At 41.3% G+C, this 72089-nt stretch overlaps 1 protein-coding gene across 1 annotated transcript; it reads left to right on the top strand.

Moving 5' to 3' along the window:
- The first annotated feature begins 17086 nt into the window (after positions 1 to 17086).
- On the top strand, positions 17087 to 55545 carry WARS2 (tryptophanyl tRNA synthetase 2, mitochondrial). Its single transcript, XM_062513157.1, has 6 exons — positions 17087 to 17155; positions 36794 to 37051; positions 48066 to 48146; positions 49884 to 49969; positions 52618 to 52736; positions 54744 to 55545. The coding sequence occupies exons 1-6, from the start codon at positions 17102 to 17104 to the stop codon at positions 55190 to 55192; spliced, it is 1047 nt and encodes a 348-aa protein (XP_062369141.1). The 5' UTR covers positions 17087 to 17101; the 3' UTR covers positions 55193 to 55545.
- The last annotated feature ends 16544 nt before the right edge of the window (positions 55546 to 72089 follow it).

Raw genomic sequence — 72089 nt, 5'->3', positions numbered from 1 at the left:
GTTGTGAAGCAAATAAAAAACTTCTGACAAGATTTATCTGGCACTGCTCTGGTGCAAACACTCCTGATGGAGCTGGTGTTGTTCAGTTTGGAGAAGGCCCCAGGAATATCTTATAGCACCTTCCAGTACTTGAAGGGGCTACGAGAGAGCTGAAGAAGGACTTTTTAGAAAGGCATGGAGTGACAGAACAAGAGGAAACAGTTTCAAACTGCAAGACAGTTGGTTTAAATTAGATTCTGCAAAAAAATTCTGTACTGTGAGGTTGATGAAACACTGGAACAGGTTGCCCAGAAAAGCTATGGATATCCCATCCCTGGAAGTGTTCAAGGCCAGGTTGGATGGGGTTCTGAGCAACCTGGTCTAGTGGGAAGTGTCCCTGCCCATGGAAGGGGGTTTGAAATTATATGATCTTAAAAGTCCCTTCCAACTCAAACCATTCCTGTCCCAGCCTGCATTCTTTGGTTTAATGGACTCAAAACGAGATAACTCATCTTAAAAAACCTGTGGAGAGTACACCTTGTGGGGACAAGAGAAACAATTCATGCTACTTAAACATGCACATTTTCCTTCTCAATTCTGACAAAGGATGAAGAATACTGTATTTTACACTTCCAGTGAGGACTTAGCAAAAGAAGTTGCTCTTGATATCTAAAAACATAGGTAACAGTATTGCTTGCAACAGATACAAGTCTCCAGCATGGTCTTAAATCCAAAGGGACATGTTGGAGGATCCATACTAGGAATTGCAAGTATTAAAGCCATGACCCCTGGCATGAATAAAAGCTGCTCAGTGTCACAGCATCCCTGCATATAGCTGTCAGTAGATCTGCCTTACTGTCACTTATAGAAAGGACTAACATTTCTCCTAAAGCACAGTATTAGAGATGGGCAATCAGAGACCTGATTAACAGTGACGGCATCGGGGAATGGAAGATGGCAATAGGGCTGAACATAGCGCAGGGATATATTTCTCTTTCAGACAGACCCCGTGCACTGATCCCCTGTAGCCACCCAGGGAACACCTTCAGCATCTGACCCGGACCTCCAGCCTTCACCCAGGTCTCAGAGGGAAGGCTGAACACCAAACTCTGTGTTGTTGCCACATCTGATGGATGTGCTGCTGGCTGTCGCCGAGAGCCTGGCAGTCGTGTTCCCAGGGGGCAGCCAGGCTTCCAGCACCAGCGAGGTGAAAGGCAGCTGCCATTCGTCCCAGCACCAGCTGGAGAAGCCACAGCAATGTGTAAGGAGTGCCAGCAGTGAGAATTGCCTTGGGGAGAAGAGGGAAAGAAACGACGTCACTGTAATGGAACCCTTCCCTGCCTGCCTGTCTGTCTGTCTGTCAGCAAGGACTTCTGAGTCAATAAATACAGTCAAAATGCACAATTCTGGCTGACCTGCAGTCCTGCCTTCATCTCTGGAGAAAATAAACATGAGCTCTGGGTGCTGAGCTCCTCTGTTTTCTTCAGAGCCTCCATTATACTTGTGTTTGCAACATTTCAGCCAGCAACACTGGGCAAGGTTTGCTTGGTACTCCCAGGAACTTGGAGGAACTGTCTGGTTATTATGAGATTACCCTTCACTGCAAAATAAACAGCTCTTTACAGATACCCTCTCAGAGGTGCTCCCTTACAGATGTCCAGAAGTCAGGAAGGGTCAAGACAGGAGGGATTTGACATGGTGTATAAATCCTCTTGGTGCAAGCTGCAGCCCCCAGAACAATGCCATTCACTGTCCAAAGAATCCACAGGAACAGCAGCTGCCTCTGGAAAGCCTAAAGGAGGCACACTGTCTCACACCCCAGCCCACAGCAACACCTTACATGTCTGCAGGCAGCTCAAAATCAGATGCAGAAGGGAGCTCCTGATCACTCATGTCTCAACAGAAACACCAGTTGTCATATTCCGGTTTTCCCTCTTCCTAGGGGATACCCTGGGTCTGGGATCTCTTGCTCTCTCTCTTATTCCACATCTTACTTGTCCTTGCTATTAGTTAATGTTCACAGTATGTTCACAGTAGTTGTCAAACTACTGATTCAAAAACAGAAGGCCCAGCATCCCTCCTGTCTACTCTTTGTTTGAGGAGGAATAACAGTACAGAAATGTCTTTGTTTCTCAGTTTGCAAGCAAAAGTAGCAGCCTGCCATTTCATATTTGACCTGGCCATTAAAGGAAGCAACGTGTACTTCACCTGTGAGCTTCACAGTTACCTGATGACAATAGAGTGATTCAAATGCTTTCTGCACTATGTTCCCCATACTCTAAACTGAGTCCTGGTGCTGATGGATCCCTCCAGGCCTATTCTCTAGGACCATGATGCTACTTGCCACTAGCCTCATCCCACTCCCAATTTCCAATTCCAGAATTTCTGTACCCTTTCTTTGACACTGTAAGAACACTAAGGAAAGGACTATTTTACATACAGCAGCAACATGTAATATTGTATATATATATACCTGGAAAACTCCTGACACATCAAGATATTCCATCAGCAATTCAAACAGCCAGAAAAGAAAAATATTTAAAGATATTTTAATCTGGCATGGAAGATGCAGGATTATTTGTTACTTTGGATTAAAAAGAACAGATATTATTACTGTCAATTTTTGACAACAGAGAACAGAGAGGATATCCTTCAGCAAAACAGGAGTATAGAAATATTCTACCAGGTTTCAGGTCACTTGTCTCCTGAGCTATTGCGTCATTCTGAAAGCCAAAGCTGGTTGACAAATTGCAGAAGTTGCTTTCTGTTTCTTAACCAAGAGCACTGTTGTTAACAATGCAATCCTGTAAGCCTGAGAACCCCTCCAATTACCACACCACAGCCCTGAGGCTAAGCAGGTAGGAAAGAGAGCCATGCTTCCCCTAATGTTCGACAAAAAACTGGCCCAAGAGGACACAAAGGTGGAGAATTCATCTCACAGGTGACATGCACAACAATGCGTGGCAAAAGGTGTTCATCAGAAGTGTCGCAGAGGAAAAGGCAGAACAGCAATCCTGTGTGGTGTGAGCTGGTCTGGGGGTACAGACTGCTCTGCTGCACACTCAGACACTCTGCTTCCCAAGCTCTGCAGCCCATGGACAACCCACTTACTGTAAACCATGCTCTAGAAATTGTAGCTTTGATTTTAAAGAAACTTCTGACTATTGCGATTATGTTAATAACTGTGAGAACTTGAACCAGGGGCAAACCATTGCAGCAATGCAGAGCTGCTTTGGAGCTGGAGACAACAGTTCTCACATCATCTTCTGGAAGCTTCTGGAAGCATTTATTCCACAGCAATGGAATCTGGCACATTCCCCTAACTCATAAACACAACATTTTACCTAGTATCTGTAGTCAGGTACCAAATGTGAGTTTCCAGACAGTTTGAAAACCAAATGCATGAAAAGCCAGGGCAATACAGGTCATAGGTCTTTGTGGCAAGGGAAGTGGTTGGGACATGGCAACAGCAAGGCTGAGGACTGTGATCTGATACACTGCTTAAGCCCTCTACAAATTAACTCCTTCCCAGGCACATACCAGAAAAAAAAAAAAAAAAAAAAAAAAAAAAAAAAGTCCTGGCCTATGCTTCTTGAAATAATACTTCACAAAACAAGGCCCTGACAATGGAGATAGATTGCCTGGAGACATTGTGAGGCCAAGAAAAGATAAAAGCTTTCTTAAAAGAATGGTTGAAAATATTCATTGCCATATTGTGGTGATGACTATTTTCAGCAGATATGGGCCACAGCTGCACATGTTTGTGTGAAGAAAGGAAGACAAGAATGAAAGGATTTTTTTATATCATTACCATTTGGTCCCATCTCATTTCAGAATACACAGAATCAGGCTTTGCAAAGGATGCATTCTTTTGAATCCTTGTGGCTTGAAGCCAGAACTAAGGTAAACAGTTGTTAATTAATTTCATTTAAGCCATTAATGAGATAAAGAACATAACTCACTTTGCAGCAGTGAGCTCCTGGTCTACAGGCTATACCAGGTCAATGTATAGTATGAATAATAATATGCTGAAAAACTATTAATGTTGCAAAGTCAAACATTCAGATGTCAAGGATCATCAGTAAGAAGCCTGACCTTATTGCAGCTCTATCTGTGAGCTACCTTACAATTTTCAATTACATAACCATACAACAATTTTCCATTGGATCTCTATTGAAGATCCTGTGTATTCAAGGTCTTCCTTTATACTCATTGTTCAGTAGATGTCTCATGTCTTACACTGCATATCATCCAAAACCTCTTCTGAATCCTGAATCATTACTTTTCTAGTTCTAGTTTTAGGTGTTTTTTTCCCTCTTATCTTTAATTTATGAAATTCCAATGTGTGGAAATTCCTGTTCTGTTTCTGGAGACAAGTATCTTTGTCCATGCCTTCACCTCATCATGCTTGCAGTCCTGCCTGCAAGCCCCATACCCTTTTCTCAGATCATCAAGATAATGAGCTGCCCCCCCCCCCTTTTCTCAGATCATCAAGATAATGAGCTCAGCAGCTTTTTTGTCCCAATGTTTTCATCCACAGTACTTCACTCCCATGTCCCTACCCTTTGCATTCTTGTCAGATAAGTTCCTTCTCCCATGGTCTGTCAGACAAACACTGAAACCACAGGGGAGGGAGTAGCATTGTTCATCTCCCCTGCCTTGAGACAGAGTAGGCACAACATGTACCCCACTCTTCCACTGGGAGAGAAGACGGCCATCCACCTCTGGGGATGAGAATGGACAGAAATCCTTCAGAGAACATGCATTTCTAATGTCTTTGTGTGAAGTGGGACTTCCTGATGTTCACAACTTGACTAAATGGGGGAATTTTTTTTGTGGAAATGGGCAAGAATACATTCCTGACATCAGAGGGACCTTCCATAACATCTGCTGATCAAAAGACAACTCTTTCATACAGATTAGGTAGGGATTATTAATTGTTACTGGCATTCCTTTCAGTTTTTTTAGCATATGTGAGAATAGTCTCCCAAAGGTTTTCTGAAAACTCAGTTATTTATTTTTCATCCATTTTTCACAGAAGAGGGAAAACAAGGATGCAAGATACAGAGATTAATCCCTGATATGGGAAATTTCACTGCAGTTATTTCAAGTGTAGCAAAGTCTATACAAAAGTGAAAAAAAAAGGTGTGCCACAATGATGTGGCATAAATTTTCAACATACATTATTATAAACATTTCCTTATATGTTGGTAATAAAAATCAGTTTTCAGGACGATGACTGTTAAATTCAATACAAAACTCAGGTTGGATCTCATATGAATTAAAAGTTGTGCTAAGATCTTGCAAATCCAAATTCAAAAACTCATTAGTAACCCTTCCCACATTGTATTGAAAATTTTTGGTTCAATCTGAGCCACTTATTCAACTCCATTCCCACAGCCAACCCACAGACATCATAATGCAGATTTTTACTTTCCTGTATACAAGACATGGATGAAAACAGAGGATTGCAGCAGGATGCCCAACAAAGATAAACCAAGGAATCATTAAGGATTCCAAACTACCAACCTTCCTCTTTTTCTGCCAGCAGCCCATCTACGATCTTAAATCCCACAGCCATTCTCCTTCAACCCTTTGTCCCCATCCTAACACACCTTGGACTCTACCTGGGGTGGACATTTGTTCACAGCCCATACTATGCAGGTCACATGGAAAATAGTCTGGAGAACAACACAAAACCATTTCTCATGCTAAAGAGCTCAGAAACAGAAGCGGACAAGCAAAATGCTTACATCCCTCATTCCAGTAACACTGTGGTCAGGGTGAGCTCCTGCTCAGTTTTTTATCAGTCTTAGCATCAGGGTTGAGTACTGATTAGAAAATTTAATTTCCTTCTCTCCACAAAGGCCAGAGAAGAAGGCAATTTTTCTGGCTTTGGTGAGGTGCTTCGAAAGGAGATCCCCATGAACACCAGCAAGGGAGCCAGCAGTTCTGCTGCTTCGATGGTACCTGTTTTGTGGACAAACAAATTACTTCAGTTTCCAACCTGTCAATCTGGAACACCTCATCACCACCAAATTAATAAAAATCTCTTTAAAAAGTGAATAAAAACCATGTAAAAAGTGCTAAGTAGCGAGTTGTCTGGTGCTTGAAGGCCAAGACTGGATGCTAGTGAGGGAGCAGGGGGTCTCTTTCTCACCTAGGTAATGATTATACGAGCCCCATAAGGACATAGTTAAATCAAGTATTAAGAAGACTGCACTTAAGAGGGGGAAAATATGTCAATCACACTTCGCCTTTGACAAAAGGAAATTCCTTGAAACTGAGAATGGGGAGAGAGCGGGAGGGAGAGTGTCTCGTCATGTGGGTGGCCAGGAAACTGGAGGCCAGAAAAGTACGAGCGAGAGAAAGAGTAAGAGACGGGGGGGGGAAGGGGGGGGAACCCACCAGACTGAATTCTAATCCAAATGCTGTGAGGCGTTCACACCAGGCCTTGTGAGAATATTAACAAGGTTACAGGAGAGGGGCCTTTAGCCTCGGGAATTATTAGTGAATATGGAATTATATTTGCGCAAACACAACCAGATGCAAGCAGCTAAATGCTCTGCAGATGTGAAAGGAGACAGAGTGTGTTCCAAATGGGCAGCAGCTTCATGTGTTTTAGCCCTCCATCATGATGCCTGGCTGCCTGTCAGAGAGGGCTGCTTTTCTGAAATGGCAAAGGGGTGGGAGGGACAGGCTCTTTTTTATTAGAAATTTGAACGTGGATACACTTTAGGCTTTATTCTTTCCCCAGACATTAGCATCTTTTGGTTGACTTGACAACATGCTGAAGATTACATCCTGACTGCATTCTTTTATATCTCTGTTCCTAAGTTATTTTCCTGAAATTTTTAATTTCCCCCCCCCCCCATTTTGCCATGTCTTTTTCTAAAATCTCCCTCTGTTTCTTTCCCTGTTTTTCTTTATTGTTTGCCCTCTCTGGTTTTAGTGTCTAACTCCACCATGGCCTGAGCAGTTAGCCTGTATGCACGATACAGCAGGCTGTTTCCATTAGAATGAGAAATTGGCAACAAGAGCCAGGTATTTCTTTGAAGTAATCTTGTTTTACTACAAAAAAAGTCCCACTTCTTGAAACAACAGTAAGATTGAACAAGAATCCATTGCTTTGCTCATGATCCCAGATCTGCTTGCCGTCAGAGCTCTGCTCAAAAAACTCCTCTCCTTGGCATTCTTTCAAGACCATTGTGTATTCATTTCTTGTATCATGATTTTTTGGTTTGTTCCCTTCCTGCTTCTTCCTGCTTTCCATTGTTTCAATCACTCCAATCGATCCTCCGACCCTGCATTCAATGCTTATGTCGGGGCAGTGGATTCCATCATTTAAGCTATTCCTAAACATTCTCTTAGTCAGAGTGGAAGGCAACTAGCACACCTAGCACCCTAAGTGGGATTTATGCTGATTCAAAACCAAAAATTTGCCTTTCAGCTTCCAAAGTCACATTAATAAGTGTACAGTACCAGTAACTAACTGTCTCTGTTGAGAATGCGGCTTCTTCATCTTAGATCAATCACTGCTTTCAAGGTAATTATTGTCCCTCTCTGCAGAGCAGAGAGCATATGCTATATCTTTACAGATCAGCTTTATCAATTGAATTACAAGGACACTGAAATGGCCATAGGCATAATCATAAAATGTCACTCTGTAGCAGGGCTAAGATTTCTGCTCAAGAGGAAACTTGCTGCTATGAAGAATAATGAAGAATATTGGCTATGAAGAATAATGGCTGCAAATGACTGTTCATCCTATGGAACTGTAAATGTACAAGAATGGAGATCTGGAGCCTTATGTACAAGAGTTTTTTAACAGATTACAGTTTGTCTTGGTTGAGTATGCTGTGATTTTAACTACCTGAACAGTTTGGATTCCAAGGTCTTGCCAATTTATTTCCCTGACTCACAATGCTTGTTTTCAAAAATAATCACAACATTCCTGCAGTATGGCTTGTGCAAAATTGTTGATGTTTGTCCTCAAATTCTTCATCTTTTAAAATATTCTCTCTCTCTCTAAATGCATGTTTCAGAGGCAATAAAATACTGTAGAGTTAGGTAGAATTTCAGAGTCAGGCATGCTTTGTTGATGATTCCTTACTCTCCATGAAAAACATACTGTATACTATCCTTAGCAGCACAACATGTACGGTTTGGTTACAAATTTTACATTAACTTGAAAGACATATTTGAATATATTGACTTACTTAGAGATTGAGAATTAACCACCCATTATTAGACCTTTCTTTATTTCTGATCTTGTTAAAAAATAATACATTCTCCATAGAGCCAAGAGTTTATGAGGAAGAAGGTTGCCCAATAAAAAGGGAGGGTGGAAAAATCTAATATTTTCATAGACAAAATGCTTATTATTCTGTGACAAAACTGCTGCCTATTTAAATTGTCAAATAAGAATTTTGTTCACTTAGTTTTTAAGGGGGAATCAAGGCAACCAAAAGAGAAAGCGGCAAAAAGAACTTCAACCTCCCCTACAAAACTGGCTAAGAGCCCTGCTAGCTCACACAGAAGTAGAACTCTTTGTAACCTTGCACAAAGACTTTATTTCACTTGCTTCTTGTAATTAAGCTGGTTTGGCTCAGATGTCTTTCCTGTCGCATGTCTTTTTCCCTCAGGCAGGGCCAAGAGACTCTTTGGTGGACCACTGCCTCCCCTCAGTGTGGCTGCTGCTCCTCAGTGCTCAGCGTGGTTCTCAGCTGGTGGCCACGTTGAGAAGGCTTTTCCCCATTGTTCCCAACGGGGTCTGTGTTTTATGATGCCTCACAGTATAGGCAGCCACTATCTCCCCCGAGGGCAACGGCAGTTTCTGTTTCATGGAGAACAATGGATGATGGTGGCCGGTCCAAAAAGGAACAACTCTGCATGGGGGGAAAAACAACAACAACGACGAAACAACTTTTAGTTACAAAAAACAACAGCAAGTATGGCCATTTATATGAAGCCTCTGGGAGGAAAGCACCTATTGTGCCAGGCCCTCTTTACTGGCAAGCTGAGAGAAAGGTGGGAGGCACCATGCTTGTCTTCTACACCAAAGGGGAAACCAGGAGCCCTCCCCTGGATGAGTGATGAAGAGGAAAGTGAGCATGTGCACTCTCTGAGTCTAGGGCACAAGATAAGGTGGCAGAGCAGGGAGGTTTTGCTGTCACCCCCAACAAACCTGGTGCCCTCAGCAGCTGGTTGCTCCACCAGAATTAAGAACCAGTCTGGCACACAAAGGGAGAAGAATCATGTGAGCCATGGGAATTCCTTGTATTCACAGGATAAAGCCAAGATAAGGGAATGCAAACAGGGGGGTATGAAGAATAATTGATGGTGGGGGGTGACAAATCAGGAGGAATTTGGAGTGCAGAAAAGCAAAGGGTGCTAGAATCTGTTTCAGCAGCCTTTCATTTTTCTGATGAAACAAAGCAGCTGCATACCCAGTCAAAGTGTCCCATAAACCATAGGTGGTTTGTTCCCAGATGGGAACACAATAGCGTAGCCACGAAAGTGCATATAAAAGGTAAAATAAAAAACAGAACAACTTTGAAAAACTTTGTCTAGGAATGTTATTAAATAATCATATGCAAGTGATCTTTTTAGAGATAATTATAACAACTCTGCATTTTATGTACTTCATTCTTTCTAGAAATAACACTTGGCTGTGCCATAGCAACATTTTTTGAAAAGAGTTTACTTTGGTACTTCATGATAGACTTATTTTTAGATTAACATAAAATAAGCAGTAAAGTGTATCTTGAACTGTATATTAATTGGAAGTTAAATCATTACCAGTTCAACAGGTGTTAAGCCCCTGATCTCATTTTAGCAATTAGCATTTTTATTAACCACAAGGAAGAAAATAGGAAAGTGCTGCTAATAAAATTTGTAGATGATAAGCAGCTTGGTGGAATGATAAACTGCATTGAGCTAGTTATACACAGGTGGATTGTTTGGTAGGAAGGGGAACTCATTCAAGCAATGAGTCTGAACACACATAAATGGGGAAGGTCATACACCTGGAAACTAAAATACTTTTCACCCTTACAAACTCTGGGACTGTGGAAAACACTGACACTGAAATTGGTAGAGATTAGATTGAAAAAAATTGAGCTCAGTTCAGTGCAGCAGCTAACCCCATTCTCAAATACATAAATGCTATTTATTGTTCTATCAATCTGTGCATCATCTGCAAACTTTCTCGGTAAAGCTTCTATTTTCTTTTTTTTTTGGCAAATGATTGAGTAAAAGCAGATTAATGATAATGAGAATAGCAATATTATTGCAGCACATTTTGGTGCTTACCCTGAACAGAAGAGCTTGAAAAGATGAAAAGATTAACAAGTTGCAATTGTAATTTAAAATGTGCAAAGCCTATTTTACAGCAGTTTGAGAGGGGAAAAAGTCCATGCTGTTTCTTTAAGAAATGAAAATAAAAACATTCTTTGTTTATAAGGGGAGAAGATTTCTTAAACTAAAATGTCCTTTAGCTTAAAAGGCAACGAGGTTACACAATCTAAAACTGGAAAGTAAAATTAGACTAATTTATATTTGAAATAGGGTATACTTAATAGAAACTGGAACTATTTATAAAAATAAATAGGGTTTACACCAGTGTCTTTCCATAAGTATCTGGTGCCTAATGACCCCCAATTTGAATGCAAATTAGATGAGCAGATCTCTTCTGTACCCTACTCTCACATCTTAAGGATCCTTATTCCAACAAGCAGGATGAAGGACTCACTTCTTTATTCTTTCTAGATTGTTTTCTGAGTATCTTGGACTGCCATGTAAGTCCCAGGCAGATATTCACACTGCAATATATCCTCTAGAGAAAGTGAGAGAGATGTCATACTAATTGCCACTGTAAACAGCCAACTGTGATCTCCCTTTCTAAACTGAACAACCAGAGTTACAAAGCACAGGTTCAGACTGTGAATTCCTACTTATCCTTGAATTTTCCAAATCTGTTTGCTTATGAGAATTTTCTAACAAGCAAGTTCTAAATTTTGCCAAGCTTGTTTTGAAACTTTAAAGCTTTACATTTTCTTTGTTTTTTTCCTAATAATTCTAGTATTATCTGAAGCCTTGAGTTTTTAAAATGTTCACAGATACAGAAATATCACCATCGGTTGGGTATACATGAAGGAGATTTGACAGATGAGGGAAATTATTAGGAGATAGAAGACCATCCTCACTAATAATGCCAACCAAAGTAAAACTGTTACTTGAAGATGTGCTTCCACTTTGGAAAGGAAAAATCACTGCTGCATACCAGCAAAAGCCCCCTCACTGCCCAAGACAATTACAAATTAAGATCCAGCCCAGATGATGATTCTATCAAACTGCTTCCCAAATTTGTTCCAGTTTTGCAAACAACAGAACTCTGAGTTCAGTGGGGTGAGGGAGAACATGAATCTACTGCAATATATTTTGGGTGATATTTGCACTGATACATATTAGTATATTGAAGTTTTAAAAGGAAGGCATTTATGTAGGAGATAGGACGTCTCAGGGCAGCTTCTGAACAAATAAATTTCCTCCTTTCCAGGGCGAAATTCCTGTAAGAATACCAAAAAGTATGAGAAAGTACTATATATCTGGCCCCAAGTACTTCTTACATCTTTTCTCTCCATTTCCAGCCTTGTGTTACTTAAAAGGAGACAGATAAGGATGGTACATCAGCATCATTTTTTTTTCTTTGTGAAGTCTGTTGACACTGTAGTCTTGGGGTTTTTTTCTGTGGATTTCATTTGACTTACATGGGATAAGTATGTCCATTCACCATTTCTAATGACACTACCTAAGAAAATTTATCTGGACAGCAATATCTGCATATAAAATGCAGTTTCAGATACAAAAGACAGGAGTTATTAAAAGTATTGCTTATGTCATGCCCAAAAATTTGTTAAGCATTTTAAAGATATAGACTAAGATCTCTGATGGGAACAATTGAAGGTTTCCTCAGACATCCAGGCTGTATTACTCACTGGAAATAATAGCAGAAATAGGTTTTCTATTTACTGTAGTAAAGCAACCTTGTCTATAAACTCCTTATTGCTGCAAACCAAAGGTGTGTGTCTGGGGAGAGCAAGCTTTTCCCCTTGATGTTCCAGGACATGGAAATACAATCCTTTTTCAGAAACAGATGTTTGCAATAGAAAACTTTCACTCCACTCTCTTCTGTTTTTAATCTGCTCATGACAGGAAACACAGATTCAAAATGAATGTAAAGAACACAGTCACCATAACTGATGGTAATACAAAAGAACACATAGGAAAGATTTCTTTTCCCCAACATGTTATAGGGAGAAAAGGTTTACAGATTTCAGAAGATTCTAGGTGTTTTTATTTCTCAGTGGCTACCAACACAGTTTTTTTCCATTAACTTTAGAGGATATAGCTCTCAGCAATGCTTTGATACTACCAACAGTTTCAGCATACAAGAGCCAGTACAACTTTCTTCCTCGTCTCTGCCATATCTTCAGCACTTCAAAGTGACTACCCTGCTGAAGCTTCACTGAACAGACAGATGTATAAAAATGGCTAAAAGATTCTTCCATAGCATGTGTAAATCACAAAAGAAACAGGTAAGAGTAATTGATTCACCCTCTTCAGCCAGTCTTGCTGCTAACCTCTAGGCTCTCAAGAATTTTGAAGATGTGCTTTTTAAACTACACCAACCTACACATCTCAAGTGAAGTTCTTTATGTACGATAGTGTGAAGGGTTTGACTGGGCTCTTTCCTGTGCTGTTTGGTTGCCTGTTCAAACTTCTCCACTCACTCTTCTTCACAACACAACCTCCCTGGTCTTCCTTCTCTGCCTCCTTCTGTTTGCCTAATTCCCCTTTCCTTGCTCTTTCATTCAAGAAGTACTTTGCTAACAACAACCCACACTTGAAAAACAACATTTGCATATTGATTTCTGAAAAGCCATTTACCAGTCTGTGTGTTGTGCCCTCCTTGATCTGTGTTCTCATTTTTTTTTAACTGGGAGCTATTTGGAGCAGGGGCTGTCATCTGGTGCGTGCTTGAGTAATGCACAGCACAAAGGCATCTTATTTTAGACAGTATCTGAGCAATGCTGCAGCAAACAATAAAAACAATGATATTTACCCCTCCCACAAGCTACATTAAAATACATGGTCACTCAGAAACTGAGAAATTACAGCATCAACCCTGTGATGCGATTTAATTAATTTCTCTCTCTTCTGTATAAATATGATGATACTGTCTCTAGCTATATCATAGTATACTACTTTTTCTGCAAAGGTCTTGCTTCATTGAGTATAGCTGACTTTTTTTAAATACTTTTTTAATCCAAAATGGTGTCCAAATCTTTCTTGCCATAGGATTTCCTGTCATATCCCTTCATTGAGTAGAAAGTTACTTACTGCCTTCTAAATTTTTTCAGTTGCTTTTATCAGAGGATGTGAATGATTCAAGAGTATCAGTGAAATTATTCTGACAATGCTGACTTGAATAGCGGTTACTCTGTCTTAAAGACAGGAGATAAACTGCAAATAGATTAAGCATAAAACATAAATCATACATGTTAAATTGACAGACAGGTTCTAATATTTTAGACTATTTCATGTTTTTAGTATATTGTACATAGGAAGCACAGTAACAAAAAAAACCCATTTAGCTAGGAGCACATAGAATTTCTGATATTTTTTCAGGTGAGGAACAAAAAATATTTTAGCGCACATGATTTTTCACAATGGCAAGGAATAAAGCCTGGTTTTCAAAATTTATTCAGGTTCTTGAACAATTCTTCTGTTTTACACTCTGCTGCCAAAACCCAAACTTCTAATTTCTATGTTAGGCAAGACAAGAAGGCTGTACATAAAACCTCTCTACACATCCCTAACTGAACCCCAGAACCCTGCTCACATCATAGAATGATATATGCTCCTATATAAAGCACTGTCTCTTGAAGGCTTCATGAAAATAAAAGTTTTGTGGGCTGTAGCCCAGCTACAGAGGTCTTCCTACCTGGAAAAAAAAAAGAATCCCAGACTTTCTGTTCTGCTTCTAGGACTTCCTGCACCTTCACTAATTACTTAACTGTGCATGTGCCTAGTCTTTTCTTAAATAATTTTATAGCTATCGTGTATAGTTATTTCCCTGATTTTGCAGTATCTCTTTTTAAGCATGGAAACCTGGAGTTAGCAATTTCTGACTGGTATCCCAGTACTAAAACTTGACTATATGAGCTACAGGACAGCATTAGCAAATAGATTTACTTGTCCAACATGATCTCTAGATCTCCTGCAAAATCACCATGTCCCATGAGACACACGCTGATCTGAATGATTTGGTTTAAAACCCTTGTTTCTATGTCCACAGACAGTTTGGCGGTATTAAAAACAGCAAATTGCACTGGTGAAATCTTGACTGAGTTCTGGTTTATCAAATTTTCCTAACTTGGGCTGTGTAGCAAATTCCTCACATCTCAACAGTCATGAATGGATTCATAACATGCATTGGAATAATAAGGGTAGGGAGAAAGTGTCTAGGAATAATACATGAAAGAGGCCAGAGGTGTTTTGGCAGCAGCAGGAGGTTTCAAAGGACAATAAATATTAGCAGTGAATCCTTCTCCTCTCCTAACTCGGCCATCTCTCAGGATGCAAGCTGTGCCATCTTCTCTGTGATTCTCAAGCCAACCTCTTCCTTGTATCACCTGCCTTACACATCCACACCACTCTCCCTCTCTGCCTGCACCAAGAACATCCCATGCTTATTCTTCTGGCCCTGCTAGATGTCTGCCATAGCAGTGGGCTCTTCTTGTGTTAAAGAGCTGTTGTAAATATTGTTTTGTTTTGTTTTGTTTTCAGCTTAAATTTGGCTTAAATAAAGACTTATAAATAATAACACAGGCTCAGTTCTAGTTAAAGAAAAAAAAATCCAACTTGAATTCAACTTTTTACTTCCGTTTCAATTTGATTTAAAAACATTCTTTGTTTTAACAGATTCTTGTAATCTGTATGATCGTGATGTTTTTAGTGCTATTTACAAGTCTGCCACTATTTGTGTCAAAATCACATTTCAACATAAATTATTCAGAATCTATTTCCAGATTATCAGCAGCAGTACTGAGCAGGAAAAAGTACATGTCACCATAAAACTCTACTATAACAGGTACCTTTGAAGACCTGTCATCTGATCAGCCCTTAGCCATTTCATGTATGGTTATCAGAATTCTCTGTCATACTAAGTCAAAGGCAGACAAAAGTCTAAGTAGTATCACCTTTTACTGTTCCATTTATTAACTCAAATTCTAATAACCTTGAAAATGAGCACAAATGCTTTTTCAGTAGTACTAACTTAATCTTCATTTTTTATGTTTTTATTGCTGAAATCTACATAGCATTTTTTCTTTATAATTTGGACTCAAACCAATGTTTAACTTACTGATTTAAAACGACATTATAATACTGATATGTGTTATATGCAAAAACTGGTAAACATACCGGAAAAGATTTTTGGATTAAATTATCTGCAACTAAAAAATTGTCTTAACATTTTCTTATAACAATTTTCTTTGCAGCTTTTTGAAGGTAAGTTTATATTCCATTTGTCTAGAGCATCCCACTCTTCATGGCATTAGTTAAAGACAGCTCTACCTGCTCCATTTAGTCTCCAAAAGAGAACAGTTCTAGCTGGGAGACGGGGGCAGAGCAGCTGCCCACCCTTCCCACCATCAGGGGTATTGCCTGATGCTCCTCTCAGATCAAATCTTCAAATCTTTGGTCTTAGAACTAGAAAATCTCAAAATATATTAAGTTTCTCAGCTTCTTCCCTGACGTTTCCCACATCGAGCTTCACGCTGTTTTTGCCTAGTTATGTTCTAAAAAATGGCTGACACATTTTTGCTGAAACACTAAATGAATAAACCATCAAAGATGAACATCACACTTAGAAGTTTCCAGCTCAAATTATGTAAAATGTTTATGGTGATGATGTAAATGATGAAAAAGAAATTGTATGTACAATTTCTGGGTTCAAGTTAAAGTTCTTAAAAAAATCAAAGTCAATTTTTTACAATTTGTATCAGAGCAGTGCCTGGGAAAGTAAATTAAGATTATGCTGTTATGTACTAAGCACTCTTCATGCGTTGTTTTAAAATACAAAAATTGTCACTAACAAATGCATCAAAGTGAAAATAAACACAGTGGGTTTAACTCCTAAACCCAGATTTTAGAGTGGGGAACATCCCATAATAATAACCTCAGGGTTGGAGTGGGCTACTGGAAATAATCACTGCTCCAGTGCAGAGTGCCACTGCTAACAGACCTACAAGTGCACCTTCTTTCCTGATGGTGGTTTGTTTTCCTGGAGCCTGCAACACCAGATTCCCACAGTCACTGTCCCAGATGTTTGCAGACCTGCAGATGAGCTTGGCTTCACATCACCTGAACACTAGCAACAAGCGTTTTGTGGCTTCCCAACCTGGGGGTTGAACTGGGGACAAACCAGGCACCTTTTGCAGAGGGGCTGACAGGAGGGACTGATCTATAACTTCCTCAAGAGCCGGTCAAACCTCATTTGTAACTTCGGTGTTTCTTGCTTTGGTTCTGTCACCCGGTGCAACGGAAGAGACGCGGCACACAGAGCGGATTTGGAGACACGGCTGCTGGAGGGCTGCTTCTGCCTCGGCCTTCGGGCAGAGCAGAGCACATCGAGGGCAGAAAGCAGCTTTTGGGGAGGTTCTGTGCATTCAGTTACACAGGACGGGCAAAGGCGCGCATTTTCCAGCAGAGGCCACGCCGCGAATCTCTCAATAGAAGAGATGCCGTGGGTAAGGCCAGGCGGCCGGGAGGACGCAGGGATGGAGGAGGCCTCAGCTAGGACACGCTGCTGAGAGGCGCCGCTCCAAGGGCACCCCCAGGAGAGGCAGGACCCACGGAAAACGAGAAGCAACGCCCTCCACCCCGAAACGGCCCGGGCCCGTGCCCGTGCCCGTGCCGACGCCAGCGCCGCCCCTTCCCGGTAGCCGCGCCCCACCAGCGGCCGCTCCGGCACCGCGCCTGCGGGACATGCGCGGACCCTGCCGGGCTCCTGCTCTGTTTCCCTCCCCCCCGCCTCTTCCTTCTCGCCTTTGCCATGGCGACACCGAGTGGCCTGATCCGGGCCCTACACCGCGGGACCCTCGGCCAGGTAACCGGCCTGGAGCACCTTCGCGGCCGCTTCCCGGTGTGCCCGCTCTGGGACGAGCCCCGCGCCCCGGCCCGGCCGCCATCCCGCCCCGTGCCGCCGGCCGGCTCCGCGCATGCGCGGGGCGGGGTCGGGCGGGCTCCTGCCGGCCCTCAGGGAAGCGCGGTCCGCCGCCGTCCTTCCCCCTTCCCCGCTGGTTCTCGCTGGCTCCGCTCGGCCCCTGGGGCTTTGACTCCGCGGAGAGCGGGAGAGAGGGAGGCCTGAGCTTGAGCTTGAGCCTGAGCCGGCAAGTGCCGGCGTCCTGGTGGTCCTTCAAGCGCTGAGATATCGCTGGGCGTTGTGCGAGGTTTCAGCGTTGGTCGTTGCTTCTTCCCGTTCGATTTTAAATGCACCTGCTGGCTTCGAACTCCTGTTTTCTCCAGCAGGACGGAAAAAAACAAGCCTCATAAGTGTCCAAATGGATTTATGTCAGCCCCGCCCCTTGGTACTTACACGACCTCAGAGGGGTGTAGTGTTTAAATTTCTTTGATACATTTGGGATTTTCGTAGTAACCATGAGGAGCCTTCCTCCCTCTCATCTTCCCCCCCCCCCATTCTATTAGAAAATTGAAGTAGAGGAACAGCTGATTGCTTTGATTGTATTTTGAAATATAACCGTAAAAAATCAGCCAAGTAAGGTAGGTATATATTGTGTTTATAAGCAGCCTCCTTTATAGTTTTACATCTATGAATAGCTTGCCTTAGAAATCTAATTTTTTCTGTGGCTTGTAGCCTTGTTTTTAGTGAGTGGAAGAATTTGATGACAGTAATACTAACATTGCATCATTTTAGAGAACGTTTCCCTGAGTTGGACAACTAGCTTTTTCATGAAAGTCTTGATTTTGCATGTCATCCAAATCCTGAATGGTATGGAATGTTTCAGTAATGGAACACATTATTCAGAATGGTTGCCAGGGTAAATATGTCTCATGTTGTTTGTGAGGAGAAATAGGGTAAGTAGAAGATCAAAGATTTCTTTAGGTTTCCTGGCGTAATCTGTATTTTCTGTGACTTTGCAGCAAGTGAGTTGTGTTACACTCAGCCATGGAGTTGATACTTTGAGCACATCTAGCTGTAGCACACACTAATGCACAAAAAGTTGGTGTATATGGTGGTGAATCTGGGTAAACTACACATTGCAGGACTATTTCAGAACCAGGATTCTTAAAATTAAGAAGTCAAGGCATATTTCATCACATTCTAAAACAGCTAATACCATGCCAATGACCTTGATTCTGCCCTTTCTGTTGAGGAGGTAGAGTGAAAGCAAAAGAGGAAGAACCTGTTATGCCATGTGAAGCTTTGATAATTGTTATTTTACTTAGTAACTGTGTTCTTACTCGTTATTACTGTGAGGCAGAAGTAAGGTTTCTCCTTCTATTTTTTGTTTCAGAATTCATTTATGTATAAGACTACTTGAAAAATATAGAAGAGCCAAAGAATCTCAATATGGCATACTCAATAAGCTTGTTGGGTGTATCCATGTCTTGAGGTGCTTTAATTTCATTCATATGTGCCAAAAATCTTCCTACATTTCTAACACTTAAAATTTGAACAGTTACACTATCCCTGTAATATGTTTGCAAAGCAGGTCTTGGAAAGATACCTCAAACCACTCATTAACTCAAAAGTTCCTTGAAAGATATTGAAAGGATTTTAATATGCTTATCTCTTCTAATGCACATAGTGACTCTTTTTGGCTCTGTTTATATCACAACAGATGCCCGTCCCTGCTTTCATTCCTCCAATGAAGAAATCTGGCTTATCTTACATAGTAAAGAAATCTGCTCTGAGTGAACATGGCTCATGTTGTGTTTTAATATTTACTCTGATGTGCTTGTCTTTGCCACCTGTGAGTCACCTGTCAGGTCAGGATTATTTACCAGGTGTTTTATCTTGTAGCTGCTGTTGCCATGGTGTCTTAAAGGTGTGATAAGTCTGAGAATGTGATTCTTTCCTGTTATTCTATAAACGTTTTCAAAAAAAAAATACAAACCCCACAACAAAAAAGAAGACCACAAAGTTAGTATAGGTTCACAGATTCACAGAATATTATAAGTTAGAAGGGACCCACAAGGATCATGGAGTTCAACTTTTAAATAAAACCCCATATGGGGATTGAACCCACAATCCTGCTGTTTTTAGCACTGTGCTCTGACCAATTTTGGGTGGCTTCAGATCACCCACTCTCAAGTAACAGCTGTCATTTAAGTTGTTCCTCTGGTTTTAAATTTGCAAGTCCAGTATGCTGTGAGATTTTGTCACTTTTCTTTCTCACTTTAAGTGCCCTCTTATGTCTATCTGGAAAGAATTGCACTGGAATTGAAGAGGTACCTACACTGCATCTTCAAAAGAATTAAGGGGGGAAAATGGCTTCCTTGTTTATTCTGTTCCTGCTGTTCCAGCAGTGGTTCAGCTACTACGGCAGACAGTTTGGAACAGTTCATGTATTTGCTGCCTCCTGATGAGTAATATTCAAATCTGGGTGTGGAAAAGTGTTTGACTTCAAGCTTGAACAGTGTGTCTACTGACGCCCTTATAGTTTTGATGTTTTAAGTCTTCGATAATGCAGTCATAGTCACTAGAAGTCATGATTTATGTGGTTCCAGCTTTGTTTCACTGTAGTGCACAGCTCATCGTTATGCTGGATTTACCATGCTGTGGAAAAGTTGCTCTGTGCATTTCATTGTACATTCTTCTAGCACAACAAATTTTGTAGGCATAATAAATGTGGTTAAGAGGAAAGTAATGTTTTGTTGGAGAGATTCATTACATTTGGGGTATCTTGACTTTTAAGAGCTTGTTTTCAAATTCCTGATTTTACTGTTCTTCAGTGCTCTCTAAGCCAGGGTTATAGAAAATCATTTCAGCAAGTCTGTTTCTTTGATGAGACACTTAAAAATGGCAGCTACAGGTACTCCAGGGAATTACTGATAAAATCATGAGAAATCCAACTGTGCCACCACCTGTCAGTAGGAAAATTTATTCTGAGGTTAGTCAGTCAGTTGTTGGTGTACGTCCTGATAAAACATGGATTAAGTTTAATCCTGGCTTGCACAGGGAAAGCAGAAGAATGACAAGGTCTTGGTTTTAATGTTCTCATGCATCACTATATGGCTTTCCAGATGCTCAACTGGAATAATACATTTCCATGTTATTTGCCTTCAAGAAGTCAGGAGTCTTTGGCATCATTTTTCTTTTCTAGTATCAAAGTAGCTATCAGTATTTTATTAGCATACTCTAATACCTGTATTGTTTTTCTTCCTGAGAATGTCTTCCAAAGAAAACAAGAACCTCTCGTTTTGCTGCCTTTTTCTCCTACCTTAGTTGTCCTCTTTGGTAGGAAAGCCTTGCCTGGCCTTCACACGTCTATTACAGTGACTGTATTATTGTTGGTAAGATGTACATTTTGATGTCCTACAACCTTCATCTCTTGTCAACTTTCACGGGGGTGATGCATCAGAAAGTGGATTCTTTTTTAGCTTTATGTGGTACAGAACTGTGTCTTCCAGCCATAAGGGTTGATGTTATTTAACACAAAATCCTTTCTTCTTTGGTGCTTGAATTTAGTCTTTTTTCTTTTCTACCTTTTGGTGAGTGTTGCACAGAAAATATCTCTGGTGAATGTTTAGTCAGGACCACTGCAAGTACAGGATCTTCAAATCCAAGGAATCTTAGTAGTTCATTTGGGAATGTATCCATTTCTTTTGGACCTGAGTCAATATCTCTAAAAAAATACCACAGTATAGATCCCTGAATGCAGTTTCTCTAGCTTGCTTTACAGTTCATGACCAAAGGTGGTGCTAAAATCAAGAGGCATTTACTGCATCTTCCCCTGCTGTGGCAGCCTAATGAGTCTCAAGGCCAGTTAGACTAATCTGGCATGCTTTGCTCTTAACAAATCCACATTAGCTGTTGTTTTCCTCTACTTATCTTCTAGGGAATTGCAAAAGATGGGTTTTGTTCACTGAGTATTGATGCTAAGCAGACTACCTCCCAGACTGCTCCTCTTTACTGTATTTTTGAAGAAGGGAATGCCATTTTTCCTTTTTTGGTCTTCTGATACTTTGCTGGACCTCTGTAAACCTCAGTGATTCTGGCCAGTATTGTCAGTACTTTAATAGGAGATCTTCAGATTGTTTGGGTCTGGTGAAATGTGTTTTACTTTTATTGAGGAAGTATTGTTCCTTCTGTATTCAGGCCACCTGATCACTCTATTGTTACTGTGCTAGTCATGTTAATGATGGGTCATGTTTCATATTTTTTAACAAAGATGGCTGTGAAAAAGGCAGGTAAAAATTGAAGGGTGGTTTTAGAGAAGACCATTAAAATGCTTTTTCACAGATTGCAAATAAAATCTTCAAAATTTTTAGTTATAGTTACCATATGAGCTCCAGAGAAAGGAAGTAACTGGAATTACCAGACTCTAATCCTTAAGGATTTCAAATATTGTAGTTAAAACTACAGTGGGAGAGAGAGCTCGATTTTCAGTATCATTCAGATGTGCTATGAATTAAATGCAAATGATTTAAAAGCATCCATGTTCCCATCTTGAATTTGTTGCTGTCACATAGGGGTCACTTTGTTAACCATAAATGAAATGAGTCCCCAGGTGCATGTAACAAGCTGCACACATACACGGGTAACTGCAGCGGGTCAACTTCAGAATGCCTGTCCAGATACTTGTGTGCTGAAATTGATGGAGGAACAGGCAGATTTTTACGTGCTTGCCCTGCCTGGATTTATGATTGTGACAATCTCCTGTGTTGCATCTCTTTCTTCTAGAGAGCATGAATGTTGGAAGTTTCAAAGTGCTTTTGACTAAGGAGAAAAGGCTAAAAATGCCAATACCTGTTTGGCAGTGAAGAGCCTTATGTTTCCTGGTGTCCAGTATGGGCTGGTTCAATATACTGTGACATACAGGACCTTTAGGAAATATCTAAATGATTTGAGAAATTCTTTCCAGTTAAGGTCACCTCTGTGTGGATTCATATGTAGAAATTGGTGACTTTTTTTTTTTCCAATTTCTTGTTTTCCTGAATTTTAACATTTTTACTATTGTTATTGGGCACAGATACTGGAAGTTATTTAGTTACCCAGACCCTTATGAAATCAACTAGATTTAGCAACATATTCCAGCCTTTGGATTAAACCTTTGTTGTTTTCTGTTCAGGTTGGAATGGAAGCTTTTTTCCTTATCAGTCACTTGTTTTTTATTCTAATCACTAAATAGCTAAATAAATAAATAAATACTATATTTGATCCTCTGGGGAAACTGGCTTATCTTTCAGATAAAGCAGTGGAATAGTTCTTTATACAATAATGAAATCATTACCTTTTGTATCATTTTCAGAGCAGAAAGCAAGTTAGCGCACAGTGAGAATATACATTTCTTGGGTTTTCACTGGATTTGAGAGATCTCAGGTATCCACACAGATTTATTAAACTTCCACTTGTAGAGAGACTTCTTGTAATCTGCCTTGCTTAGTGCCTTGTCTCTAGTGGATTTTGACCACTGTTGTAGCTGCACAGACAGAGCCCCCACTGTAGACAGAAATGAAGGATCTTTGAGGCGTGAACGAGTCCTATTCATTTCCATACTGGAGTTCTAACAACAAAATCTGGCAAACACAGATTGTTTTAGCAGGAACCAGCCTTTTATTCTGGCATCTTGGCAGGGCTTGGGTAGAGTCCCACTATTCTTTCCCCTCTGGCCCTTGCTTTCAGTGTCTTGACTAAGCCTGTTTCTTCTCTTGAGGGACTTCTGTTTTTATTAACGTGTTTTTGTACACTGAGTTTCATAAAAGACGCTGCCCTGTTCATCGTGGATGTTGAAGTTATGTGTGAGTTTCTCTAGTACATATGCTGGACAAGCATTGTGAGTCAGTCTGTAGCAGATCACCTCTGTCTCTAGACAGCAGACTGGGCTCCCAGTTTGATGCTGGTTCATTGGCAGATAGAATTTCCATTTACTAATACAACAAGTGCTATTCTAGACACTTAACAATTGCTTTTTTCCATGACACAAGTTGTGGTTTATGCTGCCCCTCTAGGGTTAGATGAACAAACATTTTGTGGAATTGACTCAAATTGCAGCCGGATCAGAAGCTGAAGTGGAGAAGAACCCCAAGTCAGTTAAGTCACCTTAGATCATATATTTTTTGAGTTTTGCTGTGTTTGTAATCAGTGAATTGAAATTGTTTTCCCTTTGGTTATTTGAGCCTTTGACTAACAGTATCATTCTTGGAGTCCCCAACTCAAACAAATCACATAGCAGATTTTATAATTTTCTGCTGTATCAGGAAAATCTGTATATCCACTGGACAAGATTAAATATATTTTTGGCACCAGGGATAGATATCCACCTTGAGAGTGAAATTCTTGTTGCACGGGAGAGGAAATAGATACATATTTATGTATGTGTATATATATATATACACACACACACAAAAATAGACAATAAAATATATATATATCTTACTTTTTCATTTCCCTCATTCTTGTGCTAAAATGTGATGATTGCTACCAGAAATAAAATACCTGTTTTTACTTTTACCTTCCATTTCTTTGAATTATGCTAGGACATGCATCTGCTCCTTGGAGCTGGCCAAAGGAGTGGTGAAGCTGATCCAGTTGCTTCAGTGATGTCTGCACAATAATTGAATGAAGAATAAAGAGTTGTGTGAAGTTTAAAAATAGGGGTTTCCTCAGTTTTCATGGTGTCGCACGTAGTTCATGTTATAAACTACTGCAAGGATGTTGTATTTGTAACAGACAGATAAAACCCTTCCATGCTTCATTTGTATTTAGATGTCATTTTCATAACTGTTCAGACTAGGAATTTCTTTTTGTTTAGACTACCTGTATTTTTATGGATAAATGGTTTGGAGCCTTACTGTACGGATTAGAAGGTGAATTAAATGCTTCTTATTGGTATTTCAAAATGTGGTAAGCCCATCTCATTCACTTATGTAGGTGGGTGTCAATATTTACGTTCCTGTACAGAAAGATCCTAGAGTTGGATAGTGCTATTATTTCCATTTTTAAAGCTCAGAGCTTCTGTAAGATTCTTCCAATTCCCAGAAGTATTCAGAAGCTGAAAGGAGATGAAATAGTATACATTCCCCATTCTGACAGATGGAACACATGTTGTTCTGAATCCCATCGTTGTTGTCTCTGGTCACATACACTCATTGGCAATCAATTATTGTACACTGATCTGTATGGTGTCATCCTCAGAGTCTGGCTGTCCCGTTAATTTCATTTGAAGGTTGTTGGACAGCATTATAAAAGAAAGTAAATTGCAACTGTCTTCACAACTTCCTAGTCTCACCATAATTTTTGCCTTTTGCCAGGTACATAGTTCTGACTCTGAAGTCTGTGTGTGATAGCTGTACCTTGGGATAGATATAGCAGCACTTCCATGTTAATAAAAGGCTCCAGGCTTCCTGATGATCTCACCTAAGATTCACATAGCAACTATTTTTGTCATTTGCTTTCACACTTGTGGATGCTCTGATATCCCTCTCTTTTGGCAGTGTGATTGCTAAATGGCTTGTTTTGTCTTTATCCAACAGTCAGGAGCAGTTCTTCTCAGGGATTCTGCCTTAATCCTACGTTTCATGGGCTTTCACTTCTCTGCTTACCAGCATTACGTTTTACATGAAAAACAACAAAGAAATATGGGGAGGTACAAACTTTTAACAGCAGAACCACGTTATACTATCCTTCCTAAATATAATCTCTTTATAGCCACATCAAAGTTTCTTTCAAAGGTGGTCTTTGACTTCTTCTTGAATTGGGTTATCCATTTGCAAATATTTTTCTTGAAATCACACACTTGCCAAGATGTGGAAAGACTTTACTTAATAGACATCCATAGGGTGCTTTCCGTTTCATGGAAGAACAAAACAGTTTCAAACATTTCAAAGCCTCTTTGTTGCTTATGTAAAGGGAATGAGAGGTCCAGCCCTCTGAATTCCTGACCGAATCTCATTTTGCATCTCTGCTGGCAACAAATTAGCCCATGTAATTTCTGCAGTCGAGTTCACATTCTGCCCTTCATGCACTTCCACTGCAGTGTTTTTTGGGGTTTTTTTTGTTTTTTTTTTACGATATCTACATTTTACATCTTTGCAGAGTTAAAGCAATGTCAGCGCTCTGACTCTTGTTCATCAAGTATTAAGCCGGGTCACAACAGCCAGAGGTGCTGTCACTCGCTCCAGAGGGAGGTTTTCATAGTTGACCATGCAACTTTGTAAGTCTCCAGTATTCAGAATACTTGCCAGTACCCAAAGAAAATGGATTATGGCACATCTCTGGAATACTAACAGTAAAAACACATGGCTTTTTTCACACTGATATACTCCACAGGGTACCTCCAAACTGAGAGTTGGTGATTTGCCTTGGCTTTCTGTGGGCCAGTTTGAATAATACAGGTAAGTTAGCAAGGAGCATCTCCTCTTTAGGACAAGCAAAGCAGTGAGTGTTGCGCACAAACTAGGGGACTTTTCATTTGAAAAGCTGTCTAATAAGCAAGTCACAGTGTGCTGTCACCATTCTCACCTCGATTGGCTACATCCTCTTGAACCTGGACACAAATGAACACTTGTGTCTAACCCCCTCATTGCTTGTCTGTTGTTTGTCCTTTCTGTGGAAACAGCCCAGCCTGGTGATTTCAGGATCGGCCTGCACCGATAACAACAGTTTTAATGTAGTCTGGGAGTCTTGTCTAGCTCCAGAAAAAGTTTTTAAAATTCTCTAGAAGTCCCTTATACAAGTGTGATTATTATGTCTAAAATACTTAAATTCATAGAATTCTTTCCAGCATAGACAAGGAGGACCAGCTGTAGCATTTTTGTGCATGTGTGCATCATTAGGGAATATACTGGGATTTCCACATTCTAAGGCCTCTCAACATCCATCAGGTGGTTTTAAAACTTTTCTATTCACCTGAGATGAATTTCATGCTGTGACCACAAGGTGAATGTTTTTGAGCAGCTGTGTTAATTTTGGCCCCATGTGAAACGATGCCAACTTTTCCTTGTTACAGGAAATTGCCAAATAAAATAATGGAAAGGAAATGAATTACTCTTTGAGTTTCTAGGATGATATTCTGAAGAAACATAGTAATTCCAAACAAAAAGTATTTTTTAAAAACATACTTCTGGATGTAAGTTGATACTCTTTGTTTATATCCCATAGGGCAATCTTGGTAGCAAGCTGATTCCTCACTTGAAGAAAATTTATTAAACAGTACAATAAAATCTCTTTCAGCTAGAGGTCAGAGAAAGAGCAGGAGCAATCAGATGGTTTTAAGAGATTTGGATACTACTGCAATCAAAAACAAAACTTCTCTAATTTCTCTATGAGGGAAGTGTTTAGGACATTCTTTAGCCTTCTGTTTTATTTTGATTCAAGATTGCTAAGGTTACTTAGAATAGTGTAATATATTAAAATCACAGCAAGCTTTCATATATCAAGTAATCTGTAATTTAGAAATACATTACACTTTTCACTGCATTTTGACAGTTCCACATCTATTTTGTAGCAAAATGAATGCTAATTGTTCACTTGTTGCTATTACATTTATTCTGTTGAGCAATGTACATGTCTAGATGTGGGCATGTGCCAGTTTACAAGTCTTAAATGTCTACTTGTATTTCCTGTCTTTCAACAACCTGGAATGGTTTCTCAAAGCTTGTCAGTGTTCAGCTGCTATCAGTGAAAAGGCCTCAATTCTTACATTTTTGTTGAATGCAGGTAGAAGGACTTGAATCTTGAAATGCCATGAGATCTAACCTATCTAAATAGAATTCTGATTCCTTTTCCATCCTCTTTGGTCATCTCACTTTGACTTTAATGATGCTTATGTAACATTATGGCTCAGAGAACTAGAAAAGATCCTGTTTGGGGTGATCTGGTGTTTCTGCTGGCCCAAAATAAAAATGAAGTACCTTTTTTTTTTTTTTTCCCTTAAAATACTCTCTAAGCACTCTTCTGAAATGCCTTCTTTCTTTCTTTTTCTTACTCTTGGAAACTTTTCTTTACATCTGATCTGAATCTTTCTTACTTCATCCTTAGCTCATTGTTTAACACCCTTTACTTTCACAGTCTTGCTTCCACTGCAAAACACTAAAAACACTCTGGGCTTTCCTCTGTAGTCTTGTTTATTCAGGTCACTCATTGGACTTGGTTGAACTTCTATGGCCTCTTTCTACCACTCTTGAAATACAGGACTTAAAACTATCCAACTTGTGTGTCTTGAGGCCATCTTCATCCTGAGTAAAATGAGCAAATTGTTTTCTGTCTCCTGGATTTTCATCCTATTCATATATTCTTGTGCAATTTTTGGTGTAGTTTATAAATGTGGTGGTTCTGCAGCTGCATGGTATTGATTCATGCTCACCTAAAAATATTTCAAACCCCAGACTCTGTTCTATAGTTGTTGCCTGGACAGCTGTTCTCCTTCCTGTGTTTGTGTGGTTGAGTAGACTTTTCTGTATAAATCTGCATATTTTTGCCTGGTAAATAGCATTCTGCTTTTTCAAACAGTTTCTTTGCTTTGTCAAGATTATTTTGAGCCCTTATCTTCCTTCCAACTTTCTTTTGTCTGCAGTTTTAATGAATACTCCATTTCATCATCTAGATTTTGTGTTTGGAGATATGAAAATATCAAATAATACTGGACCCAGCACAAAACCCTGAGAAACTGTATTTGATATATCTTTCCCCAGCTACTATAAGCCACAATAAATGCTGTTTTCAGGATTTCTTTTCTCTCCAGTTTCATCCCCAGCATATAATATTGTATTCAAGGTGCTATTTCTATAGCTTGTTGGAAACTGAGATAGTATTGGAACTTAACGAAAATCAGGATATAACCTTTAGTATTTCTTCTCTGCTCTAGCATCTCTTGTGCTATGGGAGGCTGTTAGAGTTTTTGAGAGGCCCTAGTTCTTGAGAAATACTGCTGTCTTCTGTTGTTTCTGTAATTTCTTCAAAGTTCCTTATTTGTTCCTGTATTTTTCCAGGAGCTGAAGTTGAGGTGACTGATACAGAGTAACTCCTTGAGGTCACAGAGTGGAACATGTGGATCTCTGTGAGCTCCCTGGCCCAGTGCTTCCATGCCAGTGTGCTTTGTGGGGCTACATACGGATCAGAAAGCAGCCAGACCTGATGGGTGCTTTGGGGAGCTGTTTCCAGGAGGCTCCCGTGCCTGAAAACTTTTGCTGTTGCTGGTTCAACACATTGTTCAATGAACAGGAAACTACTTTTTATATAGATTTGTGTCTTAGGGCTGTTCTTCACAGTTTAACAAAGGTTGTCCTACTTCTCCCTCTCCTTTTCCCTGGTGCCACCTCTTCCAAACAATGCCTGCAGTACTGGAACTGTCAAAAATTTTCAGCTTTTGAGCACTGAGTGCATCATCTGATGACTTTGGAAGCAGTGTGTAGCAATCTGACCTCACCTTCCTGCCTTTCCTGTCTGGCCAGAATGTTCCTGCTGATAGTTCAGGCTTAGCTCCTGCTGCAGCTTCCTGTCAGTGAGGCACTAATTACCTTCCTTATGTGGTAATTGTTAAAAAATATTGCTATAAATTCCTTTAGCCTTTCACCTACCCTGGGTGAAATGGACTGATAAGACCTGCAGTTAATGTCTATGGTTAGATAATTTGACTGGAGAAACTTTACTGCCCCAGCTTTGAAAAGGCAAGTAAATGGTTTGCGAATCAGGGTTAAGGTTGCATCAGGCAGCATCTGAGGCCATTAACTGCAGTTCTGTGCACACGTTTGAAGCCCAGGAGGTGCAGGAGGTACACACATTTCAGTGTGCATTGAACCTTGTTCTGTAGCTGGTTTATGGCTCAGCTTTGAACAGGAGCTCTAACATGTTGTCCTTCAAGTTGATGTGGAGAACTGTAAGGAGCACAGCACAAAAAAATAAAAACCACCAGGCTGTGTCCTTGCTAAGGAAGTCATTGTGGTTTAGGGTAAGACCGATGACTGCTGTTGGCTGCATGCAGACCCAGTGCTTGGTGCCTTCACCAGCTCCACACAAATGTTAGCACAGGTTCCTGTCTCTAGAGTGGCCTCTTGTCCTAGAGAACTGGAGCCAGCTCTTCTGGGCCAGGAGGCTGCTGGCTGCCTCCAGGTCCCTAACCAGAGGTTGTATCCCCTCTTCCACTCCACACGGGAGGGAAGGGTCCGTGGCTGCCTCAGGTCCGGAGGAGCCTTGTGCTGTGTGGCAGCAGGAGCTGTGGCAGCCTGCTGTAGATAAAGCTGGGGTCTGTCAGTGCGGCTGTCATTAGCTCCCCGACTGGCACGTGGGGCTCATAATGCAAATGAGAGAATCCACTTGCGGGATGCTGTGAGCCACATGAAAGGAGCCATTTGCTGAGTCATCTGTACCAAGGCAGCGTGAGAGGGCAGCCTAACCCAGCCGCAGCTACACTGACTTCTTTTGCTAGCCCTAGAGGGCAGAGTTAAATTTATAGGGTGGGCTTAGCATGTGCTGTAAATGTTCCTCCTTTAAATGTGTTTCTCATTTGAAATATAAATATTCAACTCCTACTGAAGTTTGAGTGCATTTGACATTCAAGAGAGGGATACTAGGCAGTGCTGTTTAAATCTTAATTTAGTTCAGTTTCTGGGCAATGGGTAATCTTTTCTCAGAAGCTATTTATCTGAAAACTTGCTCTGGTATAAATATGTTTCTTTCTAAGTTAATGTTAGATCTTTAGTCTCTCATTTTAAGAATTAAGCATGTTGAAATAGCATTTGTACCAGATGAATCTGACATATTGAATTATCAGATAAAAATAAACATGTTTTAAAGTTTCTACAGCAAGTTTGCAGAGAAGTAATTGCATCAAAAACAATACATGAAATAAAGTATGTAATGCATACACTGTTCCTAAGTTCCATTTCCCTTCATATTTTTTTCCTGTAACAACATTAATACTTAAATTGTCCCAATTAGGCTTTGAAATTTATGCTTTAGCTAGTAAAATCTGACTTGTCTGGCTTCCCTTCATTTTGCTGCTTACTAACTGTCTCAAGACAGGTTTTGCTAAGGCAGTGGTAACAGACAAGCATATTATTTTAGCAACCAGAGCTTTGAAGTTGCAAAGTATTAATAAGGGAAATTAAAAAATTGTAGACAGATGCAAAAGATGCAGTAGTTGGTGACTTTGTCAGCCAAAGTATTTCTTTTGTCTCTGAGGTTGGAGCAAGTTTTTGGTTGTGTTGTTCTGGTTTTATTTTTCTTCCCTTTTTGATCCCTGTTGAGAGAATCTTCATGTTTGAAATTTCAAATTTTTCAATTTTTGTGTTTTATGCATGTCTGTGTTTGCTTATGCTGCACTTTCTTCCCTTCAACTTCCACGTTTTCTTTTCGTCTGGCAAATCTGAACTTTCTTCAGCTTGGGACAGCAAAATGAATCCCCACGAATAAAATTATAACAAGAAGAGCAAAGTCTGTGAATGATCCTTTGCTGTTTCCTGAGTCATTCCAGTGTCATTAATCAGCACTGGTGCTGTGGAGGCTTGTGGTGTGTTATGTCGCCAGCACAGCAGCTTCTCTGTCCCTTTCCCCCATCCCCTGCGTGTCTACACAGTGGGGAAAACTAGAGAGGGAAGCCATCAATCTTCCCTGTCCTACATGTCAGCAGTGATTCTCCTGTCGACTTCCTGCTCTCTCTGTCGTGCCCACCACCTGTGTTTAGAATTAGCTCTGATGCTGCGAGTCTCACTTGGCTCTTCACCTGTTCTTCCCCGAGTAGATGGCTGTTAAAATGAAGCAGAGCAGCTGAATGCTATAGCATGTGAATAGTAACCACTGCTGTGGCTTGCAGGGTGATTTCTGTTGCAGCTGCTCTTGTAGCACTGTCATAATTTTCTGTGACATTGTGGGGTTTGGGTCTAAAATCTTTTCCTTTCGTTTCAGCCCAGGGTGAGTTTGTGAGTTACTCTTTTTATTATTTAGAAATTAAAATATCTATAAAATATATTATAGATGGAGGCATAAGCCTATCTTTCATCTGTTATGCTGCTGGGATAAAGTAATTAACAAAGACTAGTTAGTCCAAAGCTTTGTCCATCCCTTCAGTCACTCCAAGGATATAATTAGGAAAAGCCTCCTCGGAATTTGATTTTGAAGATGTGTCTGTCTCCCCCATGACTGGGCAGACTGAGAAGCTGACAGGCACCACCTCTGTACTTCTAGGGCAGGATTAATGTGGTCATTTAATGGTTTAGTAGCTCTTAACTGGACTCTAACCAGCCACATTTTTATGTATACTTTTATATAATTTTATATCATGCCCATGCCAAAATAAAAGGAGAAAACAATCCTGGGAATTGTTTGTCTACTGGCAGCTCTCTCACACTTACGTTTCTCTCTTTTTAAAACCCGAAAGAGATGAAAGCATAGGCATAAGGTTATCTTATAATTGTAGCGTGTCTACTGTCATTTCAAGTGTGTAATGGCAATATTTACGTGAAGTTGTAAAGAAGAGAGATTCTGAAAACTTCAGTCTTGTGAATGCTTTCAGCTGATTTTATTTCTGTAACTCTTTATAAAGGGGGAACTGTTTTACAACTCCTTTTACTACATATTTGAGATGCAGTTTTTTCTTGACTTTACCAGGCAAATACGTGTATTCAACAGGTAAATAAATCCTTGTGTTCAGCAGTCACAGAATTCATAAAGATAAACATGAAGTGTATAACCAGGACACCAAGAATTGCCTGTAACATGGGATGCTTGGATCTGCATGGATCTTTTCCTTTATCAACTTGGGTGTGTCTTCCAGTTCTGGCACATCTGTCTCATGAGAGGGAATGATTGTGGCTTTGACTGCTGAATTGTGGCCTTGACAGTTGTAGCTCTCCTTCCATACAGAGAAAGCTCTGCTTTGGTCCAAGAGAGCAGAATTTGATTTTTGGACACTGTCATCTTTCCTGTTTTGCGTTGAAAATGGACATGGCCATGCTTCAGGATTGGCAGGACCAGACTTTGGCCATCCTACTCTGGGATAAGGATGCAATGCTTATTCCTGATTATTTGAGTGTATTTGGATATTGATATTGTTTCAGTATAAGGAGTAGCAATTGTTTATCTCATGACAAAAGGGAGGTTAGGTCAGAGAACACCTGAATCTTTATGGGTTTGAAGCCAAGCTTCATTCAGTAATGCAGCTGAGAAATGCACTGTGGTGTTTAGAATTGCCATGCAGAGGTCTTTTAGAGAGAAAGCAAATAGATGCTAAATCATCTGTCAGATACTGCGCTCTTAACAGGTGTGAGGAATACCGTGCAGCATTACTGGTGGAGGTGCACACACCACACAGAGTTAAACATACCAACAGCAGGCTCACACTGTGCTTACTACAGATGTCTGAATGAGTGAGTGCCTCTGGGCTGGAGCTGCATGTCTTGTGGCTTTCACTCTGCTCCACTGGGAAGTCTTCACTCCTTTTGTTTTTATCCTTTTCCAGCTCCAGTGCTTTGGAGCACACAGCTCCTATCCCCTGACCTAACAGCTCCATTGAAGTGCATTCCAGCCCCATGATTTCATGGTACCAGGCAGAAGTCCCCTGCCACGCTGCTATGCTGCCCGCTGCTTCTCACGGAGTGAACAAACAGGGAACGTAAACTCTCTCCAAAGGAGCAATGTTCTCTGTATATTTTTAGTGCAAGAAACCCAAGATTCATTTGAGGGTATTTTGTGTAGGCTTTTTTTAATATAGGCTTCTGCTAACACAATAGAATATTTCATGCCACCCTGTTTGCTGTAACTTCTTGTGCTTTATGTTGTTAAATGGAATCAAAGGGGTTAAAGATGAAAGACTTCTAGTCAACTGGTCCCTCAGCTGGGAGCCAGTATGGGTTTGTTCTTTGTAATGGATTTGCTAATGCTTTAGTCAGGTTCAGCCTAGCTCAGTTTTCATTATTGCATTTACTTATTTCTGTGAGTTCTCTGTGTCAGGTTAAGTAGTTGCTGAGCTTAGACTGAATATAATACTGCTACTGTTTGTTTCTAATGTTTCAATTGCTATTTATTGCCCTTATACTGAGCAAACCTTTTGTAAGTATTTGTTTAGCATTTGAACATACAAAGCACCATTAAAGATGTCATGCTTGCTTTCACAGATACTCTCTTTAATGGATAGAGAACTTGGTTCTTTCTTTATATGAAACTGTGTCCATTTGACATTGTACATTGTATGTTTTCTTTTCAACATGTGATGTGTCACCAGATGCTAACTTATGGAGTATTACAACAAATGTACCTTTCATTAGCTCATTGTTAGCCTTTGAATATTTGGAGTTAGTACAGTGTTTGAACATACAGTTTATGCTGAGACTCTGATGTCTTGTATTTTCTTGGTGAAAGACATTCTCAAACTTCCTGTTTAGATGTCACTATTACATTTTTATGTATTGAGTGTATTATACTCGCATTAAGGGACACAGTTTTGCCAATGCATCTAATATGTTCATAGTAACATTATCTACAGACTAAACAGGGATCTGAGAAGTTGAAAAGGCAGATACAAACATGTTATGGGAAACAGACGAAGCAAGGACTTCAGCTGCAAGGGAACAGGGTCTGTCTGCCTTGGGGACCAGCAAAGGTTCTAGACAGAACTGTTCTCCACAGACTCAGGGTGTCAGCACTTTTTGAGTCAAGGTATTGGCACATGAGCTGATCTGTGCTGACTGCACAGAAATTCCTGTGCCCTGTATAATGCACAGTTACCCCAGGGGGTAGAGCTGTTCCTGCACTGAAGTAGCACCAGCTTCAGGGTCCTGGGGAAAAGCAGCAGTAACATCAGGAGACATGTCAGGTGATGATGTCTTTTACTAGACTAAAGTTGGAAGATATGCAAGTTTCTGCACTATGCTTTAACTTGGTCATCCTAACATATTTTAATTGATGTGGGTCCATAGTGGATTTCTGGCACATGATAACATTTCTTAGCTTTTATAAATATGCAGGTAGAAAACATGTTTTATGTAAAGTCAAGGCAGTAATAGTTTAATTAGTAAATATAGTAATAACTTTAACAGGGCATTCTCTGTGCCTTCTTACTGTCTTGATACGCAGTAAGAGCTGTATATCGAGAGCTGTGTGTAAGAGCTCTTTGGGGAAGCAAGGGGTGTAAAGCACAAGTGGAGGAAGAAAAGAATACAGGAGGGATGAAATTGTCTAATAAGAAAATGGAGTAGGGCTATAAGAAGTATAGTCTGTGAAGAAGAGTATTGTTAAACAGGCGTATAAATGGGCACCAGAAAACAAGCAGTACTGTGGGGAGAAGTAATGGTGGGAAGAAGCATCAGGATTTTAGTTTAGGGAGAGGAGGTGTGGATATGAAAAAAGGCTTTGTGCTCTGACAAACAGCTGTTCTGGGATCCCCATAGGGGTAGAACACCATGTTAGTGCTCAACTATTTGCTTCCTGACTTCTTCTTGTCTTGGCTAAGAAACACAGGAAGCGAAAGACAAATGTTATGCCTGTAAAGTACCTGTTGCATTGCCTAGCAGCTGCTCTAGGCCTGTAGTAATAGAAGTACAGCTCTGAAGTCCAGTGAATCCCAATTTATGTAAGACTTCATCTCATGTCGAATGCCTCCTTCTGTAGGAGAGCACCTGGCCCTTCTCAGTGTTAACAGAAAGCTGGCTGCAGTCCTGGGCCAGGTAATAGCTTAGTGGGAGGCGAGTGAATTCTGTGAGTGGTGAGAAATGTTCTGATGTAGGTTCCTAGGAAAACAAGGAATCAAATGCCAAGTGAGAAATTGAGTGCCATAATTCCATTTTTGTATAATGAAGAAGAGAGACACATGGGTGGTCAAGGACTGAAACGCAAGGACTGGAAGCTGGAATTGCTGTGGGAAGAAGTGGTGTACTTTTCATTGCTTCAGGTGATTATCTTGAAGCTCCTGTGCTGGAGGCTCTCCCAAGAACACTTAGAAACTGACTCAAGAATATACTAGAAGTCAATAAGATACTTGAGATACTTGGGGTGAAGGAGTTGCCATCAAGACTTGAAGATGTAGGTATTTATGTGAGCAGGAGAAATTAGCATGGCAGCTAGCCCAAAGCTGCTCTTGTCTGTCAGCACAAACACTTAAACTTTGGGTACGAAAATTGTCTTGATCTGAAAAATAGGCTTACTTTGAAAGAAAAGATAATTTTTCAGCAAATTTAGAAAGAAATAGTCTAGGCTTTTCCTAACTATAGTACACTTTCTCATTAATTTTTCTCAAGTCTGAGTCAAAATGAATTAAGTAAATTCAAAGTCCTTTTTTAACAGTTAAAAATAATGGTACTTGGCCTTGACTTTTACTTCCATTTTGTGTGGTTTAATAGCTGTATGACTTTTTTTTTCTCCCACACACATTTGTAAGAGATTCACAGTAAAGAAAACAGACTACATCAGAAAATAAATTGTTCCTGCTAAGTTATAGATGTTGCTCATAAAAGTTAGCAGGAGAAAAATCATGCAGCCGTAAGCATAATGAAATTGATGATACTGCCACACAACTGAGTCTGAGGATTTGTATTGTACAACTTGCTTTGGTGAGGGGGGACCCTCTTTTATAAGTTGAGCGGTCTTGCATGCTCTTGCAACTTGGCATGAAACAAGCATTTTCACATAAGACATTGCTGAGCTACTTCTGAATATGGTGGAATTCTTTGGGAAGGTCGGGGAGGTAATTGATCATATGCTGACAGCTCAGGGCTCTGAGGAAATGGTCAGATGGAGGGCTGTGATGCAGGAAAACAAACTTACTAAGATGGTAACTGTCACTTAGCCAAGTTATGCATGTTTCAAGCTTTTTAATCTTTGCTCACAACCTCAGCTTCTTAGTCTTTTTTTGTTTTTGCTGTTTCTCTGTGAACTCTTTTCCAGTGTTGACATTTTACTGGTCCAGATGCATGGACAGTTTTCCAGGTGTGATCTTGAGCTATAGCCATATTTCTTTGTAGAACTGTTTTAGAAATTCTGTTGCTGCCAAAATGGAGTTTCAGAACTTTCATGACCTCTTTCATTATTCTTTGACCTTTGGGTCAAGAAGCCAGTTTCTCTCAGGAGCTCCTCAAAATGTTCTTTGCAGCTAGAAAAATAAGACTTCAATGTTCATGGGAGTTAAGATGGCAATCTAACTCTAAATGTTGGACATTGCATGAGTTTACAACAAAAATGTTTTAATTTCTCTACACTGTGACCCTAAGTTTCTGTATCAGAGTGGATATAGAAACTAAAAAGAAACACACAACCTCGGTGCAAAAGAAGGTAGAATAATCTGCCACTTGGTTTCTGAGACCAACTTTTTGCCAATCTTGTTTACAGCTGTATTTTTTTGCATATGCAGTCTGACAGTTTAAAATTACGGCAGTTGTCAGTCTCTCTGCTGTAAGAGTATTTTAACTGACTTACTGCAGTTATCAGTTCTGAGGTCATTTATACATTAATACACTGACAGGAAGGGAGAAGAGACAGGCATAAATGAGGCTTTTTAAATTACTTTAAAATATAAAAGAATCTGTCAAAAAAAAAAAAAGTTGTATTAATTTTGCCAATGCTTTGTCCCAGAATATGGTCGTGGATCGGATTTTCTCTGGTATCCAGCCAACTGGGACCCCTCATCTGGGTAACTACCTTGGAGCCATTCAGAACTGGGTGAATCTGCAGGAAAAGTGCAGCTCAGTGCTCTATAGCATTATGGACATGCACTCGCTCACCATGCCCAAGGAGCCAGCTGTCCTGCGCCAAAACATCCTGGACACCACTGCTGCCATCCTTGCCTGTGGGATTGACCCAAAGAAGTGTTTCCTGTTCCGGCAGTCACTGGTGAGTGCTCCTGTTGTGTTCGATTTGTTTCTGATTTAGTGGCTTTCCACACATCTTAAGGAATTAGTTGAATTCATTCATTGCTGAGCTCCTTTATCATGTTGGTGGTCCTAGAAAATGTTAGTAGTGTTGGATTTTAAACTTATCCCTTGCTGCAGTTTTGAAATTTTGAAGGAGGCAAGCATGACTGAGAAACCCATTTAGGGATAAGTACACTGTAATTTTCTGAAGCAGAATTAGGAGTTTGTGCAGGTTATGAATAAAACACTTCAAACATCTGTTAGAAGATCACTAATTTGTCTCTGTAACGCTTTAGTCAACAAGAGGTTAACTCATAAATGCATAAATGTGGCCTGTGTAGCCATAAAGGTAAGGAAAACATGTTTCTAAGCTTTTGTATCAGTCCTTGCCACTTATTCTGCCAGCTGCACAGTAATCACAAAGTAGCAGGTGGTTAACGTGGTAAGTTTTGTATTAATTCCACCCTGATCATCAGGGGGTTACATCTTCTCTGGGACTTATTTTCCCTTCTTTGCTATAAGGTCCTTTTCATGTGCATGCTTTTCCATCTGGTCTGGTAATTTGTATGTAAACCATGTGCTTCTCTTGACTACCCTGAGGGGTACTGGGCTTACCTTCCCACTTGGCATATAGCTATCACATGTTATATTTTCCTGGAACACAGCTTAGTTTCTTGTTCAATGAACTTTCTGTTATTGACTCTAGACTGGCAAACTTTTGTAATTTTCACAGACACAGATTCGTCATAGCTTCTGCTCTTGTGAAGACACCCAAAAATGGGTGTCCATCTTGCAACAGAACTGCAAAGGTGATGTGCACACAGGATCTGAATTTTATTGATGCAAGCTGAAATGGTGTTGCATTCTCCCTTTCAACATAATTCTTTACAGTCAGAGTTTCCTGGGGTTGTTAAACTGCAAATGGTAATCATAGCTTTATATCCCTGGTGAATAATGAATTGATGAAGACAGATATACTTCCTGCTTCACTTTTCCTCTGTATTAAAAAACCAGTATAAATAGATGAGCTCAGAATTCTAGTGAAAATACGTTTAAATAAATTCATCCCGTTTTTAAAAATCTGTTTATAATTTTAAATATGTTACCAGCTTGGGTTTTAATTTTCCTCTACTCTGACTTGTCAGCCTTAAAATGATAAAGTCATTAGCTGGAATAATCACAAGGTGAGTTACAAGCCAATGATGCAGTAAAAACAAGTCTAGAGAGGGTTTTTTTTCCTTGTTTTCAAGCAACTGAAAAATTCAATTAGTTACAACACATTATCAGTGACTAGATACACAGAGAGGACTCTTCAGCATGAAGGATAAATGCTTTGCAGGTTATGGTTGGAGAGGAATAAAGTGAAGTTTTGTAAAACTGCAGGTGATACAGAGAAATTGTTCTAATCACTGAAGAATGTGAACTGACAAATATCAAAACAAGTTAACACCTGGAAGATTCAACACAAGCATAACAATGATGCATTTCACAAAATCCACAATTGGGATACAAAACCCCTTGACACAGGGTACAGTGCATGCTGAAATTTATATGAATTCAGAAGGGGACTCAACAAATTAATCTAAAAAATTGCTTTGGGACTGTTGCATATCTGAGCAGTCACCTCTACAGGAAGTGGTGAAACCACAGATGGGAGAATATCCATGCTTTTCTGCACTTACATTCTTTTTTTTGTTGGTTGCTGTCAGAGATGGATATTTGATCTGGTCCAGTGTTGCTTTTGTCATGTTCCTACTGGTCTAAAAGCTAAACTAGTGCTTTTCCAGGTCTTGCTAAAACCAACATTCAGGCTTCACCCTGAAGCTAGAAGATAATCAGTGAGGATCTTACATTGCACTCAAACACAGAGAATGTGTTGTATCTGTCACAATATAATAATGCAGAGATTGAATCTTTGAACCCTCAAAGAGAAAGTGTCAAGACTCAGGAAATTATGGCTCTTTGTGCTTTGCTTCTGCAGTACCAATACAGTCAAAAACCAGTGAAAACCTAAGATAGCTAAACTTGAACATGTTCAGCTTTATCAAATGAAAGTTTCCAACAAATATGATTCTGATTTTCCTTATGGTGGTTAGGCTGGCCTCAGTTAAATAGACTGCCTTTTTACCTTGATTTTTCTGTGTTCATATTTGTCCAGATGTAATGGTCATTGTTCTTACAAATCTAAACCATTAGATTAAATGTTTGAGCCATGTCTGATGTCTTGAATGTTATTCTTACCAATAATTACCACACAAGTACCCATACAATTTTCAGAAGTGGCTGATTCTAGCATATTTTTGAAAGCTCATTGTCACACTGCAATCAGAAGAACTGTTACAGTTGTTTGTGAGTATAGACTGTTTCAGTTCTGGTTCAGGCTAAAGTGGTTTGTCAGCTTCCCCAAACCAAGTCTGTACAAACTGTATGAAGTGGTCAGGTATACCCAGAGATGCACTGTGATCTGTTACATTTACATAGGCAGCACCAGATGTTTCTCTGGAAGCAATTAAAAGGAGTGTCTGCGTGTAGCTCTTGATGTGAGGAAAGGAGACAGGAACCTTGCTAATGTGATTATTGTTTTAGGATGATAATGAAATAGTACGTTATGGAATGTCATAATATCAAGATGATTGTTCCTAAAAATGAAGGTGAATTGCAGCTATTGCTAATCAAGAAAGTTTATTGCTTGATTTTGATTGGAAATTTCTCAGATTTCAAAAAAAAAAAAAAAAAAGGGAGCTGGCCTCCTTTTCAGCCACTGTAGCAGTCTCCAAGGGTGGTCTAAAAAAGCCTCACTTTAGTTTACAAACATTTGGCTGAGGTGTAAAGCAAAGTGACCAAAACTGATTGTATACTGAAATAGGGTGTGTACTTCCAGAGGTCAGCAGGAAAGCAGTAAAAATCCAGCCACAAAAAGAGAAGTGGATTAGGTGTTTAGTTATGGACTGAGTAGGTTTTTTCAATGGCAGATCAAACTGCTAAATGAGAGAATTCTCGGTACCTTAGCATGCTGTAATTATTGTTGTGTTTTGAGTTCTATCTAGAAAATTACCAAATCTGCAGATCACAGAAATATTTCTTTAATTACTCCTTAGTGACATTTCTGTTCATTTTTTTAAACAAATGTCGTGCAACAAAATTATTGTTTATGAACTTTTAATTTAATCGCCAAAACCCACCATAACTGATGACTTTTTCTGTACCCTGATTATGTATCAGTAAATGTAGAATGAAATTCTTGCACAAGAGAAGTATATGTTATTAATATGTGTATTACTAGCAATGGTAAGCCCCACTAAGGGAATTGCTCATGCAGTCATTCATGTGAGTGCTGTTGTGTCCTCCCCCTTTCTCTGGATTACACTGGGCAAGAGTGGTCTGGAATTGCTGAAAAGGGGTGGGTTTTTGTTCTTTATTTTTTTTGTTTGGCTTATTCTTTCTATATTTTGCTGCTTGTGTTGCTTCTCTGGAATATGTTTGCCATATGTGAAAAGAAATAATGCTACTTGGTTTCTTAAAAGGCCTGTGCTTTTTGGTAAGCGTTTCACTTATTTTACTTACTTAGGCTTTTTTTCAAATCTCTAATCCAGAGACATCTGAAATACCTGCCTCCAGAGTTTTCACACACTTTATCATCCTTTTCAATACAAGCAAGAGACAAAAGGCTGGACAATATGAATCACAGACTGACTGGTGGGGGAAAGTATTGTGAGAATAGATACCCCTCGTGCTTATACTAGATCCAAAAGGTGCTGCTATGATAAGTAAAGATACAGGTGAAGTTGACTTGGAATCCCAGAACAGATTTCAGTGATATCTTCACCTTTCAACTAAAATTAAATAAAAGTGACAGAAATTTTACATAGGCAAATTTTTATTGTATTGTTTAGAGAGTATATGGCCTATGTTCTTATGTATTGGATATACAGCTAAATTACCTATAAATGAAAAGTGCCAGTTGGATGAAAATTAGTTTAGTATGCTTCAGAGTTTACCATTTATAGATTGTATTGTTTCAAAACATGTACAAACAGTAACTTAATGGCTGGCTGCGTATTTGGTCTTAATACATTGCAATTCAACAAATGCCTCCCACACTTGCATTGCCATATAAAAACTTGAATTCCAGCCTAGAGAAGTGGTGGCTACAGAGAACAAGTGATGATAATTTGAAAATATTTAGAAGCAAGAAGGGTTGTGATGAATATTTAGGGTAGTATTTGGAACCACATTGTCTGTGAAGGGTTATAAACAAGCACATTTAATTAGAATATCTGGAAAAACAGTTGTGGTGTATGTTGGACAGTAAAATGGCCTCCTAGTGAGAGAAGCACTTTCATTACATCTTGTTAAATTATATTTTCTCCAGTAGGAATTTATAGAAAAGTGACAATTTTAGTAAGAATAAAAAATAAAAATATATGCATATTTCAAAATAGTGCACTTTTATTTGGAGTACAGCTGCAAGATGTATGAAACCCTCTTAGAGAAAATAATGTCAAGATATGCTTTAAGTGGCTGCCTTTGCCTACCAGGCATAAAAAAGAAGTTATGGAATAATGACTTATACACCATATCATGAGAGTATTAGAAGAAACTGAAAATATTTTCCTTAAATTTTACCATAACTGATAAAAGCTGTAACAGTCATCTGTCGTAAAACTTAGATCTTTTATTAAAACCAAAAAGGACTTTGGGGGGGTGGGGGGGTGGTAAATAAGGAAGACAATCTGCAATCTGCAAATCTGCACACATGGTAAATTTATATGATATAACCCATGTTCTCTGACTCGTGGTGGGTACACTACACATTTCAGTTCTTACCCATAGCCATCTTGTATCTCATCTGCTTCACAGTCAAAACAATATTAGAAACTGATTTTGCTTTTATGTGGTCTCAGGCTGTTCTTCCTGTCCACCTATCTATTGTAGTAGACACATGCTAAATGTCCCAAGAGAAACTAAAATTCCATCAGAGTTGATTCAGCAAGCAGGGCTTGATACGCTGCATGAATGCTTCTCTGAGGAGTCCTGTGAGTTTCTGGACAACATAATGTTCAGTTTCTGGGCGGAAAATTGCAGTTTTCATCCTTCTGCATAGGGTGATTTATTTTCTGAGTATAATCAGCTGCAGTATTCTTGCAGTGTGCAAGCAAATTGAAGCAGTAACTCTGGGAGGTGGGAATTTGCAAATTTGTCTTAGCCTTAACTCCAAAAGCCAAACTACAACAATATAAATGTGTGCACTGTTTCACTGCTGTTATTTTCCAGAAGTATCCATCTGCTTTGTTTTGTGGGCAGAGTTTGAATAAATTCATGCTACCCCTTTTCCAATTTTCAGAGGGGCTGAAAAGCTTCCATTGCATCATAGCTTATAAATTCATAAAAGTACATTAATTTAGCACGGTCCATTGAAAACTTCCTGTCATAAGAGGAAGTATGTGACTGTTTAATTTAGAAAATTATTCTGCTTCTCTCATTCCTCTGTTTTCTCTCTCATGGACTGGACTAGACATAACCAGAGCTCAGTGGGAAGGAAAGCCATGGTTCACTAGGATTTCTCTTTTTCTTTTCTGCTTTAATTTACCTTCTTCATCTCATACTATTATGTAGCTGTTATATTTTCCTCTCTTCACCAGTTTTCTCGACACACCAAACCAATTATTCTAACAGTATTGGGGGTTATACTAGGAAAATGTTTCTGAAAATAAGTTAAATTCATAATGAATAAAGGCGAAGAAAGGGTACTTCAGCCAAGTTACTGTGGTCTGTCAGGGTTTATAACCAGTGAAGCTTGATTCCTGTGAGAATATTCTTGATCAAGTTCTTCAGAAAGGAGAGACAGATCTTATTTCTGTATGTTTTAGCCAAATACAAATAAGGATACCTGACTAAATTGTTCCAAGGTAAAGGTGAAAGCTGTAGATACTGACACATTTACTGAGAATAACTAGATAACCAGCCCCTCAATTCAATAAATTGCTTAACATGTTCTTTAAGTCTGATACTGCCTTTGTAACCGTAAATTATTCTACCCAATCAATTATTTCTTTGAACAGGAATTTGGGATACTGTGGCAAATTTTCTGTCATAACAGTACCTGCACTGTGTGCATTTGATTCAAGGGTAGTCTATTTTTTTTGTCTTGTTTATGGCCTTTTTTTCTTTAGCTGTATAATATAGAATCACATTGCTAAGTATCTTGAACATACTGCCTGCAACCTTAGGCATTAATAAAACCTTACCTCTTACTTAAGAAAATTATGAGCATCATTTGCTTTTAAGACGGACTCTTGAATTTTGCAGAAGCTCTTACTGGTACTTCTAGAAGAGACAGAAGTCCTAAAAAAAATGTTTAATTTCTTTTTAAATGTAGGACTCTTTCCCTTCTCTGTTCCAATCTCTTTTAGTACACAGCTATCCAAATTACCTCCTGAGACTATTTGTTTGTACTCTACTCTGTCAAAATTAAATCTTTTAAATTTACTGCCCCTTTAAAATGTAGCCCTTAATGAGGTTACACTACTGAGGGAAGGCTGTTTCCACATGACAGATATGCAGCAAAATTGTTGTGCCTTACAGAGAAGGGCTATGGGTTGCAACTGGAGGAAATCCATCTTGAAAATTAAACACTGCATCTCTTTCTGCAGAAAGCCAGTTCAGCTGCCAACATACAACTTTGTATTATAACCTCAGAAAGCTGAGGCCCAGTGTTGCTGATTTGCCTGCTTTCAGATCTGCTTGCAGTATTCATGCCTCTCCCACTGTTCATGAGTCTCATGGCTTGCTGTCTTCCTCAGCTGTGTGTCTCATCATGAAAAGTTATCTAGAATTATTTGGACTTAAAGTAGCTACTCGTTTTCCATGTATATATCATTGGCTGTGGCCAGGGAATATCAGCAATAATTTGCTAAGGAATAGCTAGCGTCAAGGGCAAAAAAATAGGTCTGCAGGAAGAAGCCCTAGGATTGTACTTCAGCATATAAAGTTCCAGAGATGATCCAAGTATAAATTGTGACCTGAGTTTAATAACTTCACATGGCTGCACAAGTAAATAATTAAGAAGCTATATGTCTTTTAAAAGGGAGGAGCAGGGCACTCCAGTGAAGAAACAGAAATGTTTGTGCCTTTTAGATAACTACTCATTGTCATTTGGAGGTGGTCACCTCTGTTAAATACGTGTGCTTTAAAAAAATAAAAAAGGCATCTGGCTATGTAGCCTTGGCCTTGTCAAGCCACAAGGAAGGAATGTAGGTAGTTTGGTCTGGAAATAACTCTTCGATTACTGATTAGTAAGCCAGGTTGTGGGGGATGGTTAATGCAATAGAGAGTAAAGGAGGAAATGTGTCCCTGGTAATAGCATAGAGATAACCATCTTAACCCTTTGAGAAATGTTGATGTTTTTCACAGACTTGTATGAGATTAGAAAAGAAAACTTAAAATGAGCAAGAGCACAGAGCAGGAAAAAAGAGAGAAACTTGTTTTTACTGAGAAGAGCAAGGGGTAGGATTTGGGCTGTCTGAAAAAGGATCTGGTTAAGATATTTTGGAATATTTTTAATGGGAAATAGTTGACTTCGTAAAAGGAAAACAATAAATAGAGCATTTAAAACACTGTTATTCCTGGAAATATTTTCAGCAGGGCTGCAAGAAATATTTCCCAATAAAATAATATTTATACTGAAAACAGTCGATTATATTTTTTTTCAGGACACAAAAGTAGCTAAAATGGACCTGAAGGATTTAATTTATTAGATAGCTGATTTTCAGAATTACCAGTGATTGTAATATTCTTGGAGTTTGCTTTGATGTACAGTTCAGGGACTGTCACTGGTTGTGGTTTTTGTTAATAGATGTAATTCTGTTTTTTTTACCATTTGTATTATTTTTACACTGACATATTTGGGGGAGAGGGCATGCTGAGAAAATTGTGTCTTCATGGGAAAAGAGTTAAGTTTATTATTATCTGTTCTCTTTTGAAAAACATGGTAACTCCTGAAGTACATCGTAGCTCTGGACAGTAGTTCATTGTCATATTTTAAAATGCAAAAGAAATTGAGTTCTTTACCGGTTAAAGTATGCACAGAATAGCCTGAATTAATTGGAACTCTTTATATTTTTATTTCTTGAAATCCTAGTTAGATGATTGGGTGACCTCCTTTAAAAAATAAATTTAAAAAGCAAGCAGAACACCTCTCTAACAGTTCTACTCTTTTTAATGGAAATTGTGTGAAAAGTGATGCTTCTTTCCTTGTGATGGCACAATAAGCACAACCTAACAGAATAAGAATCAACTGGAAATAATTTTGTAGATTTATCCAAATATGAGATGTCTCTTCTCTGTTTCCTTTCATTTTGCTGTCGAGAGCTACATAGGCTGTAATGCTTTTTTTTTTTTTTTTTTTTTTTTTTTTTTTTTTGAATGGCACAGTGAGCAGTCATATTCCTGAGGTATTCTTGCTGGGAGTAGTTCTGGTCATGACCTGAAGAAGGTAGTGAACATAAGTTCATGGGCAATGCTAAGTCCTTATGGGTATTCCAATGAAAGGAATTCCAAAAAACTCATGAAACAGAGTGGCTAAACCTTCTTCACACAATGCAGGAAAGAAAGTCCTGGAGTAATTATTGACAGTTCTCTGAAATCATTGGCTCAGCACGAGCAATTTTCAAAAAAGCTAATGATACGTCATCATTACCACATCACCAGAAAGGGTATCATGAATAAGATGGAGATTATGTTTTGTCACCATACAAAACCTTGGTGTGCCCATTGTTTGAATATAGGATAAAGTTTTATAGTCTACATCTGCAAAACAAGCCAATTAATTTGGTATTATACAAAGAAGAGGAATTCATGCAGCAGGGGATAAAGTAGCTGCCTTAAGAAGGAAAAAACTATGAGTCAGGGTTGCTTCAGTTTAAAGAGGAGAAGGCTGCGGCATATATGCAGTCAAAGTTTACAAAATTAGAAAAATGCTGAATAAGCTAGATGTGGAATTGTTCACCAAATTGTGCAGTATAAGAAAGAGGTGGTATTCAAAACCAGTAAACAAACACGGATACATTAGTGGCTCAATTATTTTTTACACATCATGTTTAAGCTTCTGGAACTTGCTGCTCCATGGGGTTGTGAAGTGGGCAGTATCAGCTGATTCAGTAAGGGATTTGACCCATTCCTGGCAAATCTTGAAACATTACCAGGACTGGGCCAGGGATACCTTCTGATATTCCCTAGTGCAACAATTATGGATGCTGGAGAAGTATGAGGGGAAGATGCTGTAGGAAGCAGTAGGTTCATGTGTTTGCCTCACATGCTACTCCTGGCAACAGAGCACAAGACTGCATTGCCTTGTGATCCAGTACCATGTTATTTCTTACATTCTTGTGTTTTGGTTGTTTAATGAAGACATTTGCCCGCTGTTTTAAATGGACCTGCATCAAGAAGCTGATTGAATTTGTCTGGGAAAATGTCTTCTCCTGATTGTGATCCATGGGTATTGCTCAGTGAACAGAAGAGTAGACTGAGTCTTTATTCTGCTGGTGTCATTATCACATCTTCCAGTTTCTTTGTATCAAATTTGTGCAGTCAGTGTGATGGAATGCTGTAGCTAAATGAGTAACATTTGGGCAGATGCACCATGACCAACCAAAGGCAGCAATTACCTGCTCCTCTTGCCAAGCAGAATGCAGTAGCTTAAACCAATTTAGTCTGACAAATTATTTGTGGTTTAAGCCTAGAACCTCCTGATTCACACACCAATATACAGTCAGTTACTGCAGTTTGGATGATGAATGCTGACTCATTAGCCTCCGATATTGAATTTTATTCCAACTGAAACCTCTACCCTTTATTATACTTTTACATCTTCTGTCCCCAGTTTATCAGGCTTTTTCTTCAGCGTATTCAGCACTTTAGTCTTACTTAGGAAAGGACTTAATGTTTGAAGATGGGAAATGAGTATAACTTGGTAGGACCCAGAACTGTGTATTCAACCCAACAAATGCTGTTTCGATCACTTAGTGTTTTGTTAACTGATGTAATGTCAAATCCACTGATCCAGTGAAGCACACGTGTAGTCTTGGCTGCGAAAGCAGTATCTGACTGAGCTGAATCAATGACTGCATAGCTTTTAAAGAGGGTTCTTGTCAACACAAGTGCAACAGAGCACCATCTCCTCTCCATCCGTGACTAGAAGAAAGAAATGAGAAACCACTTTGAGCCAGATGGTGATTCCTTCTAGATGAAATAGGAGTCTTGTGCTTCGTATTTTCCGTGAAGTTCATTTTACTCCGGTATTTTGTTGCACTTTGTCTTGTGCACAGAAGATTGCAGGTCAAATAAGCATGAGGGAATTAATAAAATCCCTGAACCTGTGGGAAAGGGAGAAAGAAGGGAAAGAATCAACCTGAAATATTTCTAACCACTGAGCTGTAGCCTGCAGGTTGGATACTTCTACACATTGGTGACCAAAGTAGTCCAATGACTGCTATCTAGGAAATTACTATATTTAAAATGTGACAACAAAGGAATTGCAATTAATAATCCTAGTAATTCTTACTTGTTAACAAACACTTTTTACTGCCTTCTGTCTGGGTTGTTATATCATGTTGCAGGCATGAAGTTTTAAATATCTTTGAGACAGCTATCATGCTCTTAAAGATTCAAACCTGCCAATATTGCAAAGAGTGAATCAAGTATGCAAGCAAAGGAGTTTACATGTGTGTTCAACTCTGCTATTGCTAAAGCATTTTCCTTCATGTTTATATATGAGTGGATAGGATCAATAACCTTGCTATACTATTTTAATGTAGAGCATTCAATCCTGGCAGTGTCCAAAACTTTCCATTAGCTTGACATTTGACCTTACTAAGAAAGTAATACACAGAAATAAATGGTTTTCTGGTCTTTAATGCAATTTATTCTTATTGACTTTGAGAAAATATTCATATAAAATAAGAAGATTTAACTTAACTTTAACTTCATACATTCAGGTTCCTGAGCATGCAGAACTTGCCTGGATTCTTGGGTGCTTAACTAATGTGCCACGTCTGCTACGTTTGCCCCAGTGGAAGGTATGGACAGTTTGGTAAATTGAAAAGAAATTTATGGCAATTCAGCAGAAATGTTGTCCTGGAAATACTTTTCATCTATGAAGTACCAATTGTGCCTTGGTTATTCTTGCTTTAGGTTTAAGTAATTCTGTAGTCCTGTGGGAAAACATGTCTCTCCAGGTCTGTTCCTCTTAGTGAACATTCTCCTGCTGGAAGCTACAGAATGGTGTTTTTGGCAGAAACTTGCAGAAAACTATACTAAATAAGAGGTTTGTTTACTGCTGTAAAACTGATTCTGCTAGAACATTCAGTGTTATTTCAATGCTTATTTAATAATGTAAAAGTAATGCAAGATATTGCAGTGGAAACCTTGGGCCTTGCTGATTAAGGAGTTCCATAGACAGCTTTTCTTTTTCCCCTATAAAGAGTGGCTGCTCTGTAGATTTTATGGAAGAGTGTTCAAAAAAGGCATATGTTTGAAGAGGAGTATAGAAATTATAAATATTAAAAATGTTCTGAGTGATACTGTATCTTAAATGTTTGCCTTTACAGGCTTCAAATGTTCATCTTCTTAATCATGATGTTGCATCAGCATGACTGCATCAACAGAGTTCTTGCATTTAATTTCCTTGTATTTTATTTTGAGATTTAGGAAGCAGAAAAAGAAAAAGACAGGAGAGAAAAGTATCTGAAAAAGGAAAAAAAAGCCCAACTGCTTAAGAGCAGTTTGGCTTGCAGAGTTCAGAGCAGTCTTAAGTACCTCCAGATGTTTTCTTTTTTCCTGTTTTCCTTCTTAATTAAATAAAACCAGTAAAACTTAAATACAGCAACCAGTGTTAATGCATGGCATAGATTAAAGCAAACCTTTTCAAACCTGAGGCTCTAAAGTTAAGCTCTTAAATCCTACTTTGACTGGATTGACTTTCCAGACCTATAGATAAGTGTTACAGGTGCAAGGCTTTGCAAATTAGGTTCCCTGAACCCTAGGCACTTAGAGATGTAGACAGAATACAGGATCTGTTGGAGAGTGTGAGACAAGTCTAAATATATTTGAGCAGTCTTAATTAAATAATTCAGATTTCAAGGGGGTTAGCATATTTAACTGGTGCTAAAAGTAAAACATAGATATGCCATAGCTAGAACAGAATTAGTGTTTGTAGCCTGTCTTAATTTAGGTGATCCATATCAGGGAGCATCAGAATGCATTAGGTGGATTTTAGGGCGCAGTGTGAACTAATGGAGAAACCACTGGACTCTGCCTCTGTAGTTCTGTCAGCTGTCACTGGTGACAGGTTCTCCCAGCTGTCACTGGCTATCCTGGTGACTGTGTGTGATCACTGTGTCTTGATCTCTAACACAGGTATTAATACCTTTTTGTATCTCCATTATGAAGTGTTTCAAAAATGTATTGCTGAAGACACTATTTTAAAGGTAGGATTTATGTGTAATATACAAGTGTAATAACCCAGCCTGATGGTTTTGCATGTGAAATTATTTCCATTAATAAGGTTACAAATGGAAAACAAAAGAAACCCTATGTTTCTTTCTCACTAGAATTTCAGAGCAGTGTAGGGAAATTCATAAATATAGGACATAAACCAGATTATATTCGTAAGGAGTGGATTTTACACGATACTGTCTTCTGTAGAGCTACATAATAAATTACTCAATTATTCAGAATTCTAATTAATTAAAATCATGGGCTTTGATACCATTAGTCAAAAGTGTGATTCTTCCCTGTTTTTCTTTTCCAAACAGATGAAGCGTGCCAGCCAGAATAGTGAAGGAACTGTTGGTTTGTTGACTTACCCTGTGCTTCAAGCAGCAGATATTTTGCTGTACAAGTAAGAGAATGTGAGCCCATGGGCAATGTCTGTTTGGCTACATGGGAATGAATGCGTGTCAGGTCAACATGCTAACTTACTGAGCAGGGGAGCTGGGTGTGATTAGATCAGAAGATTGTAAATGGATGACAGACTCTTAAGTGGCTGGTTGAAATCTAGACTGGTAAAAAAGCTACTGACAGGGCTGTAAAGACCAAAAGCTGGTCACGTGAGAATAATTCTAAGGGAATTATAACAGACTGATGTTTAATTATGCATATTACACATTCACACAGATGTGCATTTTTAAAAGTAATTATGCTTTATTTTCTGCAGTGTACTGTAGAGGTACTTAAACTGTCTGTGTGTAGTATACCTATATTAGTGGGGGGTTAGTATGTGGGCCAGTTCATACTGATGAAAAGGTGTAAGTTATTGACTGCAGATTGTAGTACCTGGGCTGGTTCAGTTTTCTTAGTGTCGTACTGTGTGCTGCTGTGGAAATAGCCCCTGGTGAGGGACTGGGGACTCAGCATGCCTAAACCTGTAGCCTGGATGATAGAATTTGTAGTGCATTGTCTTGACTGGTTGTATTTCATAATATGATTTAAACTGTCTAAAGTAAATGTTAAGGACAGTGCACAATGTATGAATTATTTTTATGTTCAGAGCATATGTACTTTGTGTCATTGTTCTGAAGGGAGTTGTGAGTATTGGTTGAGACAGAGAAGTAACACATGACTAAGGACAAGGATGTCAGGTCAGACTAACCAAGATTAACCAGTTGTGAATTCATAAAAATGGATCTAGATAAATTTCATGTTAATGGATCATAGTAGAGAAAACAGGACTGTTAGAAGACCAAGAGATAGTATTTTTAATTTACCAAATTTTATCTAAAAACAACGGGACGCAAGCAGAAGTCAGAATTAATTTGTATATTATAATGATAATATTCAAATATAATGTTATGACTTTATTTGAAGTGATTTCCATTTGATTGTCAAATATTTGAGTGATTTGAGTGTCAAGTATTTAAGGGTGAAATTTAGACTAGTTTATCAGAAATCACACTGTTTTGATTGAGCTCAACCATGCCTGTCTCTTCCATCTCTAATACGATCGGGTGTTTCATCTTTCCTTAGTTAAGCCAGTAGTTTGTTGGCTACTATCTATGTTAACAGCAAGTTGTCCACATAGAGCACACAACAAGGAAGTGAAAGAGAAACAATATCTCTTTGAAGAAATTTGACTTAATATCTTTAATAAGAAATGTTCTAATGTAAACAAAATAACACAAGGAACGAGAAATGGTGAGAAACGGAAACACAGGAAGGGAACAGCAATCATGAAGTAGAATTTAGAGCTGGAGGAGTCAGAGAAACAGTACAAGCTCAGATGAACCAAGGATCAAAGAGACAGGATAAATGGACATAAGGTAAATACATGACAGAAAGGAGTAAAAATAGCACCAGAATAGAAATATTTTTTTTTAAAGACAGCAAGGAAAAAGGTAAGGTATCATGCAGAGACTTTTATAGAGATAATATGTTTTCTGTTTTGTGGCAGACTTTGTGAATATGGAATCATTTTCGCATATGGAAACATTTATTTTGACCTGCTTAAAGTATATTGATTATGGTAACTGATTTTCTCTCAGTTATAGGGCACTGTGATTTCCTATAGACTACTGTAACTGTTTTTAGGCTGCCTTGCTGACTGGTTGGGAATAAAGATGGACAAATTGATTCCTGGATGTTAGCCCAGTAATTCAGAATCGGAAGGATAGAGTACCGTGTTGATCTGAAATTTTCTGGGAACTTGAAAGATGCATAGTGAGCTTCCTTACTTTGGAACATGTCCAGTATTCATAGCTGAACACCCCATAACCCTTAGAAAAAAAATCTGCAGGGGGATGGGAGAGTAATCAAAAGTTGGCAAGATTTCAAGTCTGCCTCATCTAAAAGAATCATACATTTTTAGCAAGTATGATTAACTGTGGGAAAGAATTACCAGGGGAAGTAATGGATTCTTTACCTCCTCATGTCCTCTGATGCAGATTGTGTTTCCCTCCAGAAGCATATTCAAGCCATTGAGTGCAATGCAGAAGATCAAATTATCCTTTGAATCTAGCAATTCTAATCCTCTAATAACAGTTGTGGCAATAGAGGTGCTGGATCACATGATTCATGCAATTGTGATGAGGAAGAAACACTCTCTTCTTACCTTCCCTCTGTACCTCCTCAGTGTTAACTCCTCAACAGTTATGTTTTCCTGAGACTTGACATGACAAGGTGCTTGCACTTTATGCCTTGCAGATCTTTCTTACTTTGTTTGCACATGTGCTCTTTGATCTGTAAAGAGGCAGCAGGAGATACTACAGAAACCTTTCATTTAATGAGTTGCTCTTACAGGTATCTGCCATATATGTCTTCACAAAGGGCTATTTTTGCCCTTGGTTATGTTCTTCAGTTCAGCACAAAAAGCAGAGTCATCCTTGAATATATTCAGTTTGGGATCTTGTTCCCACAGCACCTATATCTAGCTGGGACTGAGTGTTTGGCTCAATCTGGCCCTCAGTCATGGCAGAAGCTGTGACAGTCTTGAGTAACATTTCAGCAGAACCAGAGAGCTTTGCTGAGTTTCCTGTATCTGTCTTTTATTAAAAGGTCAACACGTGTTCCTGTTGGAGAAGATCAAGTCCTGCACCTGGAACTAGCCCAAGATATAGCACAACATTTCAACAAGAAATATGGAGAATTCTTTCCTGTGCCCAAAGCCATTTTAAGTGAGCTGGTCTTGGTTATTTTTTTTTTCCTTAACTGCGCTTCAAAGTTGAAGATGGATTTAAATATTGTGGAAATAGTTTCAGGGACCAAGAAAAGGGGGAAAACTGATATTAAGGGAGTGGAAAATTTAAAAACTGGCAACAAGAGATTAGAGGCTGTGAAAATGAACTCCTAAGATAGATACAAGGCTTTAGAAATCCATGGTCGAGGAATGTATGTGACGTCTGGTATTCTAGTCCTGGGGGCCAGATGCACTCTACTGCTGCCAGTTAGCCTTGCTCTTCAAGTACTGGACTTCTTAAGAGTAGGGTCTCTGTTCCATGTTGCTCATTCAGGAGACATGTAAGCAGCAAGGCAAGAGACCTCTAGCAAGTAGAATTGTTCAGTGTCTGAGTGGGAGATGTTTACTTTGAGCAGGCTGAACAGCCTGTTGGCTTATATGTACAGTGTTCCAATTTTTTTTAAGGGTGTTTAATATATACTTGAGTATTTCAATATGTATCTGTCACAGAGCTCAAGACTTTACGGTTTTGATCTTAGACTCTGGAAGACTTATAAAGAAAATCTTCTCAGCCATTTTTGAGCAATAAGGTCATAGGCCGGGGGGTGAGGAGGAGTCAGATGGCACGTATGGCATGTTTGTTAAGAAACGTGAAGAATTGGGCAAGGATGAAGCATTGCATCTTTGTTGTGAGTAATGTAGAGGAATGCACAGTAGAGACCTTCGCCCCCAAAAGGGCAAGAAGTTCTCACCTTAGAAAAGACAGGCAGTAATAAACCTTTCTCAATTTTCAAGCCTCAGTGGCAAAAAACGGTATTAGACCTAGAGTGGAGTTCTGAGAATATTAGGGATTGCAGACTCTGCAGTTTCTAATTGAGTACTAAGCACTATAAAGAGGAGCTGAGTGTAGCCTATAATGCAGGTGAGACTTTACCATTAAATAAAAAGCTCAATTTGAAAAAGAAAAAAAAAAGAACATTTCATTTTGCTCCCAGAAAGCATTCCTTCTTAAGTTCACAAGTATATGCAAACCAACAAAATATCCTAGATGAATGGAGAAGGTAGGGACCTATTCAGACTCACTAGCTGTAGACAGTTTGATTACCTGGACTCTTTCAAATTTGCAGAAAAAGGACAGACTCTTACAAAAGGTGATTTCAGAACAAAGCACTTTCTGGGGCAGTCTGAATTGGATGCTTTAAGAACTCTTATCCTTTCACTGAGTACACAGGCCGTCTATGAGCAGTATGCAGGAAATTTAGTTGGCTGTTTTAGGTGTCTAAAAACAATTGGTACGAGTACTCTGGAGATAAGTGATACTTTATGTACTCCATGAATTATATATTTCTTGGTGAAAAACTGAAACAGTGTGGGTTGATGCTGTTAAAGTACTTTGCAATATTCTCCTAATGCTACTAATCTATTTCATGTACATGCATGTATCTTAGCAGTTTGTACAGTACCCACACCTTTCTTATCTGAACAGTGTTTTGCATCTAACAGAACTGGTCAGTGTTGAGTTAGAGAATTGTAATAACTGTTTTTACTGTAATTTAGGAAAATTGCCAAGAGATTTTGAGTGGAAGAGGTTCCTGAAATAAGGAGATTAACTGTTATGGGGTTCTTACTGGATTTTTTTAACAAGTGGAGTTAACCTGTTTTTCCACTGCTCAGAACCTTTCAGTAATGTGCAGTAATAGAAGGCAGGATAAATTTGGGGGGGAAATCAGCATGTAAGCCAGAAAAAATATTAGGTGTAGCCCCAGCAGAAGTTTGTGCTTAGTGAGGATGGGAGAAATGGAACAGGCTTCATTCAGTTTATGAGAGGAAGAAGGTAGCTTCTTAGAAGGACAGGAAGGGTGCAAGGACTAAACAGAGCATATGTGATTGTGCTCGCAATTCATTTTTGAGCAAGGATAAACAGCTTCATCATATAGCTGCATATTGTTCTTAGCAATTGTCATAAGAAACCATTGTCTGTGCTCATAACATTTTTTTTTTAAAGGTACAACAAAGAAAATAAAATCCCTCAGAGATCCATCAGTGAAGATGTCCAAGTCAGACCCACAGAAGTTAGCTACTGTTAATATAGCAGATAGCCCTGATGAAATAGTGCTGAAATTTCGCAAAGCTGTGACTGACTTTACCTCGGAGGTGACCTACGACCCCGCCGCTCGCCCTGGTGTCTCCAATCTGGTGTCCATTCATGCTGCAGTAACAGGGCTTAGCATCAAAGAAGTCCTGCACCAAGCCACTGGTCTCGACACTGCTCACTACAAAATGGTGGTAGCAGAGTCAGTTATCCAAAAATTTGCACCTATCAGGAATGAAATCAAGAAACTCCAGGAAGATAAGTTCCATCTGATAAAGGTTTTAGAGGATGGAGCAGAAAAAGCCAAAGAACTGGCTGCCCCTATCTATCAAGAAATAAGGAGACTGGTTGGATTTCAATAGAAGCTGCTGAGTAGCTTCAAGGACTTTTGTATCATGAGTCAGAGATTTTGTTATTTGTAACAAAATCATGTATTAATTTTTAATCATTTTGGTTTGAAACAAAAACTTTTCTTCCTGGAAGATCCAATAAAAAAATGTACATGAAGCCAGGTATTTCCAGTGGGACCAGTATTAAACATGTCTGGATAGTCAAAGAGGGAGGATAGAAGCAATCACAATTCACTAAGAAATTGTGCAAAAGTAGACTATAAGGTCACCTGTGTGAGTTTTTTGGATTTTTCCATTGACCACTGCAAGAAGCTGAAGTGTAGACAAGGTGTTCAGAATCTAGCAGAAGCATTTGTAATCCTCTCAAGAGCATACTTATCTGTATATATGATCTCGTTTCAGATGGACAATTTTTCCTGTTGGGAGTTACTAAGCTTTGATATGGTGATTGAACATGTTCTTGGATAACCAGAATAAAAGCAGAGACTTAAAAATAAATGGTCAGGGTGATGAAGAGAGAACTTACTGCTTCTCCCTATAGTGTTGTCAAATTCAGTGTGAATTTTTTTTTTGTATCTAGGTAGTTTGCATTAAGTGAATTTCACTTCTGCCATTTGTGCCATCCTGCTGGTCAGGTCTAAGGTACTTCAGTAAGAAATGGCATGTGCTTCAGCTGCTCCTATTTCACCTGCTGTTCTGTAAAGCAGGAAGCTCCTGAATTTTCAGTTAAGCATCAAGTCTAGGATTGCTTTAAAAAAGGTGCAGAAGAGAAGATGTAATCCTGAATCAAAGAAATCTTGGGTTAATAATCAGAGAACTTTCTGTAAAGTTTACAAAGTTGCTTCTTTAGAAAATTGTGCCAAGGTCAGAGCCAGAATAGATTTGAATAGATCTTTATGGACTCCTCACTACTGAGCCTTGAGAAAGTGTAGCAATGGGAGAGCAGTGTTAGCCTGCCCTGATCTTGGGCCTCACAAGATCCACAGACTTGGATCCATGGATTGTGGCACTTGTTGGGAAATGTGTGGCGAAAGGAAATTGCCAGAAAGAGACACCATGTTCTGCAGAGGGGTAGTGGTACATGTTAAAGGGTAACAAAAGCCCTCCTGGTCCTTTGCCAGCATATTTAACTGTGTCATTACACTTCATGGTGCTGTGTTTGAATTTGCTGTGCTATAATGTAAATTGAGTTAATCCTGTCCTCCGGCAGCTCATAACCACTCTATGCCTGTGGCATTTGTCATGAAGGATTGCAGTCTTACATGACTATGTTAGTAAAAAATGGGGAGGGGGGGGGGGGGTGTTTCTACGTAGTGCAGTTGGTTGGTTAGTTGTTTTGGGGTTTTTCTAAAAAGTAGTATTTAGTTAATTATAGTGAGTTGATTCAGAAAGAAATATTTAATTTTCCAAAATATAAAGCTGAGGACTGTGCATCTCCAGATCTGTGCTGAGACCTGTATTATTTGTTGGGGATCTGAAGAAGAGAACTTCCATGCAAGAACTTGATGATGACAGATTTTCTAAAATTAGTCAAGACTAGAGAAGCAGAGTGGATGGAGACAGACTGATTGGAACGAAACTCAGTACAAACAAGCCTAAGGTAATGTCCTCTGGGAAGAATAAGTATATTCAAAAATTGTCCCTGGTGTTAAATAAGCTGTAGTGGATAAGGAAAGGACGTGTTATAAATGTTCATATTTATGCAGTTTTGCAAAACTTTTGTTGGTGTTTAACAGCTGCATTAGGGCACTACAATGAAAAATTAAGGCACACAATTACTGCTGCTTCCTGACTTGGCATAAAATGTCTGCTGTGATGCTTTTTAATATAGATTGATTTCTGCAAAGGTCCCACAGTATGTACCTTGAGAGAAGCTAACACTGTGTTCATGAAGACTTTGGAAATCTGTAATACTAGTGTGTCTAGTTTCTACCCATATCTCTTTTTTCACTAGCAAAGATAGAAGTACATATTCAAAAGACAAATCACAGTTTCAAGGTCTCTTCATGCTTCTGATACTCAAATCACCTAATACATAGAGTTGCCATTCAACATACCTTCTTTGCAGTGGAAGGAAAATAGGAGCATTCATAGGAGGGGTTGACACCAACAGGTAGTTTTGGTTTGTTGCTTAAACTGTTCTGAGCAATCTTTCCAAAACTGTTAGATTCTTTATTAGAAAATCATGTAAAAAAAAAAAAATCAAGTAAAGCAGGAAGAAAATTCTTCAGAAGAGCCTTTTCTTTGGGATGGGAGTTTGAGTTTCAATCAAATCCGCTAATTTGCCTCTTTTTAATTCAATAATACGTTGGGAGTTTTCCCTTTACCCTATCAGTCAAACAAGTCTTATTTGCCTGACCTGCTTTCTTCAAGTAAGGAAATACACACATTTTTTCGTTTTCAGAAAAGTCAAACTTGTATAAAACGAGTACATCAACCTACTGATTGTGGAGTTAGCTTTTCGTTTTAGTTGCTCCTGCGCAGGAATTCTCAAAATAACATGTGTTTGCCCAATGAAATAACCCTGATTCCACTAACAACCATGATCTTTAGAATTCCTTGAGAGAGGAGACTATAAATGTTGATGCTTGCAGGTATTTGTTGCCTATTTCAGTTTTCTTAGAGCATGTTTTTTTCTGCAGAGTTAACCATTCAGCTAGTTTAGCTGAGCTTGAAGCAATGAGTTGATTTCAAGCTACTCTCTCTTCTACCTCCCTGTTTCCTCTTGGGAATGTTTTGTAAGCACCCATTCTGTATAGGGTTCTGTGACAATCTTTACTAATTATTGTAGTTGAGTCAGAACAGCTGTTTAGAGAACAATTGTTGGAGAAGATTTGATGCTTTATGTTTCATAATTATTTGTCTCACACTAACTCTAGTGCTGGGGATTTCAAGTTTGTTTGCAGCAAAGTAGGTGCACTCCTCGAAAGGAATTTTCATGTTTGTTTTTATCCAAATCACATTCTCAAAGTCTTCTCTGTGATGTCAGATGAAATGCAGTTGGTAGGAAGTTCGTGCAGAAGCAAACTTCTCATCCTGCAGTGTGGTATAGACATGTCCTGTGGCATTGTGGAAGTCACTGTAAGATGTTCTTCCAGGACAGGGAGGGAAAAAAGTCCAAATATATCTTTCCTAATTGAAATAAAGAGTCAAAAGATAGAGAGGTACCCTTACCCCTTGCTGTGTTGCTCACTGAAGAAAATGAAGCAGAAATAATGATCCTTTATTTAGAATGCATTAATAATTTGTGCCTTAGACTCAAAATCTCCTCTTTTGTCATTCCTGTACGTTAGTACACCTGGCCTACTGCAGATCCCATCCAAAACATATGTATCAGACATAGCATCTCCTGGTAAGGCTCACTCACCTTTAGAGATAAAACATCAACTCCACTGTGAATTACTTACAAAAATCTAACAAAAACATTTATACACTTGAGACATTTATTTTTCCAGCTAGTCGTTCCTAGGAAGTCATGATACCACATGGTGGGTCTCTGGTCTGTGCTTTCAATTTAGAGCACAGAGTTTACTGAGAATTTTAGATTCAGGAACAGTGTCTTCTGCAGCAAAGATTCCAAATAATAGTTGGCCCCATAAATTAACTCTGGGACTGCTCCAGCATACATCCCTGCCTCAAATAGCTGGTTGGAGTGCATGGATATTGTACATTATACTGTAATTTAATTGTAACTCTTAAAGACGTGGTTGAAGTATACTTAGTTTTCAAACACCATGATCTGGCTTCTCAGATTCCCCAGAAAGCTTTCTGCATAGTCCTGATTCAGTGTGTGCTTATCTACAACCAATTCAAGCAAAGCTCCTTTGCAGGATTACAGCTGCATCCATTAAAGGCTAGGGAATTCATAAAAATGAGCTGAAGGTCTAAGGAAGGACCATGAAGTGGGATCCCTAGGGACTGACCTGCATCCAAATATTTTGGGAACCATAGGTTATCAAAGCAAATGTTTTCTTATCCTTGGTTAGGGCCATCATGATCCTGACAACAGTGTAGCAGTAAATACTGCTGATGAAAGTGTGTTCTTTCAACAGTCCAGCTTAGTTAGATTTACATTCAGTACAATAGATGGATCTTTCACTGTTTTGATCTGTGCATTTAAGCTGCTGGATTCTGCCTTCCTGGTTTTTTTATGACTGATGGATTGCTGCACAGAGAGAAATAGTCTAGCAAGCTGGTGTAGGAAGTCTAGTGGAAAAGGGGTTTTGTTCAGGGAATATATATTGTCTGTTCTTGAGAGGAAAACAAAACCCCTCTTTCTGCTGTATTGGACTGTCTAATTTCCTTTAAATTATTTCTGTTCATTCTGTTCTGTTCATTCTTTCTAGGCAAATTTGACAGTAGCTGCAAGAAGAATGTCAATGTATTCAATGTATTTGGTGTAGTCAAAAGCCTTGGAAGGACCCAGACATCTCTTACCTTTTCTAAAGTCTCTTATGTAATGGGACTTTACTGTTAGCATCAGCCAGTTTTGAGAAAATGCTGCAGCAAACTGTAGTCATATGTGACATTAATTTATCTGCTTAAAGCTTTTGTGTTTTGGTTTGGATTTTTTTAGCTCCCTCAGCTGTGAAAGAACTTGTTAAATATTGAATTCCCAATGACGCTTTTTATCACACAGTCCTGTCCAGATGACAGCTGAAGTTATGGAAGATTCTCTTTATTATCACAAAAGATTCTGCTCTGGTTCTGACTGTCTTTTCTATTATTCTGTTTATTTGTGCTAATGGTCATATTGTGGAAGGTTTGACAGGTAAGTGTTTATTCTGTGTCAATAAGAAATCATTTTACCTGCTGCAGTCCCATATTATAGAAATGGAAGATTCACTGATCATTTAACTTGTAGGCAGCAACCTTGGTGTCACAATTATTTTAAATAAAACCAAATGCTAACCTTCTGCACAGGTAAAGTAAACAGTTTATAACACCTGGGAAGCTGTTCTGCCAGTGTTGTAAATTGCTGTCACAGAACACCATGACTGAAGATGAGATTATCCACTGCAGGAGTGGTCTCGTGCTGCCTGTGGACATAAAATTAAGCATCGAGCTTAGCATCTGTTGTGCTGTCATGCTCTCCACATTCCAGCATGGCTGTGAGATGGGAACAGAGCAAATCTGTGCCACACCAGAAGGCTCGATCAGTTCCAGATGTGCTACATTTGCTGTATCTGCAAGATGAAATGTCAAGACAAGAGTTGCAGAGCAAAAATCCTTAAAAGTTATTAAATGTTTAGAAGTAACAGCATGCTTGTAAAGCTTGGCTTATAAAGCCTGTGATAGCATGGTCTAAGCCTCGCTCATAGAGCTGACAGGAACAGTCACATAGCTGAGTGTGATGGTAGCATAAGGTAAGCCATCTGCTTCCTCAATACAATAGTGTAAAGACAGTATGAGTCTAATTTGAGGGGTTACTGGATTAACCCTCACAGGTGGAAAATAATAGCTTATGGCAGAGCAAGGTAGTATGACATCTCTCTTGTGCCCTAAACCATTCTGGAACCAGATGCTCACAGTTCAGGTGGAGGCACAAAGCACAGAGAAGATGCTGCATAGACAGTGTCACTTGTCACACGTGCTGCTGTATCTATGGCTCTGCAGTTCCTCCAATTTCAGTTTGGCGTGACTTTATTGTCATGCATCAATGTGAAATGATAGTCACGTGCTGATAAAATTAATGGAACTTTGGTTTGAAACACTGGATGTATGTTCTATTCTCTGCTATCTTTGGTGAGAAGTTCTTTCCTAATGCCTTGGGATTTGTAGAAATAAATCATTAAACTAAATAAGAAGAAACTTACTGAAACAAGCCTACTCTCTGGCATTATTCGGTTTCTGGCTTCATTTACCCTATTTATCTTCATGCTTCCTCCCCTAAGCCACATCCCTTTCTGAGTAAAGTAAAACCTGTATGTTGAATGTTGTGAGACAGACTTTTTATTGTGACTGGAAACAGTTTGTCAAATGTGTTTGAAGAGTCTCTTCATGGTGTATGCTGAATGAATAACAAAGATTTCAATAAGTGCCTCTTGAGTATTTAATCCAAGAAGTATCTATGAGTGGATTGGAGTTTGCTCTGCCCACACTCACTCCTTCATGCCTGTCTGGCAGATGTTCCTACAGCAAGAATGGGAAAAAGAGAAATTTTCTCCTTAGGGTTGTATGCCAAATGTAAACTGCAAGTGGCAGTGTGGCATCCATTATTTTTAGACAGTCCTCATTAACTTTCTCTTTGTGATGTAACTGTTTGCACACCCTCAGAGTGGAAATTTTGTGGATATTCAGGGGGAATAAGCACTGAATGTGAATGACTAAACCCATTTCTGCCTCAGAGCTAGTGTCTTTGCTATGTATGCACACTGGCACATGAGGAAAAAGGGCCTTGCTTCTTGGGAAAGGATTACTGCTGACACCATTGAGGCAACTGGTCTAAACTGTTACACTCCTACCTTAAGTTCACCAACATGAACCCCCCTAGAAGGAAGCTGTAAAGTGGATTGATTTACTGTCTATATTGTATGAGTGCTGCAGGTTCTGTAGTGTTGGTGTGACCTGTTGGGGAAGTATCATTTTGGTGTTTAATAACCATTGCCAAAATGGCCCAAGGATGTGCTGAGATTCTGAAGATCTTGAATCTCTTATGAGAAAAGGCTGAGAGTTGGGCCTGTTCAGCCTTGAGATGTCTGAGAGAGGGCTCATCAATGTCTATAAGTATCTGCAGGGAGGTTGTCAAGAAGATGGAGCCAGGCATCCAGTCACACATTTCTTCTTGGTGGTGCCAAGCACTAGGACAAGAGACAATGGACAGAAACTGATGCACAGGAAGTTCTGCCTGAGCACAAGAAAGAACTTCTTTACTATGCAGGTACACTGGAACAGATTGCCCAAAGATGTTGTAGAGTCTCTGTCACTGGAGATATTCCAGAACCATCTGGACACAGTCCTGTGCCAGGTGCTCTGGGAGGACCCTGCTTGAGCAGAGAGGCTGGAGAAGCTAACCCATGCTGGTTCCTGCCAACCTGACCCATTCTGTGAGCATGTAAATTCAGATGTATTGCTGATTTGTATGTGGGTTGTTCTGGCTCCCCTGAAGATGAAATGTGCTTTTTTGGGTGACTTTTATCTAATGGCCTAATTCCTACAGAGATACTGTTAAAGTAAACTTCAGAGTTCCAAAATATCTGTGTAGCATAACAAAATTGAAGTGATGAGCTTTGCTGCTGTTTTAATCCACTTTGCTTGCCAGCATCACACACTGGCAGGAGTAGAAACTCCTTTTTTTCATCTTCAAGTAGAAACTTTTTTTCTTCTTCAAGCCAACCAAGTTCTGACTCAAAGGGTTTCACTCTACTTTCTGCTTGCCTTTGGGGAGGTTGATTAGCTTGAGTGCAAATGTTGCCTTTATGGTTTATGAGCATGTTTCAGGAGAGGATGAATGGCTTGTCAAGGGAGATCTCTGGGCGGCATGAGAAGATTTAATGGATAGTGCAAGGTTTTGTGGAGGGTGTTTTACCTTAGAAAATAGAAAAATGTGCCTCATCAAGGCCATTTCAGTGTACATTTTTAAATCTGATTTGAGCCTTTGTTGGCTGCCTTGCAGTTTTTTGTTCCTTTAATACCTTCTCTGCAAAATTATTTTTGCTCTTCGGTGAAGCAAAGAAAATCTAAAAATATGTTTTACTTTTTATTTCTCTTTTGCTTTAGAGCAGGATGCCTAACTTTGAGCAGGGTGCTTTGCCTCAGTTTCCTCACTATAAATAAGGCATTGGAGACTTCATTACACAAATATTGGGAGGCTAAGCTAATATTTACCAAGAGTTTTGAGCCTTCTAGTTCAAGGTGCCCTCGCTTGACACTTGGTTATAGTATTTCTTCCTGAAGTGCTCTTTTGGTGATGCTTGTGGTGTAAGTAAATAGTGAAAAGTGCTGAAGGACAGACAGTTCAGTATACAGTAATAAATAATGCATTTAGTGAAAGCATCCGAGTTTTGTGCTTCGAAGAAAGACACAGGATGTTGATTTCTACCCTGATACTCTTTGTTGTACTGCAAAATACTTGAAAATGTCTCTTAATCTTTGTCGCCTCCTTGCAGTGTGAACGTAAAGACCCTTCAAAAGATCTAATATCAAAAGGAAGGTAATTCTGCTACAGGGAGGGGAAAAATAATTGCTAAATTTCCTGAATAGTAAACAGTTTGGTTCAGCATTTGGGGGTTTATTAGGGAGCTGCTCCCTCCGTTCTTGGCCCTCTCACTGCTGGTATCTCGAGGATGGCGCGCCCCTCTGCCTGCTGTTGTTGCGGGCTTCTCCCCGCTCCCCACCTGGAAACCTAGCGGCCAGTGGAGGGAACTGGGAAGGTGCCACAGGAGTGAAGCGGCGGTGGAGGAGCGTCGCTCGAGCTCCGTGTGCGGGAAGGCGCTTCCCCAGCGCGGGGGGAGCCGCGGGGTCCCTGCGGGCGGGGGCGCAGTGCTCGGCTGCGGGCACCAGGGGGCAGCGGCGGGCCGGGGGGCGCTCCCCATCCCGGACCGGACCGGACCGGACCGCTGTCCCGCGCTCCCCATCCCGGCCTTGTGTCCTGCGCTTCCCGACCCAGCACAGCGCCCTGCTTCCTCATGGCACGGGGCCGGGAACTGCTTTTGCCTGTGTCCCGCTGCCCTGACCGGGACGAGGGAGCGCTCTCCGTGTTCCGCGGGTTCAAGGAGGTGTTCAAAGTAGTCCTCCCGGCAAGGGAGCCCGGCTCAGCCCGTATTGCGGGGTGAGTGCGGGAGCATCGCATGAGCCCTGCCTGTGCCGCGACGCTGCGCGGCTCTGCACAGGGGCTGGGCTGTGCCGCCTCGTGAGGCTCGGGGCACTCACCGCATCCTCCCAAAGGCTAAAAGCGAGCAGGAGGCGCGTCAAGGGCCTTTCTGAGCCCCTTGGTCTCTCTCTCTCTCCCTATGGAACGGTGCTTGCTTGCTGCAAGGAATGCAGCCCCAGCACTGAAGGCTATCCTGACATCTTCGCATCCCGGAGGGCTTTCCCTCAAACAGATTTTCGAGCAGAAACAGGGGCAGTCCGTGCTCCACTTTCGGGGTAGTGAAGCCCTGCAAGGAAAAGGAGGCTGACTCGGTCCGTCCCTTTCCCGACGATAATTCCCCAGCACTTTCCCTCAGGCGAGCCTTAAGATGGGGATGATTTCAGTGGCCGAGTGGTTTAAAAGAATAAGTGAGGGGACTATGAAGGGGCGGTCAGATCTGCTTATCGGGGTTATTTACTAAGCGCTCCTCTCTTCCCTTAACGCAGAAAATACGAAACGAGCCGAAGGCTGGCCCGAGCCCTCACCTCCGTAACGTGGAGAAAGAGGGAGAAGTGTGCTAACGATGCCCGGGAAAACTCAATATTTTGTTTTCGAGAGTCGGCAATGGGGGGCGACAGGGTAAAATACACCTGATGCTGCTAACTGGAGAGAGAACGGAATGAACGCACCGGCAGATAAAAATATCTGCCCGCCGTTTTGTTGCAGTACGAGCTCCGACACACGACCTTTTCCTCTTTCTTTCCTTTATTCGTTCCCCGCTACCTCTGCTGGGGCTACCTCCGAAATGAAAGCGAAGACGTGGGGTTTGGAAAGCCACGTCTGATCCTTGCCGTGTACCCCAGCCTTGAGCCTCTCTCAGAACTGCAGGGCGATGTTAAAGCTTGCGTTTGCCCTGCATCGCCTCGCCTTCCGCAAGTCTCCAAACCCCGGCGAGGCAAGAGAGGTGATGGGCGAGAGGGGCGAGTCCGGAGCCCCTCGCATCTGCTGTCCTTCTTGGGCTCCAAGCCTTTGGGTGGGCAGAATTAAATGCCTCTGTTCCCATCCATGGATTTTCGGGGAGGGCTTAAAGCAAGGCAATGATTGCCTTCATCCTGTTACGGGCAAAGCGATCGTGTTTTGCTGAGGCAGGGAATAAATCTGAGAGTTCCCGAGGACTTCGTCATGTATTATTGCCCACAGCTTGAGAGCTTTGCGATTAGCTAGAGGCAAAACTCCAGGTTCACGTGCAAGTGCCCCGGAGACAATGCGCGTGAGGCAAGCGGGGAAAGCAGCAGCGGCGAGCTGCAGTGCTCGCTCTTCCCAAGCATCTCCACGGGGAAAATTGCGACAATTTCCATATAACGAAAACCAAGTTAAGAGGGGAAAGAAAATAGAAACAATTAGTGAGTGGGTTGGTACGTTTCGAGAAGTGAAGCCCTGCGCGTTCGGCACCATTCCGTGAAGGGTGCAGGTTTGGCTCCCGTAGATAAATCCCGCTGCTCATTTTCATTCTTGTCTCGGCAAAGCCTGGCGAGTCCCTCCGATCCCCTAGAGCTTTAGTCGGAGGCTCCGTGTGCTGGAGCCCGGGGCAGTGCCGAGGGCGGGTAGCGCATCACTCCTGCGTCTCGGAGCAGCGGGTCTCTCTCCCTGCCCCCATGGTGCTCAGCCCGAGCGGGGAGTTACGTTCCCGTCTTCTCCCGAGGTCCCAGGGATCAGTCCCGCCGAGTATCTTTTCAATCTCTTTTATTCCGGTTGACTGAGGCTCATACATCACCGATTCTCCTAGTGCCTCGCAAACTCTCACCTGGCGTTGTCATATCCCAAATAAATTTTCTAAACAAGCATTTGCTTCCCAAATACGGGTATAATTTTCACTGGATTTCTTTTTAACGACTTCCATTGAATCGATACGGCAAAGCTCTTTATCTTATAGTGCAATGCAGAATGTGGTGTTGTACACATATGGTTTGGTTCCCCCCCCACCCCCCCCCCATTCCTGCGAGCTGGGCAGCTTTCAACCGGGAAAGGCGTATTTACACATATTTGACTTCTTGCACATTCTAATACGCCGAAACGGTACGGGATGGTTTAGGAGATATGTCTGGGCAGAGAGATTAAGCTGAGTCTAGGCAAATGTACTTTTAAAGCCGATTCCGAAGAAGTGAGTATATCCTTAAGACAGAGCTAAAAATGCCATGGACATTTTTATTGCTGTTGCTGAAAATAGCAAATCCGTGTTGCTAAACACGGATCGATCAATTGCCATGGCAAACGGATCAAGAATAAGAGTGCGAATCACGTGGGGGATATGTATATAAAGGGAAAAAAAGATAGAAGGAAGATAAGTGTAGAGCCTCTCATACGGAAGGATGAGTGCAGGGCCGGGAGTGCTGTGGGCGTGGGTCTGGTGTGCAGCGCGTACCCTGAAGGGGTGAAGGCAAAGGGCAAGCGAAGGGGGGAATTGTTTGGCTAGCCCCAGGTACGGTCTCCTCGGAGCCCTGGTGGAGCCCTCGACTCCCCGCCTGGGGAGGCGTTTTTGGGAACCCCACGGCCAAAACAAATTGGCGCTGCCGGGTCCCTACAGCTTTCCCCGGTTTTACGGTCCCGGGAAAGCAGCAGAGCTGCCTGGGCTCCCCGCGCCGCTCCCGAAACTTATCCCATCTTGGAGCCTGCACCCAGGGACTCGCCTGGCTCTCACGCCGCATGTGTCGCTGTGTGTAGGTGTGTGGGTGGGTGGGGGGGAGCGTCCTCTGTGTGTGTGTGTGCGGAAGCGCTGGGCTGCCATGTCCGTGCCTGCTTTCTGTTTGGAGGCATCTAGAAGTGTTGTCTCTGGTGTCCACAGGACCCGCTGGCAAAGCAGAGGGGGTGAGTATGAGCCCTTGGTTGTAAGTCCTCTTCCTGCTGTGTCTGAGCTGCCAGGCCGCCTAGTCTGGAGTGTGGTCTTTATCTTCAGCTGAGGAGGACCATTTTACTCCGCGTTCTCCTTCTTCCTCTGAACTTGACAGGGAAGAGTAGGTGCAGTTTTGTTTCGATCAAAGCAGTGCCTGCGAAAGCGACGTATAGTTCCATCCAAACAAATCCGAGTGAACTTCACTCTCAGAACTGTGCCAACCTTTTCCAGACTGAACTCAAGCTCCTTTTCTAACTTGTAAAATCTGCTCGTGTCCCTGCCTCACGGCCTGTCCGTCTGTCATCCTTTGGGGTTGACCTTTCCGGGAGAGGCAGCCCAGGTCGGATTGTCAAGTATGAGTCCAGTCCTGTCCAGTTTGTTTGGGGTGAGTTTGCTTTCAAACCTCTCACCCGAATTCGTTCTTATTTGAGTAATTAGACAAGGAAAATCTCATCACCCTCCTGAGCACCTAGGGATCCCAAACCAAAACCCAATCACAGTACTCAAAATTCAGAGGGTTTCTCTCAAGAAAATATATTTGTATTTATATACACGAACACATCTGCGAGCTGCTCCAGCATACGTACCCCGATTACATGAAAACAGATAACATTGATCTCCTAGACATATTTGAAATAGGTTACCCGTTTGTTGTTGGCTGGTTTGTTGTTTCGGGATCTTTTTCTCCGGAAATAAACTGATTTCTGAAATCGTTTTCCCCCCGTAGGGTTTCCCGCTATTTTGTGATGTATCTGACATTGCAAACGGGAGATGAGCAATTTCTGTATCTGGGATCAGGGTTAGAGGCCCAGAAGAGTTAATGCCGCCAACTCAGTTCTGTTTCTAGACACACATGTTTTGGAATATGGCAATAGTCTGACGAAAAGGTGCTCTCCGAAAGGACAAGCCTCTCGGCGTTTAGCCGGGAAACAGTGTAGGAGGGAAACTGCAGCTGCGGAGATTTCGACCCCGAAAAGTTTGTTCTGTAGCTCTTTACAGTGATAGGGAGTGCGCGGAATCTGGAAGGGTCGAGTTCTTGCAGTTCCGCAAGGGTTTACGGCCGCAAACCGTAAGGGACGGTGCTGTAAAGCTCCCAGGAGCTGGTGACACACCAGATTTTCATGCTTCGTGTGATGCCGCTGGGGCGTCTTCTCTGCAGCGAGGTTCTGGGGCTTGTGCGCCGTGACGGTCTCTCGGGGAGAGAGAAGTGTTTGCTGAATTTGCTTTCCAATGCCGACGTTAAAATAAAAACGCGGCCTCTGAAGCGTCGCTTTTAAGCCGCGCCGTGCAGACCTGGAAACCAATTCGCCGGGGATCAGTCGTGAAACCTAAAGACGGAATGGGGAGCCTGCAAACCTTTGCAGCCGCAAAGAGAATTCATCGCATAACACCGGCTAGACGGCGTCCGCCCGAGCCGTGAGTTTAAAAATCAAAAGAGGGAGTAAAATCCCAATGCGAAAAGCAGGGAAGATGCAGCTACAATAAAAAAGGGCCAGTAAAGCCTACACTGCACAGGTCGACCCGCATGCCCGGTGTCAGGGCGGAGGGGGAAGGTGTGACCCCGAGGTGTCACATCTGTCGGCGGGGCCTTCGCCGGGGTCCCCCGGGCGGGGGAGGCGGCGGGCGAGGCCGCGGCCACGAAGCGGAGCTGAGATTCGCTCAGCTCCACCGCGGGTGCAGCAGGCATGCGAGGGGAGGGATTGCCTGCAGACCTGCAGCTAAAGGCCCAGAGCCCCTGCCCCGGCCGTGATCGGTTTTCTGGCTTCTGCTGGCGCAGCTCGGCCTTTTTAGCTGGTGGACGGGAGGTGCCTGACTTCTCTTGCTATTCCGAGCAGCACTTTTCCGCGGCTCTTTGGTTGATTCCTTCTCCCTCTTTGCTTTCTTACGCTTGTCCATTATGTTTAAAAACCTGGCGAAGGTTACTGTTCTCGGGGCTCCAGATACATCTCCTGACACGCAAAAGTACCCGTCAGGTTTTCCCTTTCTCAGGAAACCGCCCTGCAAAAGGGGGTTTCTTCTCTGCTCCAAGTTCAAAGGCACAGTCCTGAAGTAGTTAAGGGGGCAAAAGGGACAAGTGTGGGGGAGGCGCCGGGTCAGGAGCGCAGGGTCGAAGCCATTAGAGCCTCCGCCTCTGTGGGCTTGCCCTTTACGGCCTCAGCATTTCGCTGCGGGCACCGTCCCCACGCATAGAACTGAGGGGCTTGAGGAACACCTCGCAGGGAAGGGAAAGATCTCGGTGCTTCTTTTTGGAAACGCTAAAGAGATGGCACTGAGGGACACCGAACCCAAAGGAGTGACCCCGGCCGAGAGCGGGGCTTGAGGGAAGCGTAGTTTTCCCACCCGCTCTGCTGCCTTCTTCGGATCCAAGATCGCTGGGGTACCGGGGCAGGCATATCCTACTAATAAGCAGAATAATAATTTCTCTACCTGCTTCTCTCCGTCCACTACATCCCCTGCCAGCCTGGGGGTGTCTGCTGGTGAAATCTTCCCTTGCCGCTGCCCTCTGCTCCTTCCCTGAAAGTTATTGGGTTACGCTCTGCTGCTGTTATACGGGGCATGTGCTGGGTTGTTAGAAACCTCTATAAAAGAATAAAGACTTAGTGGCAGCCCGCGCCTGAAACTCGTTTACCTACACGTTATAACACAGTCCGCAGACGCCGTTTAGAAGCAACGGGATTTGGTGTTGTAGAAAGACGAGTCTCCCACTATTTCTATTTGATCGAAAGAAAGCTTTGTAAGGTGTTTCCTGTCAATTTGAGATTTTGTGCGGCACTTCAGGCAGGTTATTTCTTTGGAAAACAGCCATGGAGCCCATTGTCTTTATCTGATGCTTGAAAGATTGGGGAGGAGAGGAAGAAGAAAAATCATTGTTAAAAAACACTTTGAAGTTTTGCAACTGTTGCTGCTCCATTTTTTTTTCCCCTCCAGTTTCCAGATGCACCAGAAACCGTTACTTTGATCTCACAAAGCAGCAATTTATATTTTTTAATTTTTGACAAAAAGAAAAAGTTGGGTAACTCAAAGAGTAATGGCAAACATGCCGGGGATTAGGTCATCGGGCCGCGCGGGGCGGCCCGGCAGGCGGGAGCGAGCGAGAGAGAGCCGAGAGCGCAGGAATGAGGCGGCGGGGAAGGACGGGGCTTTCTCTCCGGACCAGCCTGGCCGCCGGAACATCTGCTCCGGGCTTATTTTACACCCCCGCTCGTTCACAAGGGAGAAGCTTGCCAGTGCACAAGGGGCTGACTGAGAGTGCCGTGGGACCCTCCCTCCCTTTTATGCGCTTGCCCGGGGTTGGCGGAGGGGCGCGGTGCCACGGAGAGAGGCGCACACACGTCGGGTTGCAAGTAACCCAGGAGCTATTAAAAACCGCGGCTGGAGCCGTGGCGAGGGCCAGAACACGGCTTGGCAAATGTTCGCGAGCCAGTTTAGTCAGAGCAGGAAGGAGATCATGGAACCATATAATATAGTGAGTTGGAAGGGACCCGCAAGGATCATCGAAGTCCAGCTCCTGGCCCTGCACACGGCAGCCCCATGAATCACACCATGTGCCTGATAATGTTGTCCAAACGCGTCTTGAACTCTGTCAGGCTTGGTGCTGTGACCATTTCCCTGGGTAGACCCGTTCCTGTCAGTGCTCAATCACCCTCTGGGTGAAGAACTTTTTCCTAATATCCAACCTAAATATACCCTCACAGAGCTTCAGGCTATTCCCTCGGGTCCTGTCACTGGCCACCACAGAGATCAGAGTCTGCGTCCTCGACGATGAGAGCCCTCTGCTTTTACTGATGCATGGCCAGCCCTCTTTGAGCGTTCCTCAAAAATTAGTTGCCCCATATAAAACCAGGAGCCTCGTGTCTGTTGCAATGCTCCCAACTCAGGGATGCGATAAATAGGTTGGAGTTGCCAAAACCAACCCGACCCGTTTCCTGAGTCCAACGAGGCGGCTCGATCTCTTTTGCTCCCTCCGTGCCCGGAGAAGCCTGGACGGGCATACCTGTCCCCAGGGTCACGGCCGCCGCCGGACCCGTGATGATGGCAGGGACAGCGCTAAGATCGGCCGGACGGAAGCAGCAGATGACAGCTGCCTCCCTCGGGCCTCCCCCTCCCTGACCGAACCACGGCCACCTGCCTAATGGCTTGACTCCCGGGAGACACCCACCCGTGCGGAGGTCAGGAGTTTATTTTGCTAAGGAAAATCGAATGGGAGGAGGCGTAAGAGGAGTGTGTTTGTGTGGTGTACCCAAGAGACGCTGACCCCATCACTCTCCCACTGAAAGCGCAGGCCCGTGTTGAATCTGCGATGTTGACTGCTGGTGATTGTCTTGCATGGCAATCACTGCCGCTGCTGCCTGGGTTTTCCATTCCGAAGATACCGACCCAGAACAAGTTGCTGACCCGACAGACCGCGCAAAGTGTGAAGTGGCTTCCTTGGGAGCTCGTCGTACGCAGTGGGGATGTTTGCAGAGCTCTCCGGGTGTCAGCCTGGAGGAAGCTCGACCCCAGCTCTGCTTCTGCCGTGTCTGGCAGATCCCCGATCGCTTTTCTCGGAGGTTGCGCCCTTCTCCCTCAGCGCGGGTGGAAACGGCACCTCAGCAGCCGCAGGCGAGCACGATTTCATTGTAAAGGCCTCTGGGACCCACGCGAGCCACTGGCAACAGAAAACTGGCTCTGATCCCGCTGCTGCCAAGGGGCGAGACGGCTCCAGGCGCTGGTCGCTGACGGGAGGGCCCAGGCAGCGGGTGAGACCCGTCCCGCAGGATGGCTCCCCGGACTGGCGTGTCACCGCCCGGGCTGCCCCGGCAGTGTTGCTGCTCCGTGGCTGCCGCAGTCCCCGCTCCCCTGCGTGGTGAGGGCTGCTCGCTGCCTCCCCCGCTGCGGGGAGGGGTGCGGGGAGAGCAGCACCCGCCAGCGGAAGGGCGAGGTACCCGTGGGGGACAGGAGACCTGCCGGCCGGTGGCCAGGCAAAGGGCCGCCCCCACTGCAGCCTGTGGGCCGGGAAAGCTGTGGTCGCCAGGGTAGGGGACAGCCTCCTACTGCTAGAAGTGGCCCTCCCCTGGGAAATGGGATCGAAGTGACTCGAGGGTGAAGTGGTGGCATCTGTCGCGACCGTTCAAAACCCTTATTTTTAAAAGGGTAGAAATGTGCGGGGAGGAGGAAGGAGCGATAGAAATGAGATGCTGGCACTGAGGAGTCGCAGGGAGACATCAACAGTCTGTGCCTATAGACCA

The sequence above is a fragment of the Cinclus cinclus genome, chromosome 2, assembly GCF_963662255.1.
Source record: "Cinclus cinclus chromosome 2, bCinCin1.1, whole genome shotgun sequence".
Taxonomy (NCBI): domain Eukaryota; kingdom Metazoa; phylum Chordata; class Aves; order Passeriformes; family Cinclidae; genus Cinclus; species Cinclus cinclus.
This window is presented reverse-complemented; position numbering and strand designations above follow the sequence as displayed.

Excerpts from the sequence above, each read along its gene's own strand:
- WARS2 (XM_062513157.1), top strand. The coding sequence starts at position 17,102 with ATGGCGACACCGAGTGGCCTGATCCGGGCCCTACACCGCGGGACCCTC. Across the intron at positions 17,156-36,793 it reads ACCGCGGGACCCTCGGCCAG|AATATGGTCGTGGATCGGAT; the intron begins GTAACCGGCCTG and ends GCTTTGTCCCAG. Across the intron at positions 49,970-52,617 it reads GCAGATATTTTGCTGTACAA|GTCAACACGTGTTCCTGTTG; the intron begins GTAAGAGAATGT and ends TTTTATTAAAAG.